Here is a 72,089-nt window from a genome sequence, read left to right on the forward strand (position 1 = left end):
TTTTTATTTTATTTTTTAAATTGCAATGGTATTTTTTAGTATTGCTGATTTTTTTCTGTATTTTTGAAAAATGTATCATTATTGAGATCTCAGTAACACTTTAAAATAACAGTACTGAATATGGATAATCATGTATTAGTACCTAAATTAATTATTAAATTAATATGTGCTAATGATGTGTTAAGTCGTGTACTAATCAGGAACTAACCTTAACTACGAAATGAGTCATATGAATTAATGTGACTCACAGTTCATTTTAAAGTAATATTAATTTAGGTAATTCATCCTGTACTATTGTTGTATAAGTGCTGCTGAGAATTCTTTCCAAAAAATTAAAACATTTTACAGACCCCAAATCTTTGTGGTTAGTGCATGTTTTTTTCTTTCTCCAATGTAATTTCTGTCACAACTTGCACCAAGAAGGACATACTATACCAAAAGCAATTAATGTGTCAAAAGCAACTCAACTGGAGCTTTTGTGCTGATTTGTATCGCCACCCATCTAGTCTTCAGCTGAATGTGAGCAGGCAAGGCAGTACTTTCATTTCTAGTTCACTATTGTAGAGGTTAACACCCCTTTTCTCACACGTTCTCAGTAGCTCTCTCTCTTTCACATTATGTATGTGAGTGTGTGCAAGCATGCATACACAAAGAAGTGCCTAGAAATGTCTATGTTATTTTGGTTGTTTGGTTGTTGTTGTTTTTTCTCGGTATGCAGTGTGCAGCTCAGAGCCTTGGGGTAAACGTAGGTTAAGGCTTCCTGTGGCATTTCGACTTTGCATAATTTGTTTGCCGAGATCCTCCAGCGATGGCTGTTCTACTTTAACCAGTGTTAAAGGTGTTTCAAAATCATGTGTAGCTAATGACGGCCGGATGCATAATTTATTTTCATGTCAATGTGCATTGCGAAAGTGTAAGCCAGCAACATAAAGGTTATTTTGGTTGTCCTTTAAGTGGATGCATTACTGAGAGAAGTCCTTATTTCGTCACCTTTAATTAAGATATATTTGGTATGTAGTGTCTGTAAGGTCGTAGCTTCTGGCTGAAGTGCCTGAGTAACTCTGTTTTTCAAGCATGCCATTTTCTTCTCTGGCTCATGGAAGAGTGGGCTTTTATCACAAGGTCAATGACCACACTTTCAGAGTACAATCGCTTGTATATTGCTCAGAGAACATAGACTTTCTATGGCTTCATTGTCAGGTATATACACTGAGTTCATCAGGATTTTCTTCTTTAAAGCCATTTCGAAGTGTTTATCTCTATAGCAACAGAGGAAACAGAACAGAAAGTTTGAAAGTGTTAAAAATGTCCTTGTAGTTAAGAAACTCAGATATCCACATGGCAAGTCAAGACAGCTTATCATAGAGACGCTTTCGCTCTCTCTCTACATCAAATAGCTCCATGTTCTTTGCATAATATAGTTCTCAGCATTGCTTTTCTCCTCTCTCTGCAGATAATTCCCCACCACTCATCATTAGATTAAATCCAATGGCGATTTCACGTCTCTGAAAGTTAAGTCATTTAGGGATTTCCTTACCTAACTGGAGTCATCCTTCACAAACACAGAAACGGATAGAGAGAATTTCACAAATACTGAGAGATTAACTAAATATATAAATGCAAAGGCATTTCCATATGTGAGTGTTCCTTCAACTCAAGGCACTTTTGGCCTTGTAAACTTTCAATAAAACATACTTTCACTTCATTTAGTTTTTTTTTTTTTTTTGCATACAGAAGGAGAAAAATGTAAAAAAATAAATAAAATAAAAAAATCATAATAATAACCTTTTCACCACACGCCAAATAATGGATTGTGTATAATGATACTTTATATTGGAAGTAATGGTGATGCAAATGGAATTTTGAATATTTTTGGAATAAAATGGCCAACTCCTCTCTTCCCATGTTGATAGGCTTATGCAATACATGACATATGTAGAGGTGATGTAGTAAAAATACTTTGTTACAGTTAGTATTTTTTGGGAGTATCTGTACTTTACTTGAGTTTTTATATTTCAGCCAACTTTTACTTTTACTCCACTACATTTCCTAATAAAAATGTATACTTTTACTCCAATACAGTTCCCCTAAGTATATTCGTTACTTATTACAAAATAGTCAGAAGAACACAGACTGCAGGAAAGCAGGTTTGACGAATCAGTGGTCTGGTGTTTGCAAGTTAGTCTCCTAAAAACACCTTTGCTTACTTGCAGAAGAGTGCGTGCCATGCACCACCGTGGATGATCTCATTTTCCACTCAAGTCGAGTCAGGGGTGTGTGATACAGCATTGCCTGTGATAATATAGTAAGTACATTCAAGATTTAAAAAATACTTTTTGTACAATAAATATCACATACTTTAAGACTTTAACTCAAGTATCTAAATGGTGACTTCAACTTCTACCAAAATCATTTTCTGGTAAGGTATCTGTACTTTTACTTGAGGATGACTTTCAGTTACTTTTTACGTAGACATAAATGTTTATGTCTATGACTTTATACACCACTGGACATATGTCATGTCGATATGTATAAAGAGTTTTACCTATAAAGCAATGTAATTTTAACATACACATTATTTGGACTGATAAAAATAGTTCATAATGTATATGACGTTAATTAATACTGGAATTAGTTTTTTACTTAAAAGGTATATGTAGCAACCATACAGTATGTGTCAACAATTAATATATTATTTATATAAGCAACTTTATTAAAACAACATATATATATAAAAATGTATGTCTTATTTAGAAGTATGTGTATACAGTATATGTCACAAGTCGGTCAGGCTCATCACCCACAGCGCACTCCCTCACTCGAGTATTAATCACTTGTACCTGTTCACAATTCAGTCATTTACTCGCTGGCACCTGTTCTCAATCCAGTCACCATTTCACCAGCACATAAAAGCACACGCCTTCACAGTGGGACAGTCCCTGTCTCAAGTTACCTGCATTGACTCCTCTAACTGAGTTCCTCCAGAGATTTCTATTCCAAGTTGTTCTCTTCTACGTCTCTATTGAGGTGTGTGCAACGATTCTACCCTTCATATGGATATACTCACCTGCATCATTTCCCCGCCTGCTTATTTACCCCAAGTCCGTGTGTTACTATCTATATGTGTGTGTGTGTGTGTGTATATACACACAAATTTTCTAATAGCGTTTTATTATTTTACTTCATATAAGTAATTATTATATGAAAATTAAAGTTATGTACACATTACATTTGCATATGAAATTAACAGAAATTAACAGATTTTTTTTATTCAACTTTCACAATTAATACATTTTACACTTTTTTTTTATTTATTTAATTGGAAATAATGCACAATAAAATGATGTCCAAAAATATTATTTATCTTCACACAGCTGAAGTATGCTATTAACTGACACGGTTATCACAATGGTAACAAAAGTAGTTTACAAAATAAAATAAAAAAATTGATGTTATATTTTGTCACAATAAATTCTGAAATAGTTTTTGCCTATTTCACAGTTTGCTTAGACTATCATAGTTTTAAACAACCAAGAATTAATATTTTCATTTTTTAAGATTGAATGTATTGTCTGGAACTTGAAAAGTAGCACAGTTTTAATGGGATACTCATATAATATTGTTAATGTTATTAAAAATCATCCTCTGGGGCAAAACAGTTGAAGAAACTCCCATATACAATAAACAAAGTGGCCTGTGTGTGAAAAATGGATAATGCCAATAACGGATAATGTCATGAATAATGTCACCACAACCTTCCACACAATGCACTGAATAATGTAAAATGCTGATGCATTTTACAGTTAGCACTTATTGATTAACTTACAGCAGATCAGTGATTTATATGTGAGTTCTTTGTTGGGACTAGAAGTTGGGTTAAAAATGGGGGCGAATGTGTTAACCCTTTAATCATCATTAATCCTTCAATCCCACAGATTAACAGCAGACTCATCCATCAGTAAACGTATCTGAACTGTGCATTTGCTAGAAGGTGAGTGAGTCTTATAGATTCTCAATCCTGTTTACCTGCACACATCTGCTAATTAGTTTTCCTCATAATTGCCACTTCTGTTATGGGTTGTGCTTTAGTGGTTCTAATCGCTTTGTCCTTAAAATTCAAACTGACAAACAGGGGATGTAAATCACACATTTGTATGCTGGTCTGAAGTGTATGCACTCATGCATCTAGATTTATGTGTGTGTGTTTGATGAGAAGGTAAGCCTCTTAAACTCTCTAGCAGTTCTTTGGCACTCTGGGTCTTGAGAGGGTGGGAAAACTGACCAAGTTTATGATGAGCTTTCCTCAACAGACCACTGACTTCTCAGTTTTTTCCACTTAAGCTCCTTACGCAGTACTGCTGCTCATCTGTTTCCCAGTGTCCAGTAAATAGATTGTGCTCGGAATCTCTTATTTTGCCCATAAAATGACTTTCTGCAAGGTGAAAAACTCCCATTTGAGCGGCATAACTCCCATCAACCTAACACCGCTGCTTTATGCTTGAAACACAGGAACGTTTTTGTCCCCCACTTATGAGTGATTTATGATGTAATTCAAAGGACGGCAGCTGAAGTGAGAGTGCTGTTTAGCCCATACTGTGATCTCATCATCTTTGCAGTAGCGGTGAATGAACTACCCAGGAAACAGCTCTGCGTGTTTGGAACCATGGGGACAAAGTCACTTAGCTATTCCCCCTAGATTACAGTACACCTTTACAAGCTCTGTGTCATTATTCATATGAAGGAACATTTGTTTAGGTGTTCTTTTGCCCATATGCTTACCATAACATTAACATGTGTAATATGGGCATTTTTAGAATGGAAAAATAATAAATGGCTTTGTTTTTGTATTCCTTAACAATAGCTTGCGGAAAACGTCATGCCAAATGTGTTTCTTCCTAGGTGGAACACTACAAAATGCTTAGTGTTATGTGCATGGCTTGTACAAGGATTAAGACACACAGCTTTCTGAAAAGAAAACTGAGGAGATTTTTAGCTTAGCGCTCCATAAATCATTGACATTACCATGTGAAATTGTTTATGAATTAAAAAAAAAAAAGATTGATGGGCTATTCCTGAAATGTGGTGCCTTTTGGACATCATAAAATGTAGAAAGTTTTTTTTTTTTTTATAACTTTTTTTCATGACCGCCAGATTTAAAACATTTGGAAAATGATATTGATCAAACTTTGCCAAATAAATGTGTGTGTGTGTGTGTGTGTGTCTGTTTAAAGTAATGTTTTGACTGTTTAAAATAACCATTGTGAGGCAATCTAAATGAGATTGTTGATAGAGTGTCAATGGTCAGTTTGAGAGATAGGTGGTGGTAATACACTTATAAGTCTGTGATTTGCCCTAAAGCAAGAAGAAGAATGTGCATCAGTCGCCGGCTGTTGAGAACGAGCAGTTTGGACAACTTCAAGTTGTTGTGTTCACGCCGCGTGAGTTCTTTTTTACCGGTTGATCCCCTCGAAACGTGATTGGTTTGGACTACTTTTGAGTAGCACATGGGCCGGTTTTGTTGTCATAACCTGGCAACCCTTTCCTTTAAGCAGGTAATGTTAATATTGCTAACATAGCGACTCAATCAAAAAATACAATGGCATCATATCTATTGAAGGGGTCATATGATGCTATTTCAAGTTTTCCTTTCTCTTTGCAATGTTACAAGCTGTTTGTGAAGTTGCAAAGACTAAAGTGTCAAAGCCAAAGAGAGATACAGTAAATCTTGTCCATACCCTTCTAAAATGGCTCATTTAAAAGCACCCACATGTCTACGTCACTGTGTGAGACGATTTGCCTAACACTGCCCAAATATGGCGTAACTTTTATTCTTGCTGTAGTATTGTTGCTGCTGCCACCAACGTGTCGTGGAGATGCTGAGCATTTCGTTGTGAAAGCAAAACTACTTGTTTGTACACAACTAGAAATCAGTGGTTAAGTTGTATTTACAACAATGTTCCAGAACAGTTCAAACCACATATTTAGATGTCTGCAACGCATTTTACGGAGGACAAGGATTGTTTCCTGAGAGAGTAGCCTAGAATGCCGGTGTTCTGACCAATACTGCTGAATCAAAGCCTGTAAGTACGTTTTCATATGTAAAAAATTTGCTACTGATGATCCAAACACGAGTTTTGGTTAATGTAGAGTAGTGCTTGTTGTTTGTTGTTTCTCTGATCACAAATGAAGACATGGTTGTTATCAGATTGTAGTAGTATTGGTAACATGTTTGTTCTATCTGTTTGTTATTGAGAACATTGTTGTTGTTGTATAAGCTTCTGTCGTATTGGCTACACACTTGTTAGGTCATCTGTGTCACGAAAATCCTGACCCTGGCCTTTTGTCCAATTGCCATCAGAGGTTGCTCTTCCATTACATTGAAGTCTGCGGCTTCAGTGTCGTCGCTTCAGCTGTATGACCTGATTCCCTCTGGCGATTGCCTGCTTATATAGCATTGGTGCTTTGCACTGCCAGTGGAACATCATACAGAGTATTTGACATGTGCCTCGTTCCACTATCCATCGCATTGTCCTCCGAGACGCTGAGGTGGTACTGGCCATTCACCAGGAGATTCACCTCCTGAAGACCCCAGAACACATGGAGGCAGGGCATGTTAAGCATTCTCTCAAGAAAAGAAAACTTCAATCTTCTCTCTCTTCTCTCTCTCTCTTTCTCTGGAGTTTGATGTCCTCCTTGAGCAGCTCCACCAGCTTCCACTTACTCCCTCACATGTCCCAGGACACTTAGCAAATAAACCATGCCTGTTAACAACAACAGCACAATGAATTTCAGCAAAAATGTGTCTATTATTTTTTCAGTCTTTCCCCAGCAGGCTCACTTTCTCCAGAATAGTACTAAAACAAGAGAAAATGGAAACCCTTATGAAAAATATAAAGACAGGTTTGCAATCTTAACATTAGAAAATATGATACATCAGGACATGCATACAAAATACTGAAGTGCCTAAGTTTTTGTCAAAACATTTGTAGACCTCTCTTGCATGACAGCACTTCAAAAACACAACAAAGGGAAAGACCATTGCCTTATATAGTGGCTGTCTTATTGTTTGTGGGCTTTATGTATATAAAAAAAAAACTTATTTGCTAGGTTTTTGAGTAAATGAAAACACAATACTTACATTTCAATGTGAATTCCTTCTCACAAATCTCACCTGCCATGTTCTTTGGTAAATGGACTGCATTTATATAGGGCTTTCAACAGACCACATGGCCATCCAAAGCACTTTACAACTTGCCTCACATTCACCCATTCACACACTCATTCATACACCGACTGCGGTGTCTGCCATTCAAGGCGCCATCCAGCTCGTCTGGAGCAGCTGGGGTTAGGTGTCTTGCTCAAGGACACCTCGACACTTGGTCAGGTGGAGCTGGGGATTGAACCATCAACCTTCTGTTTGTAGACAACCTAGATGAACCACTGAGCCACTGCCGTTTGAATATAAACTCCGGAGTTCATGCACTTAACTTTGGGACACAGCTTACATATACCTAGTTCCATTTCACTGATTACACTCTCACCTTTAGACAATCTCACACATATTATATAACACCCACTCAGACCCTTCTCAGATTGACAAGTATTTTTAACATTTAGCGATAGCAACTTTACAGAGCCATTCTGAGTCTAAGTATTGTCTAGTCCCGATCATGACCTGATTTATATGTGTCTTGATCCTAGCCTGCTTAACTCAACCTGTCTGCCCTCTGCCTGTCTTGGACTTTAGCCTGTCTTGGTTTATCACTTTGTCTTGCTGTTTCGAACTTGGTTTGCATCTCGCCTGGATACATGCTTGTTGCTTAAAGGGTTAGTTCAACCAAATATGAAAATTTTGTCATTAATTACTCACCCTCATGACGTTTCAAACTCGTAAGACCTATGTTCATCTTAAGAATACAAAATAAGATATTTTTGATAAAAACTGAGATCTCTCTGGCCCTCCTTAGACAGCTATGCAACTGAATCCACTGAATGTAAATAATATAATCAACATTGTAAATGTTCAGTATGCTTGCCCTTTCACTAAACAAAATCAGCATTGTTGACGTTCAGTAGACAACGAATGTCTGCTAAACGTAAACAAAGCTGATTACATTGTTTATGTTCAGTGGATTTCTCCAAAATGGTGGAAGATGGTAATTTTGGGAGAATTGTTGTATAAATTGTTATTATTGTTTTCTTTGCAGACAAAAAGTATTCTCGTAGATTCATAAAATTATAGTTGAACCACTGATGTAACATGAACTATTTTACCGACGTCCTTGCTACGTTTCTGGACCTGGGTACATTGCAGTTGCATTGCTGTCTACAGAGGGTCAGAGAGCTCTCAGATTTGATAAAAATATCTTAATTTGTTTTCCGAAGGTGAACGAAGGTCTTACGGGATTTTTGGGTTAACTAACCATTTAAGACATTGAGATTTTCACTGTCATTTGTGTTGGGGGAAATCGGCATATGGTTTCGGGGAGAGGGGGGGTTATCACTGGTCTCCGTGCTCTCATCCATGCTAGGCTAAATGGATGCACATGGAGTTCTTGGCCAGAACAGAACCATACCACCAATCCAAACTGTATGCTGATTGTCAGTCATCCTTGACAATAGTAGACCTGACAGAAATATACTTTTGCACCCACAAAACTTTCACCTTAATAATATGTGCCAGAATGATATTTAAAACTTGGATATAGTAGTTATTGTTCTTAGTGTGAATGGGCCTAAACTGATGCTTCGTTCTTTCACCCTGAAACTAAAAACGCAAAAGCTGATCCCACAAGTATTCACTCACAGCAGTGTCCTCTCCAGGATCATCCGTCTGTCTGGCTCTTTTCTCACTGTCAAATAAAAGCATTAAACAGGAGGTTGTATGCCGTTATTCTCTCTTTCAGCCCTCTTCTGTTATCTGATGTCCTCCAAACCAGCTAGTTCATCACAGGCTGAGCGTCTGATGCCAGAGACACAGGTACAGGACCCCAGCCCTCCTCTGTCCATGTCACAGGCTGTAATAGAGTCGTAAACCTTGGGGATCTGCTCAATTGAGTTGCATCAAACACAAAGAGGATGCTAATCTTATTATACATCTCCACTACGTTCACCCCTGTCCCAGACCCTTCCATTTTATGGGCTTACATAAGCTTTACGAGACATCGTTTAACAATTACGGAGCCTGTCTGTTTGACCTTAAGGGTTCACTACATTTTGAGCTCCATCAACTGTATTTATTTTACAGTAACGCTGATTGCAACAGAAAATTATTTTGATGTGTCCCTTGGTTTTAAAAAATATAACAGTGACATATAAGGTGCTTAGAAGGGAAATTAACCCTGACAAAACACTCATACAGTATCTGAATTAACATTAGAGTAGTGTGATGGAATTGGTTACTGACCCTGTCTGTGTAAAGTTATATGCAGTCTTTCTACTCTGTTGTCATGACAACATTGGCCAGTAACATTTACACATGATGCCAGAAAGGGATGTTTTGTAATTATGTTTTTGTAAGTTTCCTAGAGGAACTATTGTAAATTTTGTGATATCTCATTACAAATACTGTTTGTAAATACCAAAATGTGAATATAATTTCCAAGATTATTTAAATAAAATATAGTATATGTCTTGATACTCACCAAAAAGAGGTCACATGACTTTGCACTTAAGTGATGTGACTAAGTAATTTGTTTAGATTATTGTTGCTATAGTTCTACAGATTGCTTTCAGTCATTTAAATAAAGCTGAAATGAAATATAATTATGAGATGAAAAAACAAAAGCAATTGAAATAAATTGAAGCACAAAAATGGCTACACTGAAATAAAAGGCTATATATATAAAATATATATAAAAAACAAATACAATAAAATAAAACACATTAGAGTGAAAATTAAAATGAAAATATAAAAAATAAAGTATAATTCTAAATATTGATAAATTCTATAAAAATTATACTAAAACAAAACTGGTTTAGATAATTGGTTACTTTTACTGTACATCCCAGAATAATGTGGCCTTCCACTTGTATATTGCACTATTCCTCCCCAACACAAAAACTTTTTGTGATATTCTGTTTAAGTTAATTTCACAACTTAAATGGAAAGAAACACTAAGTGCAACACTTTTTCTTGTTTAATGAAAGGACTGAGGATGTGGTACTCAATGTTATACCACAAATATTGCTGATAGAGCTTATAAAATCCAGAAAATTCCTTTAAGAATCCATTAGAAAAGCTTGCCTGTCGGTTTATTGACTGAAGAAAAGTTGTGGAGATTTATAAGTACCTGGCTATGATGATGATGCATGTGTCTGGAAGGTATTTTATCTTGCATTTTAGCATGGTCCCATTTCTTATAGCATATTTGTAAATGATGGCCAATTCATCAGATATTTGTAGTACTCATTTTATTTGAAAGCCAAGATCAATGAGCTACCCTCCTTGTGATGACCACAGACCAAGTTGCTTCTTTTGAGATCAATAGTAGTGATTTATTGAGTTGGTTACCCTAACTGGATATCTCAAGTTGCACTCAACATTTCCACCGAGCTCTGTATCATACAAAGACATAAAAATACTGGCAAATGTGAAATTTACATTACATGGAAATATTCCATCACTGAAATATTTTCATCTGTCTCTCTTAACCACTTCAGTGTTGACCTTTCACTTTGTGCTGTGGCAATCACAAGCTGCCAGCATTTGAGAATTGCATTCACAAAGGAAATGAAAAGATGATAATCTTACACAATGATAAAAAGAATCCCAGCACAACAAGGGCATGTTTGGATGCTGCTAGTCTGGGTTCATGTTGGTTGGGGGTGGGGGGTGTTGACAATTCACCCCTCTCTTCCTTTTAGTGTAAAATCCCTCACATCTCATATACGAATGTGAGGAAACACCTCAGTGCAAACGTTTCTCTGCTCAGCGAATACAGAGCTCTCCAGAGACCTGATAAACCAGCTCCCTTTATAAATGCACTTAACATTTTCCGAAATGCAATGTTTTTTTTTTTTTTTTTTTTTTTTTATCCTGTAAAGCTCAATATAGATCTTATCGGTAGTTTCTGGTGTCTGTTTCACCTGATTACAGTTTTTTTTTTTTTTTTTTTACTCTTTAAGGCCATAATGACCTAATTCAGTCAGCTTTTAATTTTTGAGGTAAAGTACATAACACCAGATGTGTAAATAGATTCATTTACACTACATGGTTGAAACTATGTGGAAATAAACAATTAGAAAGGGTTAGTCGTTGTTTCAAACCTGTAAGACCTTAGTTCATCTTTAAGATATTTTTTATTAAATCTGAAAGCTTTCTGACCCTGCATTGACAGCAACACAACTACCATGCTCAAGGCCCAGAAAGTTAGTAAAGACATTATTAAATAGTCCATGTGACATCAGTGGTTCAACTGTAATTTTAGGAGGCTACAAGAGTACTTTTTGTGTGCAAAGAGAACAGTAATAACAACTTTATTATATAATTTATTCTCTCTTTTTGGTGAACTATCTAGTTCCACCTAGAACTGTCTGGTACATTAGCATACAGTAATGTAATCTCCTATACTTTTAAGCCCAATCCACAGAGCTAGATGTGGATGGGGCTTAAAATTGTATTGTGTCAAACCTAAATGTAAAGATTTTTCAGATGTAACTATTTATAGTTTCCATGAAATATGCCTTGTATAATTTGTAACCCCATTTATTTATTTTTTAAATTCCAATCTTCATGCAAAAATAAAGAGAAAATATGTTCTGATTGAAATGGAAATTCAACAGTCTGTGTGTTTTTCTCTGCAGATTAATAAACTCTCTTTGCTTTAGAAACACATCACTATTGTTAGTCAAACCTGGCCCCTCCCTTACCTCGTACTCAGTGCTGTTTGAGGAATAAGTAAGACAGAAACATGCTACTTGGCTTAGTCATTTTGGATTAAAAGACTCAGCACTGCATTTTAACCTTAGATATCTTCAATGCTTTATCCTCATGATTGCTGGATAATCAATCTAATGAATACTTTATTATTCCATATAAAAGCCCAAATGGATGGTTTACTGAGGATGGTGTTGAAAAACTTAAATGGCCTACACAAACTCAGATCTGAACCCTACTGAAGACCCTTATGTACTATTTCACAGTGTTTTAGTCTTTTCAAGTTCAAATACCTTTATTGCAACAATATTAAACGACACTGCTAGTTTCTGTAAATGAAATTACAGGGTTCCAGAAGTTATAGGATCTAAATATTCATTTACATTACTTTTCTAATTTACTTAGTATAATGATTTTTAAGAATATCTTTATTCTCACTATTTCTACCCAATAACATATTTTAGAGCTTGCCATATCCATAAACATGTATTTTCATTATAAAAATGCATATGAAGTTATAAAATGTTATTAATTTGCATCCTCACATATTCAGGTCCTACAAGGAAGTGGAAACAGTTGTTGGATTAAGAAATATTTAGATTATCAATGCTTGTTTTGTCTTATTTAAAAAAGAATTTAAATAGTGTTGGAAGTTTGCTGAGGCTTGTAGGCTTTGGATCCCTGGTTGAGAACCATTAATATATATAACTAATGTACCTTACAATAGAAATGGGTTCAGCTGTCTTTTCATTACTCTCAAGAGAAGGGAAGCAGAGATATGTAAAGACATGCGAACCTAAAGATCAGAGTGAGCTCTTTCCTGAAATAAGCCAACTTGGAAATGGCAATTGAAAGACAGTGATGAAACCCCAGGAACAGACAGTCCAATAAATCAAGACATTGTCAGACAATACAAAGCCTTAAGACAGCACAGTCCTAACAAGGCATGGAGAGGGAATGAGAGAGTCTGTCTAGATACCTTTGCTGCTGAACCACACTCAGAGCTCATCATGTCCAAGCTGAAGGCTCTGCAACCAAAACAAGGTGAAGGGCAAAGGAGCAGCAAGGAAACAAATCAGGAAAACAAGCCTTGGCACTGGCTTTCTCACAGAAAAGTGAGTGAGATGTTTGGCAGTGGAGAATCCATTAAGTGTGCTGGTGGCTGAGCATTTCAATTACCCAGTGGGGAAGCAAGCAGACATGGGGAGGTATCAGATGGAGGTTTGACATGCTGTTGGTGGACAGGTCTCAGCAGCTGCCCACTCCTCCAGGCCTCAGGGCAGCTATCACTGTAAACATACTGCCATAACAATGGACACCAAAAAAGTTATTTGCAGCCCGATCTGCCTGCGCTCCCTACACACCCACACTTGCTAGCTCAAACTGAGTGACGTCGTCATTTTTAGTATTTGGATGGGAATTTTTTCTAGGACAAAATTACTTCTTGGTGTAACACATGAGCACTTTTCAAACGCTAGCACACACTCACACATTAAGCTGATGTTACACATTATTGTCAGGGGAATGAAGGCAAGTCTGTTTAACATTAATACTTAATTTACCCTACAGCACCTAATACAAAAAACACACAATCAATTTGATTATGGCATGTTTACTTTAAAATAACAAGCTGAGTGTTTCCGTGGAGGACTAGCATAAGCCACCTGCACTGCTAAAGGTCACAGATGGGAATAGACTCCACACCTTGACAATAAGATGATGAGCAATGGTGATGACAAGTGCTTTTTTTTTTTTTTTTTTTTTTTTTGCACTATTTTCTCTATTGTTGAATTACCAGATTGTGTCATGTAAAATGCAATTTGACCAAGGCCAGACAAAGGGTACAAACCAGACTGTTAAATGCTAACTCCGCACCGATATGATTTTTCATTATTTTGCTTTTTTCTTGCAGTAGGTCAAAGGAACCTTTGTTATGGAGGTCTAATGACAGGAAATCTTCACAAGCCAGACAAGGGTTCTTTTGTTCCTGCAGTGGTGTATTAAAAAATGTAAAAACATTTTGTACAAAACATACACAAGTTAGACTCAAAGTTTGTTTGCTGTAAATTTTCATATAAAACCTGTCTTTTTTTTACCTATGATTGTATATTTATTTCAAATTATTGTAGTGGTATATATGACCAAAATCTTATATGAGGTCTTATAATATTGGGTAAAATCATATATGTATAAATGTGACCATGGATCACAAAACCAGTCAAAAGGTCCATTTTTCGAAATTGAATAAATAATAGCTGAATAAATAAGCTTTGCATTGGTTTGTTAGGATAGGACTATACTTGGCTGAGAAACATCTATTTGAAAATCTGGAAGTTGAGGATGCAAAATATCTAAATATTGAGATAATCGACTTTAAAGTTGTCCAAATTATGTCCTTAGCAATGCATATCAATAACAAAATTTGAGTACTGATATATTTACGGTAGGAAATTTACAAAATATCTTCATGGAACATGATTTTTACTTGATTAACTTTACTTGATTATGATTTGAGGCATAAAAGTAAAATCAATAATTTTGTGGTCCAGGGTCATAAATGATAAAATAACGGAGTCAAAAACAAAAGACTAGCATTATAAATGGAGAGGTTCCAGGTTCCAAATTGTTCCCACTCCAAATTCTGACTGGATGAGCCATATTTACAATTATATCCACACCTATACAAATTAACTACATTTTATGTTAATGCTGCATAAAAGGCTGTGATGTTACTTGGGAACCAAGAACCAAATCAACTAATCTACATGTTGCACTGTGGGGGTTAAAATAAAAGTTCTTCCTCAGCTTGGCTAGTTTTGGACATGTGATTTAAACTGATTTTCAATTGCTTCTTCATGAGGCAGACTCTCAGTATTGGCATCAGATTGCAAGTGCTGCCTGAAAGAGACTGCATAGCCACTCACAGTTCAAGGTGATGGGCTGAACTCAGTATAGAAGTAATGTGAAAGTCCCTTTTCAGCAATGTCAGGGGTGATGTTTTATCTCCATATAAATGTGCTCTCTGAGTGCTTTTGAGAGGCTTGCCTTGCCCCCTCTTCTCATTAATTATGGTCTTGACGATGCATTCTCCACTGCAAAATAATTGTGACTAAAGGCTGTTACTACGGTTTCTCAGATCACATTTTTATAATCAAAAATTGGACATAATGTACAAAGTGTATTTTAAGAATAAATGTGTGTGTGTGTGATTAGTCAAGAGTCTTAACACTGATGGTGTGTTGAGGATGATGAAGGGGGAGGAAATGACTGGACAGCAAACAGATGCAGATGATCTGGCTGCTTTTGGGTCAGTGGTGGAATTACATTTTTGCTAAAATCATCTGAGGCTAAAATTCATTAAGGTTCAGGAGATTTTCTGTGAAGTCATGCATGTATTTACCATCTGCTGTGTAGCAAGGCCATCCTTCATAGGAGGTACTGCTTAGAATGTCTTGAATGTGTTTCTATCACCTTAAAATTCTTCGGTTGGTTAGTAAGTAATTATGATATAATCAAACATGGCTAAATGTTGTCTTGTTGATTCATCTTATAATCAGGTCCATGGATTTATGGGAGGCATGTTAATGTTTTGATTAAAGGGTACTTTTTTATCGTCTGAATGAATGAATGAATGAAGCATGCACAGATAACAGAAAACCCAATAAAATTGGATTTATGTACATTTTATTTTATTTTTTTACATTTTAAATGTACCTTACTGATATTTATTGTATGGACATTCTTAAAATGTTTGTGTTGCATAGAAGTAATCAACAAAATCATACGCGTTTGGAACTACCTGTGGATGAGAATTTTCCTTGCAGGGCGAACTATTACTTTAAAACAGTTAAACGTACAACTTTATGAGCAACTTTATCATCACTGTGGATACATTTGACAGACACCTAATTTGCATTTTCACGTCTTGCTTATATAGTCTAGCCCTTTTATTTTGCCCATCCATCAGAAATTTAATTATTTTATGTACACAAAACAAATGTATGGATAGATCTTTAAATGTAGTTTTAATCTTAAACTTCTGCTTTTTTTTTTTTCATCAGCAACAAAAATGCAGTTCTCCAGGAGAACATCTCATGTGGTCCACTAACCCTGCAAAACAATTTAAGTGTGAGGAAGAGATGAGTCACTCAGCTCATAAAAGGTTTGTCTGTGTGTCAGTAACTGTATAAATGTGCCAATAATTGTGTAGATTTAAATTCAAGATTGTCAAAACATTTGCATTTAGTCCCTTGTGGAGAACAGCAAATTGTTACTGGTCTCCCTCCAGGTCTGTATTTTCTTCAACATAAGAAATAAAAATAATGCTTTGTAAATAATTAAGACATTAAAAGTCTTAATGCTAAGTTATAATTGTGAGATAAAAGGTCGAAATTATGAGATACTAATTATGAGATACAATTTTTATGTGAATTTTTTTTCTCATAATTTCGATTTATGTTGTTATTATAATTTATATAACCATGATTTTTTTTTCTTATGTGTTGTAAATGGGCTTTCAGTAATAGGCTACTTGACTGTACTTGTTCTCAGTGCTTACCTGGTTTAGAAGAGATTGTAATAAAACAGAGATCAGTTAGCTCTTCACCATCTGCACTGAAGCTGAGACCATTCGAATCGTAATGTCACGTGTCTTTATGGGATCTTTACATGATGTGCACGCACAAACAGATTACGGAAAATCACTGGCAGTGTGAATGAACCGCAATCAAACGATCCAGTGACACATTATCGGTGTATTTTCCAGAATTTCTGTGTGAAAGAAGCTTTATACATAAACAACAATGTCCCTAGTAGCTGATCAGCTGCCATTTTTATAAAGAAATGATGCTTTGCTTATTCTCCTTCTTCCCGGCATAGCTTTTTCGACTCGTACATTACACGTCACATCCTGATGTCACGTGTCAACACGGGACCTTGATGAGTTGTGTGTGAAAGCACGCACAGATTCCGGGAAATCATTGGCAGTGTGAATGAACCAAAATCAAATGATCCGGGAACAATTGTCGGGACACATTACCTGTGTATTATCCGGATTCTCAGTGTGAAAGGGGCTTAAGGCTATGTTCACACTGCAGGCAAATTAGATTTTTTTTTTGCTAACATGTGACTCAGATATGTTTTGTCTTGACAGTGTGAATAGCAGAAACCACATGGATTCTGACCTTTTTAATTCTGATTTGTGCAACTTCAGTATGTGGTACTAAATCCGTATCAGATGTTTTGCAATGCGACTGCAGTGTGAACAGTAATGTCGGATTTCATGCGGCTTTTACGTTACTCTAGATAGACATTCGTCATAATTCCAAGATGAAGGGAGACACTTTATAGATTTTACATACCCAAAGTTATCAAGACAGTAGCGAAAGGAAATCAATGGATATGTCAGAACTCGTGTGTATTACAGTGAGAACTCTACAAGAAAAATATGATCATAAAAGTTTCAAAACTCTGCTTTCTTTTGTAACATCCTTGTCTTAATTTTTTCATACTGCCTGTGCATAATTCCACTGGCTTTTGCAACAGATCACACTATAAATCAGTGATCCTCAAATCTGACTCACAAGATCCACTTTTTGTTTAATTAGGTCCAACCCTAATTAAACAAACCTACCTGTGATTTTCTAAAGACCCTGAAGACACAGATTAGCAAACTCAGGGGTGTTTGATTAGGGTTAAAGCTAAACTCTGCAAGAAAGTGGATCTCGTGAACCAGATTTGAGGATAACTGCTATATATGAATACATAATCGCTTACTTTATATCCTCCGTGTTTACCTCTGTATGACGACCTGCTGTGCAAGTGTCGCCAAATCCACATTTTCCTTACGGAATCGGGCTACATTTTCCTCTGTTGCCGTGGGATGTTTTCAACTTTGTGGATTGATGCGACCCCACTAATGCAATGTTTACCTCCCAGAACATGATTTGGCTAGTTTTGACAATGAATTGGGCTGGATTTTGTTGTGAAAATCTGGAAACCTTGTTTGTATCGTTTCTTTTGCGCATGCAGGTCAGTTCAGAATCATGATCTGTTCAAACTGGAAATCTGATATTGGCCACATTTAAACATACAAAAAAATCTGATCTGAGAAAAAAAAGGCTCGCAGAGTTAACATAGCCTAATTGGGTTTTGAACCCATTACAATATGGGATAATGTTAATAACAGTCTTTTTTGAAGAGCTTTCAAATCAAGATTGTACACAAATGGCTCAATCTTAATGAACTGAGCTTTTGTTCACCTTTTGTATTGTGTTATTGCTAATCAATGTCTGAATGGTTCTTTCAGTCAACCTTTTGTCATTTTAACATATATATATATATATATATATATATATATATATATATATATATATATATATATATATATATATATATAACTATTCTAACTATTAAAAGCTTTAACATGATTATATTTTAATAAGTGTTGCTTTTTAATCATAAGTATATGACAGATGTACATTTTTATGTCATGTAAAGTTTTGTGAGCGTCTCTAGAGAACAATTCTGCAAATTAATTAGTAGCCGCCTCCTCTCTCTGAATTTGTTCATTACCAGGATGAGCTGTGTTAGCTGTGTATTCCCTGATGTGTTTTTTTGTGTGTGTTATTTTGTGTGCAAGAAGACATTACTGTGAGTCTGAATCAAAGTTTCATATGTCATTCATTTTGTCACATTTTACTTGTTTCGAGAAATGTGCTAGTAGAGATTCTTCATCTACAAACCCCTGGCATGTTTTAATTTCATTTATGGAACAATTTTATGGGCAAAAATGTCTTGATTCAGCCAGTTGCTGGATATTATTGCTGCCATTTTGGGTGGTTATTTGGAAAAAGCCAGCTGCTGGGGAAATCACAAAGGATATTAATGCCATGGATGAAATAATAATAATGTCATACATATAAATACTTCATAATGAGTCTCTCCCTGGATTTTCTTTTTTTTTGCTGACACAGCAATAATGGGAAGAGTTTTATTGCTCTCAGTTAAGAGATGAGCGCTATTGATATTGCATATCTCATGCTCGAAATGTCCCTGAAGGATTTCAGGAATGAGTTTTCACTCAGCCCCGAGAAAGAATAGAGAAAATCCACTTTCTCAACCCAGTTTATGTTTCCTACAGCTTATCATTTATTGAGAGAACCATCCAACTGGTTTTCACCCACTGTTCATTTATATGGGTAGCTGAGTAACAGGACAATACACTTTCTATACCAAACTTAGTGGACTTCTTACAGACAGTACATGGTGCATAAAAGTTGTGTTCATGTGTTGACACAAATGCTGTTACATATATATATATATATATATATATATATATATATATATATATATATATATATATATATATATATATATATATATATATATATATATATATATATATCTTAACTATGCTGCATTTTTGTTCTTTCCAAATTCTAAGGCAAAATTACAAGAATACTTTGCAACTAGCTCAGTGAAAAAATAATTCAATGTTGCAGACAAGTCAAAAAAAAATATCAACAAACTTATAATACTTATAATTAATTCACTGAGGAACAGAAATACTTAAAAAAAAAAACATCCTTTCCCAATTTGTGTCTACCATGAATATGCACCCATTATAGAATAAAATGACTTAATAACTAGTATTATTTCCACAATGGTAATTTGAGTGTCTGGTGCATGTGAGGAGCACTGTTTGTGTGACATATGGAGTTTCTAACTAAACTTCGATTCAAAAGTTTGTTTTTTAAATAAATTTATCTTATGCTCATCAAGGGTGGATTTATTTGAAAAATTAAAATAAAATACAGTAAAAACAGTAATATTGTGAAATTTATTACAATGTAAAAATACCTGTTTTCAATTTAAATATTTATTGTAAAATCTCATTTATTCCTGGCATTTAATGATGGTAAAGCAGAATGTTCAGCAGCCATGATCCTTCAGAAATCATTCTGATATGCTGATTTGGTGCTTAAGAAAAACTGTTCAGTTTTGTGAAAACGGTCCTCGTATTTCCCCACAAAATTCTTAAAAAGAAAATAATTCATTTGTAATATAAATATTTTGTGCTTTTGTCACATAGATGTCTTTAACTGATTTAATAAAAACAAATATCTTACCTTCTTTAAAAATGATTAACCTCAAACTCTGTAATGATAATGTAGGTATGAGGCAACTCTCTATGCTTTGGAAATGAACTTCAGACTCACATATATAACCATCATGTGTGCCTTACTGTTTATGTAAATCCTGTATTGAAAGTTTTATGACAGTACAGTATATTGTATTCCTCTTGGTTAGAATCCCAAAAATCACTTGCACTATACACTAAGATAGTTTCACTCTTGGAAGTCATTACAGTAAGTGGCTGGATCTGTTGTGGTGTCAAAATCCAAGCCAATTATTTATTTGAACTAAAGGCCCAGTGGAGCATATGTTTTGGAGTCCTGATAAAGTCCTCAGAGTATTGTTTTGGAGCATTAGAAACACTGAATAACCAAGCAACTTCCATATGCTAATTGAAACTGACCTCAGAAGCTTTTTTCTGTTCGCTAAATCAATGACCCTATGAGACTCAAAATGCTAATATAAACAAATCAATATCCATCTCATTTATTCAGGTGATTAGACTTAGAAAGGATTTTTGTAACAGCCACTGCTGCCAAAAACCAGCCTCTGTGTCTTCCTCTAGTATCCCCAGTAACATTATTTGAACGCCATCCAAGTAAGCCATTTTCGCCTGTTTGCTCCCCACCCCTCACCCTCACCCCTCATTCAATTTAATTTTCTCATTCAAGCTTTACAAGTGGCAGTGACTGATCACTACAAATACATATTCATTATTTCAATTGATCTGTGAGCTTAAGTCGTCTCTGAGGAGAGGTTGTATGAGCGAGGTCTGCTAGCTCTCGGTGATGTCATGGAGAGATTGTTAGCTCTGTTTTCCCTAGACACCCATGCAGTGCTCCTCAAATGGAAAACATAGACCGTTTGCTTAAGGATGAGTTAATGGGAGTGTTTTGTCTTTCTGCTGCCTTTAAACATAGACGATATTTCAATGTAAACAGGTTTGCCAACTCTTAATCATGACAGAGTAGAATTTGTTTTCAAAAGCTTTTACCCTTTAATTACATTAGAAGCTTTGCTTCAGGGGGGATCCTGGAACAGTTGAGGAATTCTGCCCGTGGCTTAGTCAGCACATTGAATGGGAATAATACCAAGCCACTTAAAGCTATTAAGTCCGCCAGCAAAAACACATCTGCAGTGTGGATAAACCTTGGCTGCTTGGCAGCGAAATCAAGCATTGCATTAAGAATGGGACCTATCAAGCCTTTTAAAATATTACAGTGAATGTATTAGCTTCATCTGCCATTGATAGGGTGCCTATACCCACTGACTGCATGAAAGTGTGGAGTCATCACAATGCTGGGGTTCTCTAGGATGAGGACCTTGCCCTTCACATCTCTCTGACCTAGCTAACCGCTGTGCTTCAGTTAATGACTCTAGCCCTGGGTTGTGCTATTCCAGCCCCTGCTGTTAGAGGACAGCTGCTAGCATACATGCTACCGTTCTTTAATGTGGAAAGGCGGATGTGAGTCCCTGTGTGGGCAATCTGATGGTGTGCTTTTTATTATTATTAGTTTTATTATTATTAAGGTTTGATTTACATCAGTGGGAATCAGCTGTGTTTGTGAAATGAGAGCTGCTTTTACTTCCACAGTGATGAATTTCTTTTTTAGATTGATGAAGATCTACATTTTGAATGGTAGTGGGTTGAGACCTGTAAAGAACAAATGTCAGCTGGATTTAATTCAGATGTATAGGGAACAGGGTGATGTATATTGTGACTGGGAGAATGGCATGCTCATTTCTGTGATTTCTACTGTAGTGACTTGCTTGACTTCTAGTTCATCTGCTGACCACTGCTCGTCACCCACCGCTGCTATTTACTTACCACTGTGCTGCAAAGAGCCTCTAAAATAGTCTCTTTTACTCTGGTTGAGACAAGCGGCAAGGTTACAAACTACTGGGGCAGTAAGTGCAGATATACTCTGTACTGCATATACTGTATTAAATATTGGTCCCACTTTATATTAATGACCCTAATACCTCTGTACTTACTGTACATAGTAACTAGTATGTACGTAGTATGTAACCACAGAGTAAGTACACATTGGTACATATATCTACAGCTGTAATATTTCTGTAACTAAACATATTACCTAGAAAAGGCATTTTAGATAGATACACATTTTAGAGAAACATTTTTGGACCTAGAAGTCATAGAAATTGGTTTGTAAATAGTGAAATTTTATATTTGTCAATATAAATTGTATTTGTCAATATAACTATCAGAACCTACAGTGATCTGTCATTGGATATTGATGGTGTACTGGTCGAAACTGCTCTTACTGTCCACAGTCTAGGAGTCACCTTGAATTCCACATTTTCTTTCACCTCACACATTTCTTCTCTCACCAAACTGTCCTTTCTTCATCTCCACAACATGGCCAGACTCCGTCCTATGCTTATAGCTCAACTGATGCTGAAACCTTGGTCCATGCATTCATCTCATCAAGTCTTGCAGTAAATAATGCTCTTTTTTGGTCTTTTCTAATAATTTACTGAATAAGCTCCAGTACATTCAAAATTCTGCTGCAAGGGTTCTCACCTTTTCAAAAAACATCTTTTCATATCATCCTTGTCCTCTGGAGTATGCACTGGCTGCCTGTTACATATCATATTCTATATAAAATCCTCCTTATCACTTTCAAAGCTCTCCATTGCCTTGCTCCACATTATCTGTGATCTCCTTCACCCCTTCTTCCCACTTCGCTCTCCTAGGTCCTCCAGTAGAGTTATCTAATTATACCCCACTTTAAACTGTGTTGCCACCTCCAAATGATTGAATTTTCTTCTTAAGAATATCTAATATCTCTGATTTAGAGACAAAACTCTTCAATACGTGATTTGAGTTGATTTATCTCCAATTTTGAGCGTATTGTTGTATTCTTTTCTTTTTAGTTCTAGCATACTTTATTGCTATACAGTATATACTGTGTTTTATTTCTAGTGTAAAGTCATATTATATTACTTACTTTGGTTCCTACCTACGTCATTGTATTTTTCTATTTTTGTAAAGAATTTGTAATAAAATTTATTAGAAAGGCAAGGCACTATATAAAATAAAAATATTTTTATTGTTATAACATAAGCAGAGACTAATTGTTACAGGGAGAACTTCATTGATAAACGTTTGGATGGGAATTTGTGTTTCCACTGACTTCCCTTCATACGCATGCAAATGCAAGAGACCTGAAACAAGCTAATGTAAAGAGGTTTCACATTTTGCTGGATTTCCGAAGTTCGAGTCAAGTGAACTCCAACCTGCAAATGTGTTTAATAAAAAGGCATATCACTAGAAGAACAGCAATAACTTTAAAGCTTCAGGTTTGTAGTGTTTGGAGGAAAGTGAAGAAGATTGTATCATTCTTACCTTTTTTTTTTACCTGTTGTTTTTGTTGAAATTATGTTCTTTAAAAAGGTGCCACATGATGTGATGACTTGTCATTTGTTTCAGTGTCTTCAATTCTGCATGGCCAAAGTTTAGTGTGACCACAGCTTTAGGACCACAATTTTCTTTGGAGAAATAATACTCAGTATTGTGCATTAAATATGGTAAAATACATTAAACGGGGTAAAATAATTAAAGCATTAAATGAAATCCTATCTTATTTTTAAGCAACAAATATGCAGGTGGCAAGGTATCTGTGAAACTTTGTGAATGATGGGGTCTGCTGAAATCGGCAATGCATGACGATTTTATAGGCTAAAATATCACTCTAAGAAATAATAATTTATAGAAAACAATGCTGAATCCATCTGGATCACAGTGCTATGCTCATTTCAGATGAATATATTTTCATATGCAAGTAACTGAATTACAGTATTTGTTCTGTACTGCATACATTCTCACATATGAAATCTATATCTCTATTTTACTTGACTGTGTGCTAAAATAACTGTTACATATGTGGGGGGCTCCACAGGGAAGCTAGCTTGGTTGCACTGAACGGTGCCTTTGGCAAGAGATGACAAAATCTGTAATTATTCTCACTAGAATAAGCATAACTGCATTAGTCTATGTTGATGTGCCCATTAGCTATTTTTCGACACGATGTATGGCCTTCAAAGCAAATCAATAAAATATGGTAGAGGATTTGCGTTTTGGTATGCAAACACAGGGAATTAGATAAAGTCTCACTGGGGGGCTACCGCAAGCTGCAAATGCTTCAAAAAGGAGAGATTACAACACAAATATCTTCATTTAACTAATGACAGTCCGTTTGAAATTCTGTAACTGAATTAATTCAGTATCTGTTTTCAAGCGGTCTTTTGTGTGCATCAGGTAGAGAACTATTGGAAATAGACTTTATGCCCACAAAGGCATGGGGATGGCCAATGGTGACAATATATCAATATTAAATCAACCAAATTAACCAGAATCCTTGAAAAAGTGGATCGTTTCTCATCATTAAATGAACAGAGAGGGTATATTCAGGGGACTAAATGAAAATTAATGACTGCACTTGCAGTTACATGCCTGTCAGGTCCTAATAGATCTTCTAAATCAGCACTGACTACAGTGTCGGGAGGTCTTAACACCTCCTTTCGTCCTAATGTCTCTTAAGTTTCCTGTGGATCAGAGGAGCAAGACTGTGCTGAGGCAAATATCGGAGCACATGCTACCATGAAGGTGACATTCTTACACCCTCGTATTGTCTTTGCCTAGGGAAATTTCCATATTACCGTCACGCTAAAGATCCGCTTAAGATAAAGATCAGATTTGGCTTATTCCTCTGCACTATTTAATGGCTCTGATGAACTGATACGGTATCTTCTATCTCACTCAGACAGCGTGGCAATGCTTGATCCTGAAGTTTTTTTTCCATATACCCACTTGGCTCTTTAAAGTCTGGAGTCAAGACTTTATCTGTTCATACAATACCTTGACAAAGGGTTCTGCTCTGAACTTTTGAAGACTAATGGCTTGTTTGTAGCAATTTGTCATTATCTACAGTGAGGCAATAGGGTGCACCCTCTCATGATGATCTTCGTCCTTTTTTAGTGGTTGTTTCATTGCTGCCAATCCCTGACATATGAAACACCCCCTCACAGCTCTGTGAGCCAATTATGTTACGGTTAAATTGGCCTGTCTAGTGCAATTTCTACGGTACTCTACATAGAAGCTGCATCTAAGCAGCAAATATGCTGTGTGTTTAAACAGACTTTTTTATGTCACACAGAGGCGGACTAAATGTATTTACACAGATTCTTAATCATGTTCAACAGTAATCTCATAGTCGAATATTGATTAGCTCCACATTGTAAAGATGCTGTAGGAGTGCTTTTTCCTAGGTAAATGTCTTTCCTGTGGTGTGAAAGAAATATTATAGAAAGGAGTTTCATTCTAGAATCTGTGGCTTCTGACTTATGTACAACATTACAGTTTAATGTTCTGATTACTGACTAAAACCCACCAGATTTATACTTTATACAGTAACAGGAACCTATAAAAATTAATGGAATATATTTTACCACAGAAAATGACTAATAAAGAAAAAAGGAATTAGCAAAAAAAAAAAAAAAAAAATAGAAAAAGAAACAAAGAAAAAAAGTCCATACTTTTCTTTCCTAGTTTAAAATGTTTTTGCATGATGTCACCACTTGAGGGCCCATCTTATGGTTCACAACAGGGTTTTGTGCCATTCTCAGTTGCTTTTTAAATTCCAATTTAGTTCCATAAAGTTTGGAAAGTAATTTTAAAAACTTTGTTGACAGACTGAGATGGAACAATAGATGGATGGCTTTAGCTATAGATGGGTATACAAAGAGAGAAGTATATAGATAGAAAGATGGATATATAGAAGGATGGACAGACAGACAGACAGACAGACAGACAGACAGACAGACCGACAGATAGATAGATAGATAGATAGATAGATAGATAGATAGATAGATAGATAGATAGATAGATAGATAGATAGATAGATAGAAAGAAAGATAGACAGATAGACAGATAGATAGATTCATTTCTATTCAGTTGTGAAAAATATAATTCAAATTTGCACTCATGAATTGAAAGAGAGCTAATTCTTCAACTGTAAATTTTGTCTAACTCTGGTTCATAGGGGGTCCTCAGGATTAGGTGGCACACCACCGCTTCCTAACACTCCAGTGACTGAATTAGAGATTATTTTATACCTGCTCCATGTCTTAATTAACAAAGGCATAACCTGCTGATTTATATTAGTTATCACACTGATGATCTGTTTAATGATGGGTATTGTCTATTTCAATCACAGCACTTTTCGTTCCTGCGTTTCTCTTTTTAATTTAGATTCCTGACCTTGAAGATTATAACTTTTCTGTCTGTAACACTGGTGCGTATCTGATCATCACAAAAGGACTCACTAACACCAGGTGACTTTGAAATGCTTTAGAAGTTCGAGAGCCATACAGTTGTAAAAGAGATGCAATATCATCAAAACCACAGGTTTGACAGATGAAAGAAATCCAATAAGACAAGTCCTCTTGCATCATTAAACCAAATTACTTTTAATACACACTAGCTCCTCAGGTCAAGTGGGGCTCAGATTGGGTCTGATGAGCCATTAAAGTAACTCTCGTCTTATAGCCGCCTCTGATATGCATGCAGAACAGCCATGTAAAAACTCCATTAAAAGGCATTACGGAGTGGAACGATGCCTAATCAAGCAAGGCTCGAAGGTCTTGCTTAGTGACTTTCTCACCACAGCTTGCAAGCTATACCTGAAACTGCTTATAGGACATTATCATGGAAGCAGGCTACAATTATGGATTCTTCAGTGGGCCATTTCGTCACATTAGAAAAGCACATTTTCTGGATGGGAAGCTGAGTGCCTTCGGAAATAAACACAATCCACTATAAATGATTCTATCTGCGTTCTTTAGATCCTTCTGTCTAGCTTAAAGAAATAGCTTTGATAGCTTAAAGAAATATTACAGTACACTTGTCGGTAATAGGCATTACTATATATACAGTGTGTATATATATATATATATATATATATATATATATATATATATATATATATATATATATATATATATATATATATATATATATATATATATATATATATAATATAACAATATTTGACCTGGGGCCAAATGATTTGCTGATCAGTCCGCTCTTCCCTGAGATCTATGCATAATCCATAAGTGTCATAAACATACTGAAGGACACATATTGCAAATAAATTTATCTTGATCAAGTCTTAAATCATATGTTTCCTTGTTTAGAAGCCTGTGGACTTGATGATTTCACAGCATGGAATCTCAAAAGCCGTCTTTACAATTTTTTTTAAGTTAGTTGCAAGTGTGAATCATGTTGTTGACTCTTAACCTGTCTGCCTTAAATGTAAGTAAACGATCCTTAAGATATATATATATATATATATATATATATATATATATATATATATATATATATATATATATATATATATATATATATATATATATATATAATTTTTTTATAAAAAAAAATGCGGACCACCTCATTACAACTGTTCAGATCCACCAAGTTGAACGGCATCTGTGCACGAGGGAGAACAGACGTCAAAAGCATTGATATGCAGCTCTTGACAGGGTCAGGTGAGGGCTGCCGCCTCCTTGTGAAGATATTTTAATTATCTCTCTGTGGATTTGTGTACAATATTATAAGCTTTGTGAGACTTGCAAGGCAGAGCTCAGATTCAGAAAGCAATAAATGTTTTCATCAGTCCCGCATGGTTACGGGGTCACCTCCGAAATAAGCCTCTGGAAAGATTTCATGAGATGGAAGTTTCAGACAGATACACAACACAATTTCATTAACTGGATTACATACCAACAGCTCTATTTAAATTTTTTTTGAATAATTTATTTAATTTATATGCCTGCTGAAATCATGTTTTTCTTCATTGCAGTTGTTCACTTGGTGTGCTTCTTTGTCAAACTCAGTTAATAATAGTTCTTTGTTACAATTTATCTTCTTCTTTAGAGGGGAAAAACACTGTGCTATGTGTGCCAAACTGACTGACATTTCAGAGCAACCCTATTCTGAATAATATCACAGATTTAATTGACATTTTTTAAATTATGACTAGTTCTAAATCAGCCTGAAAGTAGATTGAGAGTTGGCTCTCATTACTGTTCAAAACAACACTGCATTGTGTTTGACTTTTCAAAAGATATGCAGATTATTTTTGTGCTTGACATTATGCTGCTATTTTCTTTATTAACATGTTTAAGCATTTCTTTCCCTCTCCGTCTTTGTGAATGATGAATAATAAATCTGTGACAAAAGTTGTCCTTAATTAAATGGGTATTTTTACATTTGTTTATTGTGTTTTTAATGAATATGTCTGAGCCAAGGATTTGCAATTACAGTATATTTTACAACACTGTTCTCAATCTTTATTTGTTCAGCATCAGAAAGATGACCTTTTCTTTCTGTTTTTATCAGGATCACAGAACTTGGGTTTTAATATTTACATTAATAGCCACACAAACCTTCAGCTTTTATCTTTGAGAGTTCAGTTTATTGCTCTTATGAAGTATAACAATTAATTTTCTAAATCAAAGACAATGGCCATGCCCCTTTCATGCCTTTGAGGTATTTCCATGATCTCCTTTCATGTTTTTTTCTCTTTGTAAACAAAAGTAGTAAGTAGCTTGCAGTTCAGCACACAGTAAATATGGTCTCAGAAGTGTTCCCTGATGAACTGGTTTGAGTTTGTGTTTGTTCTTGGGACCACTGCAGTCCTAGACTCACCTTTAAATTCCAGAAAAAGACAGCAAGTGTTTTAGCACTAATTCAACAGAATGATTAGCAAGATGAGTATTAGATTAATCTATGCTTAATGTGTTTACTATTCCAGTGCTGCCACAGAAAGCAATGGAAAATGCAGTTTGGTCACCAGTTCAAAAGATAAGGTCTTTCTCCTCGACACCCTGCTTGTGCCTTCTGGTCTGTTCGGCGACGCTGTCAACTCAGTCATCGACAGAGACCAGGAGGCCCGCAGACAAGCGGCAGCATTTCAGCAGTTCCTCCATCGCTGCTCTCTAGCTCCGGGGGCTGCTGAGTGGGAGCAGCCCCCTCCAAGTACCAGCTCCTCGTATAGAGAGGCTCAAAAACAGAGCAGAGGCCAAAGCAATGCTCTTGGTCAGGGACTTCCCAGCCTAAGCAGAATCTGAGGACTGTACTTCAGGCTAGGAGGTCCTCAGCCAAAAAGTCCTGATGCGAGTCAGTCTGGACTTCAGAGGGCAGCCAGCCCCTAATGGGGTATTGCGGCGTACACCGCATCACACGGTGCCTGTCTCGCCTTAGTGCTCTCAGGAGGTCAATCTGCCAACTTTGCCAGAGCTCCAGGGTGCAGTGGCTTCTAGCGAGTGCTGCTCTCACATTCTTCAACCCACGAGCATAGCGGAGCTGAGAAGCTCGCTACCCCTTTGGGGGCCTCTAAAACAGTTAGACCGGTTGCTCAATGCATGTGCTCCGCTTCAGGGTATCGATCTAGCTACCTTAATAACACCAGGGATCAGTCTCTCTAGAAATTCTCTGATTCCCTTAGTAGATTATTTAGCAGTGTGGAAACTACTGCCAAATGTATCTCAATAAGTCCTGCACACGTTAGAAAAAGGCTTTCAGAAAATCGCATTTAGTTCTGCTCAAGATTCAACAGGGTTATTCCGACGTTGGTCTGACCCAAGCAGGCTCTAGCTGTGGAACAGGACGTGAACACCATAGTAAGGAAGGATGCATTTCATAGTTCCAAAAAGGGATGGGGGGTTGCATCTGATCATAGATCTGCGTCAGTTAAACTGCTCAGTCATGCAACTGAAGTTCAAGATGCTCACCATCAAGCATGTTGTATCTTAAATCAGGTCCGAGGACTGGTTTGTCACAGTAGATCTTAAAGATGTATACTTCTATGTCTCCATCCTTTGGAAACACATGAAGTTTTCTGAGGTTTGCTTTTAGGGGCAAAGCATACCAATATTGAGGAATTCTGTTCGGCCTTGCACTCTCACCCTGCACATTTACGAAGTGTGTGGATGCTGTTCTGGCTCCACTTTCAAGCAGTTTCAGAGATTGCTAGGTCTGATGGCAGCTGCGTCCAACATGAAAGCTCTTGGCCTGCTGTACATGAGGCCCCTACAGTGGTGGATTTTTCCCAAGGGGGAATCCAGTTCGAATTATCAAGGTCAAGTGGAAGAAACCTTTGTATACATTCCTGGTTATCTCAATATGGGAGCAGACAGGGGCAGGGGCCCAGGGAATGGATGCTTCACCCCGAGGCGATGAAGCAGATATGGAGAGTTTGAGCAGGGTACAATAATTCACCCCCACCCAGAGCTGTAAAAACTGTGGGTGTGGCCTTTGAGGGGGCACAGCTCATAGCATCCTGTCTCTCAACCGAGGTTGTTGACACCATCCTCCAAACTAGAGCTCCCCCAATGAGGAAACTTTATGCCATGAAGTGGAAGCTCTTCACCTCATGGTGCAGAGACCGCCAACTTGACCCGGCATGGCCAAAGCATCTCTAGCTGCAGGCCTTCTGCCCTCCTCCCTTCTGGGAGCCTAACCAGAAGAAGCTTAATTGTATGTGTCCAGTTTGAGCGTTGGACACATACATCCACAGAGCTGCCTTTTGGAGAAAGACGGACCAACTGCTTGTGTGATATGGTCCCCCCAAAAGGTTGTGTTCCTGTAACTAAGCAGACCCTTAGTCGTGGGATAGTTGAGGCTTTCAACCTGCCCTATGAGTCCTATGATCTCCCCTCGCCGATGGCAGTCAAGGCTCACTCACGCGGTATGGTGGCCTTCAAGGCCTTCTTAGCAGGTGTATCCATGCAGGACATCTGCAACACTGAGGGATGGTCCATGGCCTCCACCTTTGTGAGGTTCTATGGCCTAGATATGCAAACCACTCTGGGCTCTTCTGTTCACTTAGCTGTGCTCTTCGGTTACACACTAGGCAGAGATGTGGAAGTCTGGTGACGTGGGCACCTCGTTCCCTATAGTGTTCGATGCAGCTCGAGTTCCTGAATAGGAACATCTCAGGTAATGTAGTGTCTCGAAGACATACTCCCGGCCCTCCTGCCAGTGCTTGCTCAATTCCTAGAGGCTAACGCCAGCACTGCCGCACATGCTTTTAAGCTTCCTGGTCGATGACGTCACCGGGCTATGACGTCTTGACTTTCCATTGGACTGATTATACATGTGATTCAGAGCGTGGTCATGCAGAGGGCATTGCCCATAGCATTCACCGCAGCATCATGTTCCCTCGAGGAACCATGGTTGCATACATAACCTGAGACATTTTTTTGCGAATAACCTGAGACATTGTTGGAGAATATGCTTAACCTCTTAGCCAGCACCCTGACACCCTCGTCCTGAAACAAACTCAACTTGCACATGTCAGTGTTTATGAATAGATTAAATGAAACGGGACAAATTTAATCTTGACAAACTATGTATCATTATAAAGATCTAAGCCTCAAGCATCGACGACAGATCGCTGTTTTTCAAAGGAAAGCTTATAAAGACTGTAGTTGCTACATCTGTGTAAGCAGTACACATAAAAAAAAACAAAAAACATGAACATTAGAAATGCTGTACATACCAGATCCGTCGTAATAACGAGTCATAAACACTTCCACAGCTGTAAATCCCGGATTAGTTAGAAAGGTAAGGGTCCACTGAACGACATCTCATGAAGCACGCCCTTACGAAAATTAACCATGGTTTTACTACAAATAAAACCAAAAAACCATGGTTACTGTTGTTAAACCATGGTAACCACAAATTAACCATGTTTTTGCTATATTAACCATAGTTTAACCATGGTATTTGTAGTAAATCTGTGGTTTTACAAATGGCAGTCAATACGCCAAAAAACTACAGTTTTACTATAATAAACTACAGTTTTACTATAATAAAACCATGGTTATTTTTCGTAAGGGCGTTTAGTCCAACGAAGCAATAACATTGTAAAATGGATCATAATTCCTTTGTTAACGTTTCAGTTAGGGCTGTGCAAAAAAATCAAATGCGATTTTCATGCACATCTCATCAGTAAAGACGCTCCTGTAACTAGAAGTATATCTCCAGCATGTGTGTTCAGATCAGGGTTTCCAGGTTTTCACAACAAATCATGCCCAGTTACTTCTCAAAACTGGTCCAAAACTAGCCAAAATCGTGTTTCCAGGTGGTTCCCGATAACAATTTTTTTTTAAATTTTAAGTTTTATGGCATGGTTGCCTTGGTAAAATTTGCATTTTAGGGGCTAAATATCACGTTATTGGCAGGGGCGTCGCACCCGTGGGGGATGTGGCACGTCCTGATTTTGCCAAGTTCGAAGTGTTCCTAGGTCAACATATTTTGTTGACCCTGGAACAACATTTTACTCCAAAAATATATTCTTAACCATATCCCTACACCTAAACCTAACCTTAACCATGAGTAATCCCTAAAATCAGAGGAAATGATAGATGAATGACACTGATGTACAAGCACCAAACACTGATTTTAAGCGTAAACTTCACAAAATCTAAAAACTGGTTCTTCAAATCTGATTGGTTAATCACAATGTTGTTCCAGGGTCAACAACGATGTTGTCCCAGGAACATGTCTCACTTGGTAAAATCAGGTTCTGCGGGGATGTGGGGGTTTTAACACCCACACTTTTCCCGGTGAGAGGGTTCGACACCCGCACATTTTCTGCAGTTTTTCCGCAGTTTTGCACAAACGCCTTACTACAGTCGTTCCTCCGTTACTCTGGCCTCTCTGTGTCTGCGCTGGCCGCGGCTGCCTCCTCCCCCCTCCCTCTCAAACTTGACACCGGCTTTGAGTGTGATCGGCTGATGATTGGCTGTTCTGCCTTAAGTCCCGCCTCTCTTGGGGTGTTATCGGTCAGCTCGTGCTGAGGAGGCGGGAACTTATGGTTATTTACATCCCCCTTATCCAGGTACTTTGAATGAGTGTTTATGCTTTAGAGGTTTTTAAATAAGCTTGATATGTGTTTGGGAAGATGTTCTGTTAATCGTTTTGTTGACATGTCGAGTGTTTTCGGTATTATATTTCGTTTTTTAGACTAATGCTAATTGCTATTATTGGGATATTGTTTGCATACCTGTTGAAGAACTATGAAATAAAAGTGTTTATTATTTTAATGTTTAAAAACAGTAAATTGTTACATTATTTATTTCACCAGAGAAAAAGCTTTGTGTGGGCGTTTTTTTCTCCCCTTTTCTGATTTTGCGTTTTTTTCTCCCCTTTTCTGATTTTTTTTTCCTTTTCTTTTTTTTTTTTTATGTAGGATTATTTTTTCCCCAACCCTTTTTAAGCCCTGCATTTTGTACCCCTCTGTCAATCAATGTGTTCATAATTTTTATTGTTTATAAACAAACCACATCCACCCCCCACACTTTTGAAAAGCTTGCTACGCCCCTGGTTATTGGTATTGTCGCTTCGACCCGCGGACATGAAAAACAACCACAGACTTGGCAACATTGGTTGGCATTTACTACACAGAGCCGTAATTCACTGACAATCTACACAAAATCGATTTTAAAATCGGTGGCGATTCTTTGTCAATTTTGAAAGGGATTTTGTGTTAGTTGTCGGTAGACTACGGCTCTGTGTAGTAACTGCCGCTCCACCTGAACCAGTGTTGCCAAGTCTGCGGTTGTTTTCCATGTCCGCAGTTCAAAGCAGCCCCAATACCAATAACATGATATTTAGCCCCTAAAATGCTAATTTTACCAAGACAACCATGGCAAAAAAAAAAAAAAAAAAAACCCGGGAAGCAATTTTTTATTATTATCTGGGAACCTCCTGGAATCGCGATTAGTTTTGGACTAGTTTTGAGAAGCAACAGGGCAGGATTTGTTGTGAAAACCTGGCAACCCTGATCTGAACACACGTGGTGGAGATAATACTTCTAATTAAAGGAGCGTCTTTACTGATGAGATGTGCATGAAAATCGCATTAAATTTTTTGCACAGCCCTAGTTTCAGTTCTTAAGCGACAGAACTGTTTGTGTCCATTATGGAATAACTCATGGTCGGAAACTGTGTCTTGGTACCCAGCAAGCAATAGCCGTCATTTCAACGTCTGGGTTAAATATAGACCAGATATAGTCCGGCTATGTGTAACCCACTTTTAGCCCAAATAACATTTAATCTGGATAAATGTATTTTTTTTGCAAAATAACTTGTGAGATGTATGATATTCCATCATGTACGCAGAGTCTAACGTGATTACAAGTTGTTTGGTTTACTTTATTTTACATGTTATATGTGTAGGCTGTGCGTAGCCACGATTTAGCTCGTATTCAGACCCGGCTATTGTAGCCCACTTTTTGTCAAAACTGATTAATTGTATTTTTTTGCCAGGCAGTGCATGAAATGGTTAATATTCAATCATGTTCGCATTGGTATGATATCAAGGTTCAATACGTCATTTCACGGCATGGTAGATCACGATTTAGCTCCGAATTGGACGGGCTATATGCGGTCTGCTTTAGCCCACCTGGCGAAATTATTGCAATCTGGGCTCAGATTTAGACCAGCGACCTAAAATATTAGTCTTTGAAATGTTTTCGCTTACACAGCTTAATATATATTTTCTGTCAAACATTCATACACAATCTACGATAAAAAATATCTAATCAAATGCAATTGCATTTCCCAACCGCTAGATGGCACAATTGAAACACTACTGAGACATGTCTACTGGAACTAATGCCATTGCGTGACTAGATCACTTAAGCCAAATCTCGCGATAAACATTTCCGCCATTTTATTTTACACGAGGCAGCTGTCGGAGAGCAATGGGTGAGCAACAGTCTGAGTGAAAACCTTCACATTTCTACTTCGATCTTGTAAGTATGCGTGTTATTTTTGATATGTTTATTGTTTAAATTAGTTAGTTGTTATAATGTGTAGAAACCATGACATTTTAACATTAACATTGCAGAGTACTACTTTTCTCCAAAAAGTTAACGTTACCTTCCACGTGTTATTGCAAATTCAATGAATGTGGTAAGCATGAAACTATGAAACTTATCATTACTATTTTTTTATTATTATAAAGATACCAGTATTTATTTGTATTTAAATTAGAGTTGATTTAAAGCAAATTCTGTAAGTACTTTACATAAAATTTAACAGCAGCATAGTGCAACATGAAAAGAAATGTAAAAAAAAAAAATCCTCTCCATTTAATAAAAGGTAGTGGCAAACATAAAGTCTTTAAACTTGTTTGTAAATAATTAAACAGTTTTCAGTGAATTTGTTTCAGATATAAATTTGAATGCTGCTTCTCCATGTTTTGTTTTGACTTTGGAGATATAAAAGTAGCTGGCTACTGTCCCAGATGTCCTGAGAGGTCTGCTCTGGATGGTTCATAGTGCATCAGAAGATTAGAAATTTACTTTGGCCTTAAAATGTTAATTTAATAACCAACTGTAGTTGTTGGATATTAATTTTTTGACAGACAGATAGCCAGTGTAAAAACCTCAGAACTGGAGTGATGTAATCCACTTTATTTGATTTAAAGACACTGTTTATTGGAAATTATCCTGCAATCAGTCAACAAAGTACAGCAATTGAATATACAGAACACTTGTCAGTGACTACCATTAAATGTCTTGTTACCAACATTCATCAAAATATATTTTTTTGTGTGTGTTCAACAGAAGAAAGCCATACAGGTTTGGAACCAAGTGAAAGTGAGTAAATGATTACATGTTGTTGTTTTTTTTATTTTTTTTTTTTTTTTAAGTGAACTACGCCTATAAGTATTTTTTATGTTTATTAGAGTTATATGAGTAAGTGATAAAGAATGATTTATAATGATAGTTCACTTTGAAATTAAATTTTGATATGTTTAAGCTTACCTTATGGGCATCCAAGATGTAGGTGTCTTTGTTTCCGCAGTAGTTTCAATTTTTATATTTTTAGGTCAAACTGTTCTTGTCTGTCAGTCATATAATGCAGGTCTATATGGTCACCACCTGAAAGAGCATGCACAGAGAAGTCCAAATTAAACAATTCCCCACCATACACACTGATAGCCTAAGACACGAAACGAGCGGTTTGTGTCAGAAAACGAACAGTATTTATATCGTTTTACCTCTTATAACACAGCCACGTCGAAGTGATCTGAGGGCGCGCGTGCTTCGCATTCTGGGCTGGCTTAGTCTAAGTGCGGCGCTTGCGCAAATTAAGCCAGAACGCGGACGCATCACACACCTGGAAGCACGCGAGCCCTCATATCACGTGGACGTGGCTGTGTACAAGAGGTAAAAACGATATAAATACTGTTCATTTTCTCACACAGACTGCTCGTTTCGTGTCTTAGGTCATCAATGTGTACTTACGATGGGGAATTGTTTAATTTGGACTTCTCTGTGCATGGCCTTTTTAGGTGGTGACCATAGACCTGCATTATATGACTGACAGACAAGAATAGTTTGACCTAAAAAATTGAAACTACTGCGGAAACAAAGACACCTACATCTTGGACGTCCTTAAGGTAAGCTAAAACATACCAAAATTTAATTTCAAAGTGAACTATCCCTTTAAACTTGAGGGAAGAACTAAAGTAGAAATGAAAATAAAATCTGTTTTCACCTTCATTAGAATGATAATTTAAAAACAATAGTGTATTTCAGTTTCAAAACACATTATGGTAGTAGTCAGACATGTCTTGGGATAACAGTGTTACATAATCAGTTATAATGTTAATTTTATTTCCATATTCAGAAGTTATGGATCCCAAATATCTAAGAGAATGGCGTCGCTTGAGAGATCGAGTTAATGCTCTCGCTGAAAATTAATAGGTCATTTTCATTGCCATTTAAGTGAAATTACAGAACTTGCATAAATGAGCTTGATAAAAATGAACATTCGAGAAGAAAATTTCAGATATATATGTATATGTGTGTGTCTATATAGCCTATATATGTGTGTATATATATATATATATATATATATATATATATATATATATATGTATGTATATGTGTGTATGTGTATATATATATATATATATATATATATATATATATATATATATATATGCCTTGTACAGAATTGTTCAATACGCGTATCGTTACACGCCGTATTGCATCACCACTAAGCGAGCAAAAATGTTCAATTATTGATATTAATTATAATATTGATATAAATTATTGTCTATATTGATATAAATTATATAGTCTCAATCTATATTCTGTTAACTCTATCTATTAAATCATCCTAGCAAAAGTGATTGACTAATTAGTTAAAAAGGATTGTCAACAATGTTTTTTTTTAACAATAATTCTTTCCTTTTTCTCATTTGGCAGACGCAGTGATGACCAGCTTTCCATCAGCTACGGAATGTGAAATAAAAAATGCTATTTCTAATCATTTCAAACAAGCACCAGGGAGGGCAGGGGGTGGGGGTTATGGATCTAAAGTAAACAGTTAATTCTTAAAAATTAATTGTTTTACATATTTTTCCAATGTTTTATTTGTTAATTTTTATGTTTGAATGTTGTCCAAGTTGTTGTTGTCTATATAATTGTTCAAAATAAATCCCTTTATATTCAATTAGTTTGGATGGATTTTCATTTATGAGAACCTGTTATATTTGAGTGAAAAGAATCCTTATGCCTCTTTTTGTTGTCTATTACATGTATATGTAGTGTAATGGATGACTAGTCTATTCTTGGGCTATGGTTAGACGTCTATTAGATTTTCACTGACAGCCCAAAATCAGCCTTGTTTTAGCCTAGACCCATATTGCCTGTCTATTAGACGTATGTAGTTGTTTAGCGGTCTAATTGATGACTAGTCTATTCTTGGGCTATGGTTAGATGTCTATTGGACGTATAAATATAGTCGTTCAATAGCTGTCTTATTGTCTATTCTTGGGCTATGGTTAGACGTCTATTAGACGTATATATGTAGTCATTTAATAGCTGTCTATTCTTGGGGTATGTTTAGACGTCTATTAGATTTTCACTGACAGCCCAAAATTAGCCTCGATTTAGCCTAGACGTCTCGGCTGTGTTTAGACGGCTATTAGACGTCTATTAGACGCAAAATTGCTTGCTGGGTAGTAAAAAAACAGCATGGTTTTGCAGTGTACAGTGTCACAAACAGAATGAAATGATCCACAGGAAAATAGAATGAAAGAAAGATAGGCGAAAGATAGTGTATTTGAATTTTGGCGTTCTCTCCTGAGAGCTTGTGACTCGCTCTGATGCACCTGTCAGCTGATGGAGGCGGAACTTATAGTGATCGCCTTTTTCTTTTTGTTTGTTTTATTTCTCAACAGTTTTTATATATGTGAGAGTGTGTTTTATGTTGAATGTGAATGTATCTGCATGATTACCATCTGTTTGAGTGCACATCAGCCCGAATCAGCTCGCTATTACTGCATGACCACGGCTATCAAAGTGAACATGTCTATATGAATAGAGAGAGTGGATTATTGACTTTATGGCGCATTTGTGTTATTACCATTTGTATAAGTGGCCATCAGCACATCAGCACTTATTTGCATCATAATTCATTGTAAATGCTGCATTTCTAGCAATCTCAGGATTTTCTGTAATTGGCAAACAAAGTTAAATCTTTTTTTTTTTTTCTTATTATTCTTATTTTTCTTACTCAAATTATTCTTATTGTATTTTTCTAGTGCTCAAATAAATCACTTATATGATGTTTAAGTTTCTGTCTAGTGTTTTATAATTTAAAAAACTATGCAGCGGTATGTTTACTGACTAAATAGTTTGAAGAAGCATATTTGAGCATATTTGGGGGGGTGGGGAGTCTAGACATAGTCTCAGAAAAATATTTGCAGGTGTGGTAAAAAAAAAAAATCACTTTCAGCAAAAAAAATCAAAAAGGCACTTCAGTGTCTATAACTTTTAATATTTTTGAGCATTCTCAAATCTGGTTAATAAAAAGTAAAGCCCAAAGTGTCTTCTTCCCAAAGACACCAAAATTATGTTTGTAAAACACTAAAGTAGGAAACCGTTACAATTTTAAGTTAGGTATAGCACTTTCAGCTGTGAGTCCCATAATGGGGCTAACAATTAAAGGGGCTGTTCTTTTTAGCTGTTATAAAAGAGCACCCTTCGCTACTTCTCTCTTCCGTAAGGGGATGCTGCCCCCACTCACCCCATGCACTTCAGAAGGTCTTTGCTTAAACCTATCAGGGTATTGGGACTGCCTTCTTGCTTGAGGCTTATCTAGTGTCCAGTATCATATTGTGCTATACCTGCCTTGAAAAGTCCTATAGAGGAGAAAAAAACCCACTTCTTTCCGGAGGTTGCTGCTTCAGTCAGCGATGGCTCGAAATTACAAATTATGGTATACTGAGACCTGCATACTTGAGTAGCCCCTGTTAAGACTGTTTGGTTTTGTTTCCATGGGAGAGTGTGCGCTTTGAGCATATAAAGGTACACTAAATTTTCCCTGCTCAGTTAAACTAAATCTTAATACTGTCATGATTAAAGAGAAAAGTGAAAATGAAGGAAAGTGTTATTGTGGTAAACATTTAAGGTTGGCTTACAATGCATACAATCTTTATTTAGGGTTCCCCAGCATTAGGGAAGGCATTATTGGGATTATTATTAATCACACATGGCGTCGAATGCTACAGACTGGACTCTCTCGAATATCGTCATCATAAACAGCGGAAACGATGTAAACAATAATTAATTTGTGGTGTAGTCCGCGAGATGCATCAGTCAGTAATCAGGAATGTTTGTTGCTCGGTTCTGTACATTTAAATCCTAAATGGTTTAGCCATCTTGTTTTATGGTACTAAAATTACCTATTGAAGGATGTATGAATATGACATGTCATTCCCCCAACAAAAATATAATTGACATTAATTGTCATTGTGACTAAAATCTAAGGACATTTAAATGTAAGGACTTTCAAACAAACTGTTTGTACGGGTACAAATGCGCCACCTGCTGGCAATTTGCTGATTTTTGCATAGAGCAATGCAAATTTCTAATGTGCCTTATAAAATCCAAACGATTTACAAAGTAAGGTTTGTCTGTTATATCTGTGCATGTGCTTACCTAAGGTAAGAGTATGTATTTAAAAGGTAATTTACCCAGTCGCAAAGTGCTGGAAATTGAAATGTCCTTGGAAGTGAATTTTACTTTGGAAGGTGTAAGAACCCTGGTGTACTATTCTCTGAACAACAGGGGGCGACGAGGAGTAATCATCCTCTAAAACCATAGGGAATCACTAGTGAGAAGTTACTAGGCGTTTCTCAGTGTCAAGGATACTTCCTTGGCAGGACTGATCCTTCCAAGTCACTTCCTTCAGACGCTAGGCGAGACTCCTCTTCGCATTCGGAGAACACGTGAATGGAACAGGCTAGCAAGTGCACGTAATTGCTTCATTACGTCAGTGAAAAGGTCCGTTTGAATAACGCTGTGAATGGTACCATTAAATTACTTTGGACAACTTAACTAGTTATTTATAAAAGAAATGCCGATGAAGCAACCAATTGTTGAATGACAGGTCCGGCTCAGTTAACCATTTGTATTTGTATAATTTACAATATCAATACGGTAGTGATTTGTACTGGCATTCAAACATCAAACTTTACTTATATTTACTACTGTTATAACAAATGTTTGGTAACGTAAATAAAACCCGTTAACGCTCCGACATTTTTGCATTTTCGAACTAACGTTAGATAGAAAAGCTGCGCGCATAGGAATGTGGGTGATTTAAGAGCGCGAAGGACACACATATGCATCCTTTCCTGTGTATGGGATATTCTTCGAACGAAGGACTCACTCCTTGGTTGAAATTCAGAGGATCCTCGACATTGGAACAGTCCTTCGACGGATGTCGATTACGTAGCATCCTCGAAATACTGGCTTCCGAGGATCCTTCCTTGACATTGAGAAACACCTACTGTCTGCATCCGATACTTATTCAGCTGACTCGCTGATGAGCGGCAACCTCCCGCTCTCTCTCGTGAAGCCAACAAAGAAGTGATTAAAACTGTAATTCATCGACTGGCCGCTTGAGGCTGGCTGCAACAGGGAGTCAGTCCCACAGACTCCCCATGTTAAAATCCTCAACTTTACAGCAAACAAACAAAACATGTTTACTGGTTCAAAAAATAATTTTGATCTATATAGATAATTTTGCCTTTCATGACAACTGTGAAGGGGTGGATTTTTTTTTTTTTTTATAACTCAGCCGTTTAAATTATATTAAGCCTTAAAGTTCTGCATAATAAAGGGCGTGGTCACTTGAGTGACAGGTGGATTGCCTCTGCTGATAATGCTGTTGTGCTAGGTGGGCGTAGCTTCAGCAACCAAGTCCTGCCTTTTGCCCATTTTCGATTGTCTGGGAGAGCTGCGTGGGCTGACGCGCTGCCAAGATGGCGACTGGCTGCTCTGCACACTTTGAGCTTCAAAAACACTTTTCAGGAGTCTACGGGTGACAACACAGACACTACGTCTATGTCTCTATACAGTCTATCCTTGTTGAGTATCAGGCAATGACTTGCAGGCAGCCTTTTTTGCACGAAGTCACCTCATGATCTGATTTTGGACAGGCTTCTGAGCCAGAGTAATGGTATACTGCATGATCTACAGCTAATAGAAAGTTTGGTGATGACCAAGTGGATTTTTACTAAAATAAACAAAAAATAAAAATAAAATAAAAAAAAATTAATTAGGGACTGCTGTTTACTCCCGCTGGAGAGAACACCCTTGCTGCTATAACCACAAGGGCTTGCTGTTCTATCCCTCAGTGAGGGACGAACGCCCCTCAAAAAGGAAAAGGGCCTGCTGTTTTCTCCCGCTGGAAAGAACACTCTTTGCTGCTTTGACTGCAGGGGCCAGCAGGGGATGAACGCCCCTCGCTACTTAAATTAAAGAGGGGACTGCTATTTCTCTCCCTCCTTTCGAGGGGAGAATACCCCTCTGCTAGCCAGTAGCTTGCATTAAGAATATCTTAATAACATGGTCTTTTCTCTTTTGCAGGAATGGAACAAGGATGGTTTTGGGGGGCTTTTCTTCAGGCAGTAATGCCTCTCATTATGTTTGGAGGGGTTGTTTAAAAGTTCAAATTCTTTTAGCTACCTTCTAGTTGATCTTTTGAGTAGGAACTATCCAACAATCAAGTGATCAATTCATTTATCTTCCTTGTTTTCTTTTCTGCAGGTTTTCTGATTATAGTGACCTGGTTGGGAACATTTTGCTTAGATCCTAATGATGGAGGCTTTCTTGGGTGAGCTGGTGCTGACGGCATGCCTGTGAATCATTGATCTTCCATTGTCCTCATCCAGGTTACACTAACATGTTCATTCATCTCACTTTACTTTTCAGCTTTTTAAAAAATAATTGTGTTTTACAATAGTCATTTTTTGCACTTCCATTTCCAAATGATAGTATTAAGCAGTAAAACAATGCTGATACTGGAGCAAGCCATGCATTTTATTGGTGAATATCGCTGATAAATGTCAAGTACTAATTTAACTGGCAATATTGTTTCTCTCCTTTGGAGTATTTTTTTTATTTCATTGTTTTTAAAGCAAATATTGCTAAAGCCTGGTAGAGGTTAGATTGATGACCATAGTGTAAATACTTTGAACACTCGTTTCTGATTTCACAGATAATTAAGTATCATCCTATACTAAAACGTGTTTGAGCTTGTCCTAATTGAACTAAGGCCTAATTAGGCTTTACCTAAACCCTTTCTCTGAAACTAGCCCCAGACTGTTTGCCAGAGTATAGCCATTTATATTTATGCATTTGGCAGACACGAAAGCAATTACATTACATTGCATCCAAAGTGTATATGAAGGTATCAGTCAATCAAATTAAAGCACATTTAAACTCAACCAAGGTTGACCATAGTGCTTCACAAAGAATAAAAGAAACACTATTAATTACATAAAAGGATAAAAGAACAAAAACATGCAGTAAGCATTCAACAGAATATAACAGGAAACCCGCGATTAACATGCTAAGGACTGTTTTTTTTTTAAGTTTAATTTTAGCAACTATGAGTTGGCCAAGCTTACAAGAGCTCAAGTTTCTAGAAAGAGTATACGGAAGCAATAAATCAGTAATCAAGTATTGAGATGCTATATTATTGAAGGCTTCATAGAAAAGGTTATATACTACTACTAAATACTAAATTTACTAAACTACAGTTATATGGTCAAATTTTTGCTTCCCTTTGAGTAGTCTAGCAGCTGCATTTTGAACCAACTGAAGATGAGAAATGGAAGCCTGAGTAAGTCCATAATACAGCGGGTTACAATAATTAATCCAAAATTTTACAAAGGCATGGAAGCTGTTTCAAGATTTATCCTACATAAAAAGGGCATAACTTTATTGATAAGGCTAAATTGGTAAAAACATGACTTCACAACAACTAAAACCTGTTTGTCAAACTTTAAACTGGAATCAAATATGATGTCCAAATTCCTGACACACTGTGTATTATATGAGACAAGGAAGCCAAGATGAAAATCAAAATCCCATTATACTTAGGACCAATGCATGAGCTCATGCATTCCCTAGGTATGGGACACATGACCATGGCATTGCTAGTGCCATTCAGGACTGTTTGAGTGAATAATATTTTGAGATTGCTTTCATTATTTGAGACTGATACTGCATATTTCCTGAATAGTCCTCCTTATCTATAGTGTATGTAAACAGTAGAGAATGGTGCTAAGAACACCAAGGTCATGGGTTTGATTTCCAGGAAATGCATTCACTGACGAATTATATACCTGTTTACCTGTGCAATGTTAGTCAATTCAGATAAAAATATCTGACAAATGCATAAATGTATAATATATACATATATAAGTAAGCTAGTTTTTCATTCTAGCGTTGCCAAATTGTCTTAGGTCAGTGTTGCCCTTATGAGTGCTGTTCTTGGCTGTTCTGAAAAGTGCTGTTTACAGCGTTCTCTGAAATACAATGCCATCTCAGCAGTGGCTGCAGCATCCCGGCCTTGTGTGTGTGTGTGTGTGTTAACTGATATCCTCCTAGATTCAGCCATTACACCCCAAACAACAAGGCTTCAACATAACCAACAAAGGTCTAGACAGAGAATGTAAAAGATCTTCTGCTCATTTTTTTTTTTTATCTCAAGACGCTAAAAGTATATGAGAGCCCCACTGCAACAATCTCAGACAGACTGATGTCCTTACACAAGGAGAAAGACGTTTGCTGCTGAGACATTTAACATCTGCTGATAGCGAGAGGTAGTCTGATATGTCTGACATGCTGATCCATTACCACAGGTCATGACATCCTTTGACCACCTTTCTGCATTTTCTCAGGTATTTCAGCTGCAATGATATGAGCTCCTGACATTCATAAAACAGAGGAAAAAAATAATACTAAAATACCCTTTTCCTCAAGTTAAGCAGCACAGTATTTTGATTCTTGGAGCAAAGGTCTGTCTAATATGTGTTGCCATGAGGCAGGCTGATAGATGAACAGATGGGAGCAGTTATTTTTAGACCCCATTATCACAGTCCATCAAACACTCATTTATGCCACATGCAATAAGATAAAGCAAAAATGCCCCCGTCTCCGACCCTAAGCCATAGCTAAACCTTAGATGCATTTTTACAGGCTTCTTAACCTTTTACATTTGAAGGCAACTAAATCTGTTTACACTGGTTGGCTCCGGTCACTGCTCGTGCCCGTGTTGTTGCTGTGCATTGTATGCTGTGTCTCTAGGGACAGTGAGAGATGCTGAAATGCCTCCCTGACATTTACTGAAGGATCATACTCTGGGAGGATATGCTCTGCTTTTGTCAAACGAGGTTAAAACCCATTGACATTTTGCAGGCCGCTGGATACCATCTGTGGTGGTGGTCTCTCGCTGATCTCTCTCTCTCTTTCCACTCCGGGTTAAAAACACAGTGACATTTGCCCAGCATGTCAAACACTTGCCTTTCGCCCCTTACCTCGTGTCCATTTCAAACATCCGTGGTATATGAAGTAAGAATCTAATCTTTCTTACTTCACAGTGTTACTTTTCACTTCATAGTGAGAGGTTTGGGTTTTTTTCACTGCCACAAGCATGAAGATATAATTGGGAGCAAGTTAGCTGGAGATCTCTCTTTCCAGGAGTTCCCAGGCTCAAACAAAGCTGAGAGCGCAATATTTCATCTTTTCCTGTCAGGTCAGCGGTTTCTGAACACCCAAATTTATCCACAGACTTGTAAAACAGGTTTTCTATCTTAGTTTAATCTAAAAGCCTCAAACTGTGTGAATCATTCAAACCAGAATGAAGCATCCTCATGTGAATAATATCAGTAAACATTAGTCTAAGACAGTAATTCCCAACCAGTGGTATGTCTGTCCCAGGGGGTACATGGAAAGATTTTGCTAAACAGAAATTAAGACTTGCATTTTTTTCAATGTTTTATATTTATGCTCCAATATATTAATTCATGTAGGAGCTGGGTGGGTGAGGAAAAGGACATATTGTATAGTCAGCCTTACTTAGTCTGCTGCCATTGCAGCTCAGAACCGGATAAGTGGAGGAGGATGGATAGATGGATACATGAACGCTCAATCATACACATTATAAAAGCAGTGTTTAAATACATTTGACTTTTCTTGTATAATATCCTTAGGAATAATGTCTGAAGAATAGTGTCACTCAGTTTCACTGGAAAAAAATACATAAATAATCTGAACAAACTGAGTCTGATTAATGTCTTTCTATTAGATTATAGAAAGGCAACTTTTTTATATGAGGGAAATTGACCGAGTTTATCTATTGTTTACTGATGTCAAAATACAAAAAATATGTATAAAATACAGAAAAAAGTAAAATATTATTACTTATTATTACTTTTTTTCATTTGACTTTAATGTTATGAGACAATAATGATATGTAACAATAGATAATTATACATCTCCCATATAGTGTTTCAAGTAAGGAGAATAATATAAATATTGAATGTAGTATGACCAAGAAAACTTTTGGTTTATTGAAAGTCATTTCTTCATTCTATTCTATTTTTTGACAATGGGTTTGTTACTCAGAGGTATTGGGCAATAGAGGGATATAGTGATTTCTACAGTTTAATTACAGAAATAAAACAAAATAACATGTTTAAAGTTATACATTTTCGTAGATGAAACCCACTTGACATTTTTTTGCTACTGTTCAAAAGTTTAGGGTCAGATCTTTGGAGGCATTTATTTAATAAAAAATATTAAAATGTACGATTTTTCCTTATTACCCCAGTCTTCAGAATCACATGATCCTTCAGAAATCATTTTAATATACTGATTTTCTGCTCAAGAAACATGTCTTATTATTTTCAATGTTGGAAACAGTGATACTTTTGTTCAGAACTCTTTGATGAATAAGACGTTCAAAAGTACAGCATTTATTTGAAATAGATTTTTTTTGTAACCATGTAAAATTCTTTATTTGGTTTAAAAATTACTAATAATATAAGTGATAATGCTCATTCTAAGTTTGGTTTTGCTGAAGTAATGCCTTACTGATGGGGCTGTAATAGTATAGATAAAAAGTTGGAAAACACTGATCTCGCACATTCGGCTGTCCCACATATGCAGTATTTGTTTGGAACATTTTAGCCAAGACGTTAAAAAGCTTGCCTAATATTTTAACCAATTAAAACTGAACAACGCCTATGCATCACTGGTTACTTGTTACAGTCCAAAACGGTTGCTTAGGCATATGCGTGTTTGATTTGATGCAAATGTTTTGCCCCATGGTGAATCTAGCTGTACACAGGAGGCCTGGCATCCTGCTGATGTGTAAGCAGGATTAAACAGTGTTTGCAGAATTATGGGGCTGTTCCCTGCCCTGAGAATCCTGCGGAGAGAAAGAGAGAAGCCCATGGAAGAGCTTGGTATTGTCACTCTAGTGTGGTGATGAATGGGAGCAGAGCACTGTTTAATTGATCTACAAGCTGTGCTGGGCAGCGGGGAGGCCTGTGCCTTCAGGCAGACCGACACTCTAAATGTAACGCTTGCATGAATTAGTCCTTGATGCCACTTCTCTTCTACTCTTGATTCTCTAGTCCCTGATTCTCTCATGTTTTCCTCCTCATTTAAAAAGAAATAGGTTTGTAGAGAAATAAAAAGTGAAGACTTTTTAGCTTAATTCTTCCACTTAATTAATTTAAATAAATACTAAACTAAAAATGTGTAGTTAACATAACAAATCTATTTTCAGTCTAACAGTTGCCAATTTAGATTAAGCACTTCTCTGAAGATTTCTCGAGTTGATTAAGCTTAAAAAGAGTTCTATTCAAATTGTTCTCCTAATTTACATAGTTTTAACATTTTCAGTGTGCTTTATCTTGCTTTTAACACAAACAACATCAATACTTGGGGGTTCGACTTCACAAAATAATAGGCCATCGTTACTAAAAGTGATAACAAAACCAACAGCAGTTTAAAAAATAGTCAAATGTTTTAAATAAAGCAAACTCATTAATTACTCATGCCCCAGTGCATGCTGGAAAGAGGATGAATAGGACCACAAAACCATTTATTTATTTTTATTTTTTACCTTTATTACTTGGAATAACTGATTTCATCATTGTAATGCCTAATTGATTGGTCGTCATAATTAATAATTTATGTGCTTGGTTTTTCTTTTAAATAAAAATATGCATTAATCCAACCTGATATGCTTGTTCTTAGGAAAATTATAATATATTGTAATAAAACTGAATTTTGAAAGAGATTCTTAGTAGCTGAGTATATACCAAACAAAGCAACCAACAGTAATTAAGTACATCTTTGTTTATATTTTCAGTGTTAATTAACTGATCTAAGAATTCTTTTTTTGAAACATTTTTTTATTTTTATTTTATTTTCTTTGTATTGCTGCAGTGCTCTCTACCTTCCATCTCTGTCCACGCTTTTCTTTTCCCCTGCTCCCCTCTTATTACAGAAGGATTTTAGGAGCCAGCAACAAACCTCTTTTAGAGAAGTAGATCAATACAGAGACAGCCCTCACATCTGCTCATTTCTCTGATACTGCCATCAGCTCTCACACAATGCACACCTCATATCAGCTTCTAATGCCCACTGGTGTCCTATTTTAATGATCTACATCCACTATACAGAAAAGGAAACCAGTTAGGAGTTGAAAGAGTTGCACAACTTTTTATACTGGTATGACTTGTTTCCCAGTAAACATGCTTACAAAAAAACATGTTTACTTGAGAAGCAAGATATTAAAATTTACTTACTGCAAATATCTTAATCCTTGAATTTTTTTGGCAATTTTTTTTTTTTTTTTTTTTTATTGTTCTGCATCTGGATTTTGATATTATTTGTGATATTCTTGCGGAAAATGCATGCAATCAAGATTTTTGTATTTTTTTTTTTTTTTTTTTATAGGCCTGACGAAAGGCTCAGGCTGGGAGCAGATGGTGGGACTGTGCTAAGCTCACGCTGCATTTTGCATTGGGCAGCAATTTGAGTTCAGTGGTGTGGCAGGAATTCCTTAGAGCCTGGGTCTCATCTGCTCTTATCAGTCGCCTGCAGTTGGGGAACGAGGTTAAAGACAGAGTTACAACATAAGGCATAAGGCGTAAAGCTTCAGGGGCAAGGTTGAGCTGTGCTTGAGAGAGAGAAGGGCTGAGAGAAAAAAAATATTCCCAGAGAAAAGTCTGATAAATGCAGTATGCATTTGAGTAGTCCGTCATGTTGGGGCCATCTGCACACGCCGTGAGTCTTACATTCATCACTCAAGTCATTTTTAAATGGAAATGTTCAGCGCAATAAATGGATTCCTTGCCCCTGACATCCCAATTTAAGCACAGTGCTGAACTGGAAGGTTTACTTTTCCACTAAAAATACCAAATGCTCATTTTTGAATGGACTCTTAATCCGCTAATGCGAAAATTCCAGCCAATATTGGGGATACTTTAAAATGAAAATGGTGTGTATACGATTATAAAGTGTAACGTGTAGACTCAGCTAGTCTCAAATGGAGACATTATGTCATTTTCTGGTCGAAAAAGAAGTCACGCCCTCCCAGGACCTCCAGAAGGGAGACACTGGTCCCATGAGCACAATTATCTTTATGGCAGGGGTGACGATATGCTATTAACTTCATGTATGCTTTTTCACATAATGCCGACTGTACTCTTAAAGGGACATTTTACCTGTAAATGAAAATTGTCATCATACAGTCATGTCAACAGTATGTCTTTTTTGGAAATTTTGAAGATTATCCTATATATAGTCACTGTTTTACTTGCAATGGCAACCATTGTGGACTGTGATTAGTGATATACAGAGATATGGATCCTCTGTCACTGAAACAGTTCCAAAACAAGGGTTGCAAATCAAAAAAGTGTTGTGAAAATTGTCTTTTGTTTAACAGTACAGAGACTACTTGGACCCACAGTATTTCACCTGTACTGTTGTATTTTACCTTTTCTTTTGCCCCCAGGATATATTTTCTTTGACTTCCCTCTGTAGTGTAGACAGTAACGGAGCACCTTTGTTTTTGTGGAAGCATTAAACTTGTTAGTGTGCAGCGAGGCATGGAAAGATATATGCCTTATACAACACACTCTCTCTCTTTCTCTCTCCCTCTCTCTCTCTCCTCTTTGTTCTATAGTCATTCAGACACAAAGATGAGGCCGGCCAGCTTGTTCATCGATGCTATTGCTGTAAATATTTATAAAACATGAGTTCTATAACAAATCAAGGAGAGACAGTTTTTGGAGTTTTCTTGGTATTAATATTTTAAGTTTGTCTTGCTGCCATCGGCATCACTTGAAGATGTGATGTATATTGATTAGATTATGCACTAATAATGTGGATAATGTGACACTGAAGACTGGAGTAATGGCTGCTGTAAATCTCAATGACCCCAACGTTTTAAAAAGTAGTGTTTTTATATTCACGTTTGATTTAATCAAATTACTAGCTTTGTGTCAAACCAATCCACCCCATCAATGTTTACACCATTCACAAACATCTAATTAACAGCATACTGGAAATATTAATTTGTATCTTGTTTGGGACTAGGCATGTCTGGATGCGCAATACTGTGTTGCATTATCATTTGATTGGTAACTATGCTGTTTTATATAATTGTTTGCCTTTCTCCAGTGATCTGTCATCAGTGTTGTGGGCTGAGATTGATGACATTCTGCAGGCTCTGTGAAGCCCATTGTGCGATCATTAGGATATTACTTGCCGCATGTCGTCATGCTACATTTGCCAAATTACACTGATGTCTTAATGAGAGCGAGAGGAGGGCTGAGTTCTTAGTGAGCTCGGCTATAGAAACCCTGCAGTTACAACATGGCATGTACTGTAATGTATCATTTCACCCTTTGTTCTCCTCACAGTTTTTTATTCTCTACTGTTCCTCACACTCACACATATTCTCAATTTCTCTTTCATCTTTTCTTTTTTCCTTGTGCACACTCGCACACGCAGACATGCCATTTGACTCCTACATCACATAACAGACAGCTTGTGCAAGGCCCTCAATTCGGCCAAAGAGCCTGAGCAATTACTCACTCAGAGAGCCAGGCCTTCACTTAGCCCCGCAGCTACACAGCCAGACCAGTTATCACTCGCTTTGTGCTGTTTGTGGAAACTCCTTTGGCTCAATTGTCATGATTTTTCATACGTCTGCTCTAAAAGGCTGTGAGCCGAGAGGAACGGAGAAGGGAGGACCAGCAATATAATAACTCTGAGAAAAAGAAAAAAACAACTGCTCATGAATCCATGGTGTGAAAGAGAAAGATTGAGCAAAGCAAGATGAAGAGAGGGAGTGAGATTGTGGGTAAAAGGGGGAAAGAAAGCGTGAGGGAGCAGACAAGTAAAGAAACACAAGATAGACTGAGATGAGAAGGAAAGAAAGAGCAAGAGCGAGATGAACTGGCCTGGGATGTAAATGCTGACAGATTGGCTGTAAGAGTCTTCAGCGTCCAGCTGGAAGTTGGCCACACTGGGAGATCTCACACTGCTCTGAACTGCCCGTCAGTACGGCGCTCATCACGGCAGGCCTGTATGAGGAACTTCTGCTGAACACAAAGTGACAGAAGTTCAGAAGTCCTCATTAAAGAACCAGTTCACCTAAAAATCATTTACTGCCCCTTATGTTGCTCCAAAACTGTACAATTTCATTTCACTCTTTGTATGGAAAGATTGAAAAATGTACTGGACACTTTCAATCTCTGTGCATTTACAATAAAACTATCATAAAGAGTATCATTTGAAGTCATTGAATAGCTCTGTGTGATGCTCTCCTTGTCACATTCAAGAAAATGTATGAGAGTAGTCGATTTGATCCAATTTACAATCAGTCTGAATGATTTGTTCACGAATCAGGCTGTTAAAACATGAATTCAGTGGTTGTGAATAACGAAAATCGTATTTTGGAATAAAGGACCCACATATTCAAAACTATTTTGATACTTTGTGTTCTTAAAGTCAGCGTGAAATTAACCCTTCGCGAAGACCTGCCCCACTTATTTACTATTTCTTCATCCGACAAACTATGGCACTCTCATGCCAAACATTATGTTCTCATGCATTGAAAAATATACAGCAGAGCAAAAAAGACCCTGACAGCGTGCAGACAGACAAGACAGAGCAGGTTACTTTTGGTATAATATAGTGTCTTAGTGTCATTTAAAAAGTATACTAACAATAAATACCATTTTGTGGCTCTGTAATGTGTTGTGAAAGATCACTGTAGCATCAGTTCAAGCAGCATGTCAACCGATCGTCTTTTCATATTTACTTAAAGGGTTAGTTCACCTGAGAATGAAAATTCGTCCATCTTCTACTCACCCTTGAAGCATCCTAGGTGTATGTGACTTTCCTTTTTCAGAATAATCCAGTCAGAGTTATATTAAAAATGATCCTTGCTCTTCCAGGCCTTTCAATGGGGGTAAGCGGGTGTTTGCTGTTAACTGTTCAGAAGCATCTGTAACATAACGTCCCTCACATGGCTCCAGGGGGTAAATAACAGGCTCTGTAGCGAATCGATGCGTCTTTGTAATATAAATATTCCGATTTCAAACATAATAAACACTTTTTGTATCACTTCTGCTGACTGTTGTGAACCGGAAGATGCACAGGCGGAAGATGGAAGATGCATGCGTTGCGCATACAAAGTTTTCTTACTTTAGCAAAGGAAAACCAGTCTCCTCTTGGCTTATTTGGAAATCCTCTAACTTTTTTCTTTACAAATCCTCGTTTTGTGCTTCTTATTCATTACCAGCATTTTGTTTTGTTCTCTCTCCGTGCTCGTCACTAACCACACAGCGTTGACGAACTACGACATCTGCCTGCACAACTTCCCTAAAGTCAGCAGAAGTGAGATAAATTATTATGTTTGAAATCTGGATATTTATCATACAAAAATGGATGTATTCGATACAGGGGCCCTTTATTCACCCAACCCCCACCCCGCTCCAAGAAAATGGCAGGTTTGGCATTATGATTGGTCAGGTCACATGTCAGTCAAACTATCTATTAATCATGAATAGATTTTTATTTGTTTGTTTGTTTCTTTCTTTCTTTTTAATTCTGGGCAAATCATTTTTTAACAAATTATCATCTTAATCTTTTGGCAAAATGTCAGACATTTCTCTGGTTATGTATACCGGACTTCACCAGTCACTTATTCTGCTAAATTCTGCCTCTTTCTTACAACAGAATGCAAGCTTGCATGCAGATCTGCCTCCATCCAATGAACAACAGATGAATAAAATCCCCACCCTACATTTTTATTTTTCGTTCTGTTTCACTTTGATGTAGGTCACAATATGAAAAAAAAAAAAAAAAAAATCAGTCGTACAGGGCAGTAAATGATGGTAGAATTTTCATGTTTGGGTCTCTATCCCTCTACAGAACTACCCATTACTTATAATTCTATTAGCTAGACCGTTTTGTTCAACACTGTACTTGAAAAAAGGGGGCCTGTAATGGAGAAGACCCCCACTGAGCATGCTCAGTAGAAACTTCTCTGTCATCAAATTCCTCTTTTAATGAAGCCCATTAAGCATTAAGCACTTGTGGATCTTGATTGGAGTGCAGGATTTCAAAGTGAGGTTCAAAAATAGCTTCAAAGGCTCATGAAAAAAAATCATTAGAGCAGAAAATCAACACAAGCATGCAGTGACCAACATTAGGATGATGCACCTTGTGAAAACAAGGCTTTAGATAACATCAACCTACCTTTCTGCTTCTTGTTTAAGTCAATGTTATGCTCTGGGTAATCCCAAAATTAAGATCTCTCAGACTCTCAGAGCATCAATTAGAGATGGGTACATGGAAGCACAGCCAATCGGGGCTTCCTGTTGCGTTCTGATGAAGGTCTACAACTAAAATATCAAAGAAAGAGAGTTTCGTGTGTGCTGTGCTGCATATTTCATAGATTTTTCTTTACAACTGTTTCCTCTGCTTGTATCAGAGTGTTTGAAAATCAATGTATGCTTTTATGCATGTACTTAAGAGTTTTTTGATCACACCGAAGTCAGATAGATAGCCTCTGGTCTGAGTCTCTGTGCCTCAGTCTGCTTTCATGGGTGCCGGTATAAAGACAGATCCTGGCACAGCACCAGGTTTGATGTTGTTTTGCCGCCTACACTGCGACTCTCTCCTCTTTTGTGTCATAGGGGGGAGTAGAGATAAAACAGAAAGCAGCAGTTGAGGGAATGTTGTTTTAGAAGTTTATTGATTAAAAAATTAGAAATAAATCCAGGAATTTATAAAGATCTTTCCCTTCAGCCCTAGCTCACAATAGTGAATCTGAGATACCTCCTAACATGGCAATAAATATTTCTAACCTCAACAGAGGTTTTTATTTTTTTCTGCCTTTGAGAGGTTCGAGTTCATAATAAATCAGGACAGGGGTGTCATGGACCTTGCATTATATGTTATGTTATGTTATGGTATGTTATGTTATATTCACACTCTGACCTTTTTATACACAATAATTCAAAAGTCATTAATGTTTTATTCATTTATTTTGAAGAATAAATTAATAATTTTATTGAGCATGGATGCAAAAAATTTTATCCAAAGTGATAGTAAAGACATTTATAAGAGATTTCTTTTTCTGAGTGATTTTTTTTTTTTAACAACTGGTTTTGACATTGATAATAATAATTATTTTTCTAAAGGATCATGGAACACAGAGTAATGGAAAGTTAATTTATAAAAAATTCAGCTTTACCTTAACATGAATAAATTATATTATATAAAAGTAGAAAACAGTTATTTTAAATAGTATCATTACTATATATCATTACAGTTTTGCTATAGTTTAAAGAGTACTATCCAAATTTATACATATGAAAGTGTGATTTCTGGCACAGACCTTTCTTTATGATTACCTACAATAATAATGGATTATCAAACATACAGCACACTTTTTTAGGGAAACATTGAAATTCCGCTTGACTCAACAATTGAAGGGGCACGTAGGCATGACACTTCTGTGCTGAGTGTTGAATTTCAGCGGTTGCTCCTAGCAGGCAGCAGCTAATAGCATAGAACGAAATGAGGGAATCCAGAAGTTCACATTTGAATGCAATCAAAATGTTTTTCTGAGAATGATGATTCAAAGTCGCTCCACTGCCTCACCCACTTAAGAAATCCATCATATTAAGTTTTATCAGTGACACTTCATTTGCCGAAGCCATAAAATCAAAGATGTATGTTAAGCATTGATCATTACCATCAGTCAATGGCTTTTATTAATTAAAACAGGACATGAACTGGCCCTCTGTGGGTCATAGCAGGAATTGCCGCCCTGAGCTGTTGGTTTGAGGCACAAAAGCGGCAGGCTCTTTTAGCAGGTGTCACTGAAATAGATGATCTCACTAAATAGAGACTTCATTAGCACTCTACCGAAAAGCAGAGGGGAGGCGCTCGGTGTAAACTTAATCTCAGATGGAATGGATGTGTTTTAAGTGTCCACACCTTGCCAATCTGTCTGAATCGCTGGAGGCTGGATAACCTTTGGTCCTGTTAAAACTTAATGATGTGTCTGCTGCAGTGCAGAGTGCCCACCTCCCGATAATTAGCACACGCACAGGAAAATTAACTGCTTCAGTTTTGAACTTAAATGGATTTGATATCATTGCAGGGTTATTGTACAATGAGTGCATGGAGAGAGAACAACAGTTTATAGCCATGAGAACATTGCAAACTGACATTCAGCTAATCTGAAGCATAGGCTTAGATTAGATAGGGTATTGATAGAGCTAAGCAACATATTTTTCATGTTTTCACTGATAAAATTGAAAATTTATTTCACTGTATGACTTAAATTAAAGGGATAGTTAACCAAAAATAAAATAATATCATTAATTACTCACCCTCAGAGGTTCAACTGTAATGTTATGAATCTACGAGAATACTTTTTGTTAAAGAAAAAAATACAAATTTTATTCAATGCTTTTTTCTCTTCCAGGTCAGTCTCCACTGCCATTCACAATTCCAAAGTTGAACCACTGATGTCACATGGACTATTTTAACGATGTCCTTACCATGTTTCATATTTCAGGGCCTTCAAACATTTTAGTTGTGCTGCTGTCTATGCAGGGTCATTAAAATCTTTAGTTGTTTCTGTGTTTATTTTCATGCATTGAAATGCACAATATGAACGTAATGGCAGCTTCTATTTTAAATAAATACATAAAAATAATAATTATAATCTGAAGAAATGTACAAAATGCATTAACAGGACATTATCCGCTTAGTGTATTTTTATTTAACAATTTAACTGTAGTATAGTTTTTTTTAACGTCTTTTTTTTAGAAAGATATGAAGGCTTTCAAAATAATTTATTTTCCGATGCTATCGTGCTGTGTTTTATCTCATAAGCATTAGCACTGTTGCTAATAGCACTGTAACATTTTATGGGTATAATTTTGGAGTTTTCCAAGAGTGGAAAAGTACTGTACTGACCCTACTAAATGAGGAGTTAAAGTCTATCTGTTGAATGCAGATAGTGTATTTCACGCTAGCAACATGTTGATTAGCGTAGTTGGGCTCCCTGGTGAGAAGACTGGTGCAGTCTTCCTCGCACCTAAATCTCAAGGTGTTTCTGGTGTCAAAATGTGTGTAGAAGCCCCACTGAGTCTTCTCAAGTGCTCTACCGCAACTAACATAATGAGATTGAATCGTTTAGCTACTCAAACGAAATTGAGCACCTCGCCTTCCACCGGCACTGGCCAGTTGTTCCGCACCTGAAATTATGTTCTTTTGAAGTACAGCATGACCGAGACCCATTAAAATGAATTTAACCTCACCTAGAATTCTCCAAAGGTCCTTTCCTCCTCTTTCCTGGGCCCCGCAGATCCACCGAGGTTGATGTACACCACTCAGTGGAAGGTGGGCGGTCTTTTGCTCACTTAATCACTCCGTTTGCAAATGACACAAACTCATATTCCGGTGTGCAAATTGCTCATGCTAGGAGTTTACTACAAAATGGCCACTTTGCTAGAAATGAAAAATGGCCTGGTGTCTCAGAGGTGATTTATATGGCACTGATGGCTGCGCGTGCAGTGGTGAGAGTGTGGGGGAGGATCCACCAGCTGCTGATTGATCACGTGACCGGTCCTAGTTTCTGTCTCCAAGAGGTGGCACCTGATAAATTACTGTTATGCAATTTTATACCATACACCGGGAGAGTGACTGCCCTTCACATGCATTTAAAGTGCTTCACCTCCTCTACTAAGTTGAACTGAAGTGAAAAGGAGCACATTGCAGTCAATTTTCATGAACCGCCTTCAGAATTGTAGAGCAGAAGCATGCCTGTCATATGATGCTGTGTGAGAGGCTGAAAATAATGTGTTCTTGTGGATGGATGTTCAAAACCAGAACAGTTTCTCCACAGCTCAAACACTCATGCAGCATTTATTTGGAGAGGATTGTCTACTGCACTGTTGTGATTGCTCTGTCTGCAAGATTAGGACGAAGAGCTTTCCTGTATTACAGCAGATACAAAATTTATCTCACCGCCGGTGACCTTTTGTTTATTTATACAGCCATTGTACAAGGGAACAGCTGCTGTTGTGGCAAGTGCTGTCATTGTTCCTAACTTGGGTGTCACTTGGTTTTAAAAAGTAGTCGAGAACACTTGTGAGGTGAGACAGATGTGACATCTGTTTAGCTCATAAATATTCATTAGATTACCGTATACACAATTTAATTGTTAAGGCTTCTATTTTAGTGATTTAAATTAATAAAAAGATCCTGAGATCTGTTGCAGATCTCTGATCTGTAGCAGAGGATTTGCTCATGTTCAGGGCAAAACTGGATTGTAAACAATAATATTTTATTTATATACTGTATAATACGTTGCACAACAGTAGACAGATAGATAGATAGATAGATAGATAGATAGATAGATAGATAGATAGATAGATAGATTTTAACATACAGAACATGACTGTAAAATTCAGTAGCACATTAAAGGGGGGGTGAAATGCTTGTTTTTACTCAATATCCTGTTAATCTTGAGTACCTATAGAGTAGTACTGCATCCTTCATAACTCCAAAAAGTCTTTACTTTTATTATATTCATAAGAGAAAGATAGTCTGTACCGATTTTTCCCGGAAAAACACGACCGACTGGAGGCGTGACATGTGGGCGGAGCTAAAGAATCACAAGCGCCAGTAGGCTTTTGCGTTGAGAGCGTTTGGAAGCTGTGACATTACCATGAGGAAAAAAAAACATCCAAAACAAACCATGGCTAACAGTCAGATTCAGCTGTTTATTTATGATCCAGAATCAGATCCCGAGGCTGAAACTGAACGAGAGCAGCAGCAGCAACGACTCGCTCCGAGCGGGGCTCGAACCCGGGTCTCCGGCATGGGAGGCGGACGCACTAACAAGGAGGCAGAGATATTTGAAGCAGTTTTACTCACCACCTGCGGTTCCAACACACGATCGTGACCCTTTTTCGCTGGGAAATCATCATCCTTAAGAAATAAACGATACGCAAATCCGTCGTCAAACTGGGCCTTGTTTGTAAAACAAGCATCTTCGAAATGCAGGGAACAAACAAAAACACTTGCACAACTCCGTTGATGCTCTGTAAAAATAAACTCCATCCACTGGTCCCTTAATGCAGTTTTTTTTTTTTTTTTTTGTAATCTGTGCAGGGTTATCTTGCCCTGGCAACCAAAAATACACTTCTTTGGTGACATTTTGCGACGCTATCGCTCTGATCAGTGAATGTGTGTTGTGCTCTCAGTGCTCTGCTATACGGGAGCGCACGCTCTTCCGGCAGACGTGCCCTTAGGACCCATATAAGGAAATTCCGCTCCGCTCCAAACCGGAAGGAGTATTTTTGGAACAGAAATACTCCTTCAAACGTACAACTTAACTTTTGAAACTTTGTCCATGTTTAGCATGGGAATCCAACTCTTTAACAGTGTAAAAAACTCAGTATGCATGAAATAGCATCCCCCCCCCCTAAATAAATTTTTAATGTATTTAATTTTTACAGAGTGATTTAAGCAATCATTCTTGCTGACACAAAATACAATTTTTATTATTCTTAAAAATATATTTATATATTTTATTTAAATAGTAATTAAATCTTTCTGCTACTGTGAGTCTCAATATTTTGTAGGTCGGTGGGATTAGCAGCTTGATATTAAATGTGAGATTGTGGTTGAGGAAAAGGAGATGTGAGTTCTAATTAACCCTAGAGTTATCAACCCTCCAGCTGTGTAGCTATTTGAAGCAGGGACACATTTGTTTGCATTTGTTTTGTGGTTCTTTTGAAAGGATTGCAAGTTTCAGAATAGCTGATTCCAGCTGTGGATAACAGTCGTTATAACACACAAAAACTGAATGTAATACCTTGACAATTGTAGATGTTTCCTCTGCATTAGACGCATCTCTGCTGCAAGCTATTTCATAAAGCGGTGGGGACAAAATCGGCAGTGGCAAAAAATAAGACTCTTTTGGTTGCTGCAGGGAGAAAGCCGGGCTCAAATCTGCATGAGTCTAGGCAAGATGGGATCAATAAAAGAGCAATGAGCATTCATAGTACACTGGATTTCTCAACCGTTTTTCAGATTTTACTGAGGGATATGGGGAGACAGTGCATTGATACCAGGTTATTGACTGGCAAAGAAAGTAAAAATAGATCATTTTAATGAAAAAGAAGATGGAGACAATGCAAGGCACAGACATTAAGTATTTCATCAGGCTATTTTATATCTGGAGGAAGTGTAATGGATCAGACTGCTTTATAGTCTGGATGACATCTTAACTATGATCAAACAGTAGGGTATTTTGGCTCTTTACCCCCTGGGAACAAGCTGGTGGAAGAACATGTTCTCTGTTGTCTAGTGAAAATTGTGATCCACCGAACATTACTCTCTCTGAATCAAGATAGGAGGTTAATGAAGCAAAATAATTCATGCACATTTCAGATTACGACTCAGTCTTTTTGTACTTGAGGAAAGGCCTGATGCTAACAGATCTGTGTGCATTAATACTGGATTCTGCTTGAAAAAACGATTCACATTTTTACGTTTCATCGATACCTCAAAATGCCTAAAACACTTCACTTAGCATGAGTGAATAGACTGGTGTTGCAAATCATCTGTGTTGCAAAGCAAAGATCGGTGAGATCTATAAGGCCCGGTGCATTTCAAACAAGAGAGTGAGCTGATCTAACCCTGGTAGTCTCTGGGTAAAACACCCTATTGTTAGGAACTCTGATAACAAGACAGCAAGAAAAGCATTTGAAAATCAATATAGAATAAAAACTGCCTCTTAGAAGCCTGAAAGTGTGTCCAGGAGCTACCTTGCTTCCAATTCACCCCTCTGTGGCAAAGCCTGTCTGTTCTGACTTGTTCTTTGCTCTGACTATCTTTCGTTTTCCCCTCCCTTAGTCCTGAGGGCCCAGGGGCCTAAATGGTCCAATCTTGATTCGGAACGCACACTTATTTGTAAAGATTCCTGACAGCTTCAAGCGTCTCATGAGCAAAGTGCTGGAAATAAAGCACCCTGATGATGTACAGAGACAGTCTTTCACGGGCCCTCAGTCTTTGTTTCTGTCACTCGTTCTCTCTCCCTCTCTCTCCTGACACTTTTGCATGCACTCAGTCTTACCTGTCAGCTCACAGCACAAAAGTTGTTCTCATCACTGTAGTCGGCCACACCGAAGATGCAGCATCTGCACTCTTGGTGGCGGAATGCTGATTTATGTTCTACAGTACCACCATCATTTCCTATTTAGCTCCATAGCTGCCTCTACGTAACCCCTGCATATATTACACACCACACTGGAGCAGGATATCTAACTTTGCAGTGTATGGGTTATTCCCTGTATATAACCACACATGATTATATGGATTTTTTTTAATTTCCCTTTTAAATGTCAATGGAATTTCTCCTGGCGCTCTGGGTCCTTCAAATGACACAAAAACACAGTGATATTACTTGGAAGTTTGTGGTGTTAAAGCCTAAATAGTGCTCTAGGCACACTGTTTTGCTCATTATATTTCTACAAAGTTAGGTTCATTATTTTACCAGTAAAGCTGGGGATATTTAAACTTAAAAAAAAAAAAAAAAACGTTATTCAGCAAAGACACATTTAAAATGTAAAGACATAAAGACATAAAGACATTTAAAATGTAACAAGAATGTATATTTCTAATCAATTCTGTGCAATTGAACTTTATATTCATCAAAGAAACCTGATAAAATTGTCATGATTTTGAAAAAAATATACTCATTTGTCATATGTCATTGCATCACTTACCCCCATGTTGTTCCATACCTGTTAAAGCTTTGTTCATCTTTGGAACACAATGTAAGCTTCGCAATTGTTCCATAAACTGCCAAGTAAGTTACACTGTCAAGGTCCAGTAAAGTATGAAATGCATCGTCAGAATAGTCCATCTGCCATCAGTAGTTCAACCGTAATGTTATGAAGCAACGAGAATACTTTTTGTATCTGAATTAAACAAAAATAATGACTTTATTCAACAAATTCTTTGTCAGCAGTCTCGTCTGTGTCTCTCCATGTCACTCAAACCGAATACGCCCTTCTGTGTCAGCTGCGCCACAAGGATGTGCTGTTTTCTTTCAAATCAAAGCATAAATACATGTAAAAAAAAAAAAAAAAACAGCGCATCCTTGTGACGCTGCTGACACAGAAGAGCACAGAGTGATGTTGACAAAAAAAAAAGTATTCTTGTAGCTTCATAACGTTACGTTCGGAACACTGATGGCAGATGGATTCTGACCATGCTTCTCATACTTTGCTGGACCTTGACAGTGTTACTTGGCAGTCTATGGGACAGTCACAAGCATCATGGTTTTCATCCAAAATATCTGAAATTGTGTTTAGAAGATGAACAGTTTTTACGGGTTTGGAACAACATGGGGGTAAGTGACTAATGACAAAATTTTCATTTTGGGGTGGAGTATCCCTTTAAGCAGCACAATTGTTTTCAACATTAATGATACAATTAAATGTTTATTGAGCATCAAGTCAGCATATTAGACTGATTTCTGAAAGATCATGTGACTCTGAAGACTGGAGTAATGATGCTTGAAAATTCAGCTTTGCTATCATAGAAAAAAATGGTTAAATATGTCAAATAGAGTTTGAAACAGTTTGAAATTGTAATAATATTTTACATTATTACAGGTTTTCTGTATTTTTAATCACATAAATGCAGCCTCTGTGAGCTGTTTTTATAAACATTTGAAGAAAACCCACTGACTAAATGGTGGTGAACATTAAAAGGCATTTTGTCCACCACATGTACTAAAAGACTAATGCAGTGCTTGCAGTATGAAAGGGCTTTGTAGTCGGTCTTTGTTGCATTTAAGATTAGTGCTCTTTGCTGGGATTCCTGTACGATGTGGATTAGGAGCTACAAGTATCCTGTTTATGAAGGGATTTGAAGAATTAGGGGATGAAACAGAATGGTATACATGCCATGCAAATGTGCCCATTTCCCTCTGTAGCACAAATACATATGTAAATGAATGCAGTTTTGTAGAAGCCTCTTATTATATCTATTTGCATGCTATAAAGTGTGCTTGTGAAACTTGCCGCATGTTGAAAAAAAAAAGGGTTCAAAAGAGGTTTTACAGTGCTGCTTTTTGAGAAAGCAGCTATTATTCAGTTGTCTTCTCATAAAGGTTTCATTTGCAGTAAGACGTACCACAACAATGCACAGCCACAAATGGAGATTATTGATTCAGTCAATTGCCATAAAATCACATCCATTTCCTGCCTATTCAGCAGTCAGCTGCATAGAGTGTGGTGAATGAAATATCCACACAAGCCCATTACTGAGCCAAAATCCGAATGAAAAAAGCACATCAGGCCATCAAGAAGATACTAATCTAATATCTGCCTGCAATTGAAAATTCCTCCATTCAGCGAAATGTCCCTTTTTAAATTTGAAGCCTGACTAGATAGATTAACAGAGCATATTATAGTGGTAATTTGTGTGGAGAGTAAAAGCTTTACCTAGACCTATTACCAGACAAACAGGAAGGCTGATGCATTTTGCAGAAGAGGGTGGGGCTGGGATGGGGGAGGTATCTTGGCGAAATACCATTTCTTGAGCAAACAGGACTTAAAAGCCCGCAGTGTCCACTTTGTTGATGGCTGATGATATTTTCTCTATGCAAATATGTATTATGGAGAGGTATGTACTCTGTCATTTCAACAGCATGCCAACTGGAGTGTGTAATTACTTTGTTTAAGAAGGGAGCTACATAAGTGTATCATCCCATACTATATTCTTCTGTTTTTATGATGGTTAACCATGGGCAAAACATTTTAGTGCTCAGCAACAAGGGAGACAGGAATATGTTCACTCTAGCATTATCGCCATAAAGCTCCATTTACTTTCATGAGATCCAGTGTGACAACGCGGGGCAGGACGCAGGTCGTTATAATTATATGATACATAGATGATTCCACTCAGGCTGAGAATTGCCAGCAACAGCAAAGCTGGAGAGCATGACATCCACTAGAATGAGATCATTAAATGAGATGTATTCTGGGAGGGGAACCATCTGTCTAGTGCACACTGGCTGGCTGTTTCTTCCTCCATTACCAAGGATGGGTCGCTGCCACCTAGCTAGTCTCCAGACACTTTACATGCCAATGACTGTGTGGCCTGGGCGTGCATTTGCAAAAGCTGAATTAGATGTTCAGTTTGAACCCATTGTTCCTCTTTTGAATATTTATAAAGAGCTTGACAGTTGTGATGTGATATCAATTGCTAATGTAAGGAGCATCATTTTGATTCTTGAGAAAAAAAAAGCCAAGAATCTATAGGCCTAAGAATAATGATTAGCCTGTGCTTATAGGAGTGCTTCAGAATGTCCCACAAAATTGTCATCTTTTAAAGAGAAGTTATTCTATGCTTTTTTTTCTGCTTGCTTTCTTGTGGAGTGAACTTGTAATAATTGTAAAGGTCTGACTATTTCTTCTTCTGATTAATTCCTTAAATGGGTCTGTGCTCAAAGGCTGTTCTGTAAAATTAGGCAGTTCCAACTTTGCAAGGACAGTCTGGTACTTCTTTTAAGTACATGTTTTATATTTAAAGGATTTTCTACTGATGATTCAAATGCGTGTTTTAAGCAGTGTAGAGTAGCACTTGTTGTTTGTCGTTTCTCTGATCACAAATGCAGACATGGTTTTATGTTTATGCGGCGCGATATGCAACACAACACGTAAAAACACAGTATAAGCAGGGCCGTCGCAAGTGGGGTGAAAGATGGTGACGATTATAGGGGCCAACGGATGAGTGGGGGCCCCCGGCGATCTAAACCGTCTGGCTGAGGCTAGCCTAAAAAGACGATCAGGGCAGTTCACAGGCCACTGCTGCATGTCGTCACGAAAGCTTATCATTTTCATAAGTTTTTTAGCCTGGCCACTTTCCAATTTAAACATTCAAAAGAGTTTAAATCATTCAAACACAAGACGCGGAAAAGCTGAACTGGTTACTGGCGCACTGTGTTCAATGCGCACGCATCCCACAGTCTCAGAGCCACGTCTCACAGACAGCGACACTAAACCGAGCTCTCGTTTGCAAAGTTCTCCTCGAACTTCCTCCTGCACCTGAACGACCAAACACAAATCGCAGTTTAAACAAACAGAAAAGGATGTGAAAAAGCCCAATTCAGCACTGCGGTGTTCTGGTGTTCAGGGCTCAAGCAGAGAAAGGCGTCTCAAAACGTTTTGCTCTTGTGCCGACAAATACATACAAAATATGTCAAAACACCCGTCTTGGAAAGTATGTTCAAAAAAACTGTTGGTTATGTCTTAAGTGAAAGTAAACAGTTGAGAAAAAAATCGGATGTGTATTATATTGGATGCATTCATCATCTCTTAAAGTGTCCGCGCCTTATTTAGCTACTGGCTGGTGTAATGTTAATCCAAGAAAATTAAATTAAGAAAATCACTCTATGTTCTTGACTGAATTACTCCGTAGTTTTAACAAGAATGAGTGCACAGTCAAACCAAAAATTATTCAGACACCATATATTATAGAAAAAAAAAAAAGTTTTAATAGATGCGGGACAATTAATTTAGGTGAGTATAGCAATATAAAGCGAACTGTGACATATTATATCCCCAAAAAAACTTCATACAGTGGACAACTAGTGAAATTGATAGAAAAAAAAAATGGGACCAAAGATTATTCAGACACTTTGACCTCATGGTTTGCTTATGTGTTTTTCTTTAATTGCTAATGCAACATTTTGTTCTGACAGTTCAACTGTGATTTCGTATCATATTTTATTACCATTTTATAAACTAGAGCAAATAAACAGAAAATTTAAGAAATATTGAAGGTGTCTGAATACATTTTGGTTTGACAGTTAATTAATTTTTTTACTGTGAAGACTATGCAGTGCTATTTTATATTTATTTATTTGTTTTCTGTAGCTGTACACCTACAAACATGAAACAACTTAAACATTGTGCAATTAGCACAAATAAATAAATAGAATGAACATATAAATTAAACAATTTCAAACAGGGCCCACTGGTACAACCTGCACCAGGGCCCCGCAAACCCCAGCTATACAGCCCTGAGTATAAGTCATTATAATCAGTAATTATGTCCCCACTGGATGCAACAAATGCCTAATTTGTAAAGGGTTTTATTGGTTTTGTCTCATCGTGCCGGAAGACAGCCTTGCAGTATTTTAAGGGGTGTAACATTTCCGTCACACGCTTGAGGCATTCAGCCAATCACAATGCACTGGATAGCTGGCCAATCAGAATACACCTCGCTTTTCAGAACGATAAGTTTTGTAATAATCGTTGCATTTCAAAAAGTCGGGGCAAAGAAGAGCAACAATAATGTACATTATTATTATTATTATTATTTTTATTTTATTTTTTTTACCGTGAACCGCATAAACACATTGCATTACACCAAATACACAACAATGTTCTTTTTAGCAACATCATATGACCCCTTTAAAATAAAGTCATTTAAAAATTGGTTATTGGTATTTTTTTTAAATCTGTGTATGCCTAATAGCAGTGCACCAAGGATTTAACAAACCATGCCACAACCATGATTACTGAACCATGGAAAATCAGCACATTTTTCTTGTAGTAAATGGACTGAAAAGAACCGTCAAGAAACCCACTGTGGGAAAGAGTTTCTGTGGATACCCAAGTCTAGACAGGAGATGGATTCTCATGATCAAACCTTTTCATTGTTGCGAGATGAATTGTAAGATGAAACTCTTTAACCACAGAGTATCATGTTCAGTCTGGCAGAAGAAACGTGGGTCCTAGAGTTAATGCGGGACACCAGGCATTGATCAATCTGTCTGAGCTTGGGACTGCAGCCCAAGCACTGGCTATCACTTTAGGTATTGGTTGCATCAGGGAGAGAAAGTGAGTAGCTTCCTGTTTTCTACCAGGTTGTCTTGCATTGATTTCTCTTCCTCTCCTCCTCTTGATTTTGTCGCGGGATTGAAGGCTGACGCCTCCTTTCTGTTTTTGAATGTGATATCTCATGATCGTTGAACACAAAGGCGAGGGAGGGGGATGCTTTTCAGCAGAATCAGGGTCATCTTCAAACAGTCACCTTCACCGCAGCATTTGGCTATATTCTTTATATCCGCACATACCCTCCATACACGACCACAGGTATTGATCTGCTGTCAATACCAAGGAAGGCACTCACTCCTGAACACGCTGCCATCTGATTCCCTGTGTCTTCCTCTCTTATTTCTCCTCCATTACTGCACCATCAGTCTCCGGTGACCTCTGCTTATATCGCTGGCTTTTTTATCATCTATTAAGCCCCAAATCCTAGATGCTGTATTGAATATGCCGAGAAGAGCTGCCTCTGCGATTAATGAAATGACATTTGAAGTGGATATTCCACAAAATCATATTCCAGTCGCAGTAACCACTCAACGGATATTTGTACAATCAATCTTTCTCAATACATGGCTGTACGTAGAGCTTGAAGTGGGAAATAGTATTACATTATTTATACTACAGACATATATACATACAGATATTTAAAAGCTAAGTCACTATCTAAAGTATGAATATATTTATTTGACTTTTTTTTTATCAAGTTTAAATTACTTTTCAAATTTAGCAGTGTGTGTTATTCACTATCTTTAAATGATCTGCTGTGAGATTAAATATATTGGCCTTCGACCACCTTGCTCTGTAAGATACCTGCACTGGCCATCAAAAATCCATATTGATTGACCATAATAGTTGAATATATAGGCCACTATTCATTACCTTCAGTCTGTTAATAGACAGAGCTTCCTTAGATTAAGCTACGATATGCAACAACTTCAGCGATGGAAGTTAAATCTCTGACTTGTGTGACTAACAGTCTTTGTCTAGTGGGAGCAAGAGGGCAGACTGTCTTGTCAAGCAAGAACAGAAGAGAGTGCAGACAGTTTATGAGAGCTGGAGGTATCTAAGAATAATTACCTTTACTGAACAGAGTAGCCCAGAATCACTGGCATTCTGTTCCTGTGAGTACGGTCCCACTTCATGCACCGGCTGTACATCAGTAGACACATATTGTTGCATAAGCAGGCAAAGTATCTTTTCTTACCCTAAGCATGTTTTTGCTGGAGAATTTATTGCCGTCAGGCATATGCCAAAAGTCCCCGAACAGTTTAGCAGTTGTGCCCATTGAGATCATTTAGTGATGATGATGATTTCATTAACGTAGTGGTAATTGTTATGAACAGATACAATGACAATCATGAAATGGATTTGTGTGCCACATTTGAAAGTGGGCATTTTTCCAGATCTCTTGGGGATGTCAGGTAATTGCTGCTTTACTTAGCTGCCTGGTTTTAATCGGTGCCACATCTCACAATATATTCATAAAGGGCTGATTTGCTATGAGTGTATGAGTGTGCTATTTTTGTACTGACACAGGTTTCCACAATTACCATTTGGTATGTTAGAACTAGTCAACTGGACCCAATTGGAGAGAAAGAGAAAAAACATCACTGTGACAAACCATTTCAATATTTTTGCCTTGCTAGTACAAATATCTAAGCATCTTTAAAACAAGATTCATTTACTTGAAGGAAAATTGGATATGGTAATGCTTTACAGACAATATAACATAAGAATATGTGTTGAATTAAGAGCCCCACTGGAAAACTGTTGTAGTTAGGTTAAAGCTTATAACAAGTGAAAAAAATGCCAGTGGGATAAAAACAATGTTTTTCCTTCAGTGTTCTCTGAAACAAGTTATAATGTTACACAATTTTGCCTTACGTAAAATGGGATAATGTACATTCAAGGTAATGAGAAGCAGTGGGGTTTTGTATCCACAAAAGGGGGTTATTTACTGAATTCTTACTTACAAAATAGATAAACACATGGACATGGAATATAAATTAGCGTTGACTTTTTATTTATATATTATATATAAACATTGGACCTAAATCATGCTGTAATTGATCAGAATCAGGTATTTCAGAGCTGTGTAATCTATCTTGTTTAAACAATGTTTAGATATGATTACTGGCAAACAGAATAAAAATAGCCTAGAGATAAGATAATTTTATTAATATTATTATTATTAATTATTATTTTATTTAAATTTCTTTGCAGTACATGAATTCTGTAGCCTCACTGTATTTATTACCTTCTGATGAAGAGAAGTGAAAGATCATAATATAAGTGCTATTTGAATTGGGTTGTGAAATTATATGTGCCACTGTAGTGCATACAGTTGATCATCTTGCATATTGAATTCTTCTAAGTGCTTTTACTCTCCAGTCAATTCATTTTATTGACTCACGCATATGTGTTATATTCATAGCTTGTGGTGTTTCATTTAAGAGCAGGCACACAGAGCTTGAAAAGACATGCAGTTGGAGCTCTTTCATCTTTAATATAGTTATTTTCTCACTTCCTGTCACTTGATATATTCCTCACTGTCATATCCTCTTCTGGTACTCGAATACCACGACTGTTCGACTTAGTGTGCTGCTTGGATTACAACATGACAACTAAAGCTCCTTTATTTGCATATTTACAGAATTTCTCCACTCTTTGTTCTATACTTTTTGTTAGCCGTTGGCAATATAGAAATGTTATTATTAGATTATATGCAGATGCTTTTTATCCAATGCAATTTACAGTACACTTGATAGTGAGCACAGCCCCTGTAGAAACCTGGGGTTAAGTGCATTGCACATGGGCACAAAGGTAATACAGAAACCCAACCATTCCACGGGTCACTTTTCACTTTCTCTTCAGTTTCAATCTAGGTTTTTAGCTCTGATCTCAACCCACACTTCATTACCATTCATTGAAAAGATTTCTAGTGGCATTACCCTATAGCACTGACCCAGGATATTGTACACTTAGCAAGCAGATTTTTTTATTTATTTAATTTTGTAGGTTCCACAGTATTTTTGTACCGTACTGGTTATCTATCCCTGCTTATACACTGTGGCGAGTGGGGCGGGGCCGAGAGGCGTGGGAACGAGGAGTGAGGCCAGGTGTAGTGATTGGAGATGAGCTGCACCTGCGCCCCACCGCCAGTATCGAGTCCCACGTAGGAGATGGAAGGATATAAAACTGGAGCGACGACCGTGAAGGACGAGAGAGGACCAGGCCTGGGGTGTTATTTTATGTGTTTGCTTTTTATTTATGCGCACCAGTCGGCCTTGAGGGGCTGGTGCGCCGTTTTGTATTTACTTTGAATATTACAATTATGTTCTGATTGTGCGCCGGTTCCCGCCTCCTCCTTCCCGATGAGTATGGAGTTTTTATCGTTACATCCACCCACACTAATTTTTAATATTTAATTTTTTTTTTTTTTTTTTTTTTTTTACTGACTTCAAAGAACAAGTCACACAAAAATGAAAAATGTGTCTTTTCTCACAATAATTTTTTTGACACCTCATGTTGATCCAAACCTGTATGATTTGCTTTAAGTTTACAAATATTTTGAGAAATACCTATTTTTGTCAATGCAATGCAAGTCATGTATTTAATTTAATTTAATTTAATTTAATTTAATTTAATTTAATTTAATTTAATTTAATTTAATTTAATTTAATTTAATTTAATTTAATATATTAAACAAGCCAGTATTTTTGGGTGAAGTACTGTATCCTGTCATGTACCTGTAAAGTAAATCTTGTAAAAAACACTGTAAAAATCATATGATCACATGTCGTGGCAGCTTATGTTTTTACATTAACTCACCAAAATAATTGATTTCAACTTTTTTTTAAGTCAGCTTAATATAATTTAAATTTAAATGACTTATACAACGAAGTTGATTATACTTCACTTAAAAATTTTAAGACAGCAACTGAGAAGCACAAAGGCACTTTTACGGACTTTTAAATTAAATGTTCCCTCCTGGTGGAATGACCTCTCTCAATCCGAGCAGCCGAGTCCTTAGCCATCTTCAAGAATCGGCTTAAAACACATCTCTTCCATCTTTATTTGACCCTCTAACTTTATCACTCAATATTCTAATTCTATTCTTAAAACAATCGAACTACCTTTCTAATCTTTTTGTATTCTATTTTCTTTTCATTAGGGCCCGAGCACCGATGGTGTGAGGACCCTCTTGGAATTGCTCCGTTTATTATTATTATTATTATTATTAGGGCCCGAGCACCGATGGTGTGAGGACCCTCTTGGAATTGCTCCGTTTATTATTATTATTAGGGCCCGAGCACCGATGGTGTGAGGACCCTCTTGGAATTGCTCCGTTTATTATTATTATTATTATTATTATTATTATTATTATTATTAGGGCCCGAGCACCGATGGTGTGAGGACCCTATTGGAATTGCTCCGTTTATTATTATTATTATTCCGCTTCTCCAAAATGAATCGCATTTTTGAGGGCCTAAACATGCTCAAAAAGTCACCAAATTTTGCACACGCCTCCGAACTGGCGAAAATTTACGTCTGATATGGGTTTCAGAAGTGGGCGTGGTAAAATGGCTCGACAGCGCCACCTATGCACGTTCAGCGGTGTGCGCCTCGAGTTACATTTCACGTACATGTATGAAAATCGGTACACACATGTAACACATCAATACCTACAAAAAAGACTCTTGGAGCAAAATTCTAAACCCAACCGGAAGTCAGTTATTTTTAATATTATGAGCAAATTTTGTGTCATTTTTGCCATTTCCATGCGTTGTATTTTAACGAACTCCTCCTAGAGATTTCTTCAAATCAACACCAAATTTGGTATGCCTAATCTAAAGGCCTTTGCGATGTTAAATTGCGAAGATTTTGAGTTTTCGTTGAAGGGCGTGTCCGTGGCGGCCTGGCGAATTTCGATGACTCGCCATGAAAAATGAAGTTGCTATAACTCAGACATACAATGTCCAATCTACCCCAAACTTCACATGGTTGATAAGACTCTGGAACAGAATAGATTGACATGCCCATATGCAGTTATAGTCATAGCGCCACCTATTGGCAACAGGAAGTGTCATATTTTATGCTGCGAAGAACTACTCCTAGAAATTTTATGACATCAATGTCTTTTTTGTGGTCAGTCTAATCTAAAGGCCTGTGCGATGTTAAGTTGTGAAGATCTTGAGTTTTCGTTAAAAGGCGTGTCCATGGCGCCGTCACAAAGTTCGATGTCTCGCCATGGGAATAAAAGATGTTATAACTCAGGCATAAAATGTCCGATCTTCCCCAAACTGCACATGTGTGATAAGAGTCCTGGCCTGAACACATCTGAAGGCCAAAATTCCATCAGGTGTGGCAAAATGGCTCGATAGCGCCACCTATACACTTTCAGCAGAGTGCGCCTCGAGCTATGTTTCACGTACATGTACAAAAATCGGTATACACATGTAACACAGCAATACCTACAAAAAAGTCTCTTGGCACGAAATCCGAATCCCAACAGGAAGTCGGTTATTTAGAATTTTCTCTGCAAAATTGGCGTTGTTTTTGCCATTTTCAGGGGTTGTACTTTAACGAACTCCTCCTAGAGATTTATTCAGATCAACAACAAACTTGGTCAGTGTAATCTTAAGCCCTTTGCAATGTTAAATTGCAGAGATCTTTAGATTTCGTTAAAGGCCGTGTCCATGGCGGCCTGACAAATTTCGATGTTTCGCCATGAAAAAGGAAGTTGCTGTAACTCAGACATACAATGTCCAATCTGCCCCAAACTTCACATGTTAGATAAAACTTCTGCCCTTAACAGATCTACATGCCCACATTCAGTTATAGTCATAGCGCCACCTATTGGCAACAGGAAGTGACATGTTTTACGCTGCGACAAACTACTCCTATAACTTTTTTGAGATTAACATATATTTTGTGGTCAGTCTAATCTAAAGGCCTGTGCAATGTTAACTTTTGGAGATCTTGAGTTTTTGTTAAAGGGCGTTTCCATGGTGCCATGACAAAATTTGATGTCTTGCCACAGCAAGAGAAGTTGTTGTAACTCAAGCATAAAATGTTCAATCTTCCCCAAACTTTACATGTTTGATAAGAGTCCTGGCCTGAACACATCTGAAGGCCAATATTCCATTATAATGATAGCGCCACCTGCTGGCAACGGTAAGATTG

At 37.2% G+C, this 72,089-nt stretch overlaps 1 long non-coding RNA gene across 1 annotated transcript; it reads left to right on the top strand.

Annotated features, from left to right (window-relative positions):
* Positions 1 to 35,265: 35,265 nt before the first annotated feature.
* LOC113074456 (uncharacterized) lies at positions 35,266 to 37,639 on the top strand. Its single transcript, XR_003280651.1, has 2 exons — positions 35,266 to 35,712; positions 37,333 to 37,639. It is a non-coding gene; the product is annotated as an uncharacterized LOC113074456 (long non-coding RNA).
* The last annotated feature ends 34,450 nt before the right edge of the window (positions 37,640 to 72,089 follow it).

Source organism: Carassius auratus, unplaced genomic scaffold (assembly GCF_003368295.1).
Source record: "Carassius auratus strain Wakin unplaced genomic scaffold, ASM336829v1 scaf_tig00014716, whole genome shotgun sequence".
NCBI classification, from domain to species: domain Eukaryota; kingdom Metazoa; phylum Chordata; class Actinopteri; order Cypriniformes; family Cyprinidae; genus Carassius; species Carassius auratus.